Source organism: Eulemur rufifrons, chromosome 8, assembly GCF_041146395.1.
Source record: "Eulemur rufifrons isolate Redbay chromosome 8, OSU_ERuf_1, whole genome shotgun sequence".
NCBI classification, from domain to species: Eukaryota; Metazoa; Chordata; class Mammalia; order Primates; family Lemuridae; genus Eulemur; species Eulemur rufifrons.
In genome coordinates, this window is record NC_090990.1 from 98,614,718 (window position 1) to 98,673,993 (window position 59,276).

General features: G+C 42.7%; 1 protein-coding gene across 1 annotated transcript; it reads left to right on the forward strand.

The window, feature by feature from the left end:
- Window positions 1-11,449: 11,449 nt before the first annotated feature.
- FCRL5 (Fc receptor like 5) lies at window positions 11,450-39,342 on the forward strand. Its single transcript, XM_069479226.1, has 16 exons — window positions 11,450-11,480; window positions 13,930-13,950; window positions 15,286-15,537; window positions 16,873-17,118; window positions 17,412-17,696; window positions 19,251-19,493; window positions 22,225-22,503; window positions 27,182-27,460; window positions 30,526-30,804; window positions 33,667-33,945; window positions 34,386-34,502; window positions 35,154-35,181; window positions 36,176-36,258; window positions 36,441-36,509; window positions 39,015-39,046; window positions 39,124-39,342. The coding sequence occupies exons 1-16, from the start codon at window positions 11,450-11,452 to the stop codon at window positions 39,340-39,342; spliced, it is 2,742 nt and encodes a 913-aa protein (XP_069335327.1).
- Window positions 39,343-59,276: the final 19,934 nt, after the last annotated feature.

The window sequence follows — 59,276 nt, forward strand, 5'->3', positions numbered from 1 at the left end:
ACATCAGTCTGATTCCAATACCCATGTTCTTCCAACACAACAAGCTTTCTCCCTGGCCAAGACTCAAAGACTATGTAGACAAGGCTGATGCTGCATTGAGATGACCAAGTTGGAGAAGAACCACAAAGAGAAGGGTCTTTGTGCAGAGATTTAAGGTGAGATTCACCTGGGCAGGTCCAGCATGTATCCTAAGATGGAAACCTAATGATAGGCACCTGTTTCAATTATTTTTTTCTAAATATAACCAGATGTCTAAATTAATAAAGAAGAAAAGTCACTACAAACAGAATCATAGGGAATATCTAGCGGTTGATTTCAGTGGGGGAAATGGGCATGGACTGGACAATTAGCAGAGAGTTTGAAGGCTGGAGAGCTTTTGCTCCTGGAGCCCTATGCAAGTAAGCAAAGCCACAGCACAAAAAAGGTATGACCAGAATTCAAGGACAACAGTTAAGGGCCAGCCTAATCTGACCTCATATCCCTTTTGGGTGTGGTTAGGAAAATAGTAGCAAGATTGCAAAGTGACCCAAAGGCATGGGTGGCTTGCCCAGAAAGTCTGAGCAGCTGCTTATGGTAGATATCAGACTTTTTCTTTCTTCATTATCTCTGGCTGTTGCCCTTGTTTATCAAACTCAGATGGGCGTAGGCAGTGCCCTAAAAAAATTGTGAAATATTCCAGAAGATCTCAATAAATCTTGTTACTGCTCTAGAAGGTTCAAACTACAAAGTATACATTCACAAAATACCAGTGCATGCTATTACACAGATGAGCCTCAGAAATATTATAGTAAGTGAGAGAAGACAGACACAAAAGACCACATATTGTATGAACCCATGTCTATGTTCAGAATAGGCGAATCTACAGAGAAAGAAAGTAAATTAGTAACTGGTTGCCTGAGGTTGTGTGCAGGAATTGAGAGTGACTGCAGATGGGTGCCAAGTTTCCTTCTAGGGTAGTGAAAATGTTCTCAGACTAGATTATGATGGTAAAAACAAGAGAATTGTATCATTAAAAATTATACCTCGATAGAGCTGTTAAATATATATACATTCACACAGTGATTTTTAATAAGCATCCATTACCACAAGCAAAGGCAACCTGGTAGGAAGGCTGGAGTGTAGAAAGTGAGTAGAACTTTGAAAAAGCAACAGATGTTTGTCCTACAGACCCAGGTTTTCAATATGCCGAGCAAACATTTTCTCCTTTGATTTTTACAGCAACCTAATGAAGTGGGCATCGTGGTCCCCATTTTAAGGGTGAAGAAACTTAAGCTCACGTTTAATAATGTGCTCAAGGTCACCTAGCTAGTGAGTGGCAAAGCCCCAAGTTTCTCTGGTGACAGAGCCTGTGCTCCTTTACTTCTGAGTCATGTCAGAACATGCCTGTAAGACTTTCCCTCAGGAAAAGAATCCAACACTAACATTGAAGAAATTAAATCTTTCTTTTGCCCAGATTTGTTTTCACTGCCAAGATTCCCCCTTCACCTGTATCAACACTCTCTCCCCACTATATTATGTGACACTTTTCTCCTAGTCGCTATGGTCAGAGCATCCTCCTCGTCAGCATACAACATCCTCCTCATCACTCAAATTGCTTCTGAGAGGTTCTGCTCCTTCCCCAAATTGATGGACAGAGCCCTGGGAGCTACTCCAGCCCCACCCAACGATCATGAGATTACTGGGGTTAATTCCCCACTTCCTGCTTCAAATGCACCCTCCAAGAACACTTAGCTTTGATCTTTGTGTGTTATAAATAGTTCAGTGTTCATTTATAAACTTCAGAACATCAAGTTTCCACTTCCTATCACCAGAGTAGGTTCTTAATCATTGCTCTTGAGAGGTAATCATTTAACCATGGCAACTGCTGGGGCTGCAGCTGGCTTTAGAACGACATGGCATCTAGATTTCAGTTCAAATGCCTGTGACTGTTGAATCTCTTTATTGAATTTGTTAGGCTCATGCTCAGGCAGATCTGGGTTTCAGTCCTGGCTCTACCACTTATTGTCTGTATGTTTTGGCTTACAAGGTACTCAAAATTACAGTAAGTAATTTCTTTGGTCTTCAGTTTTCCTCATCTATAGAATGAGGATAACAATACCTGCCTGTGTTGTTTCACTGTTTAACTAACTGTTTAGTGTTGATGCAAAGATTAAATAAGGCAATATTTACAAAGTACCTGGTATGATGCTGTAGTACAGTAATAATTCAGTATATGGTAACTATTGTTGGGATAAGGATCTCTTTCAGTTCAGAATAAAAGCATATCTACCACATTTTACTTTCTGAACCAACCACAAATGACAAAAAAAAAAAATTTGAAAAATGAAACTCCATCTCCAATGAAACTTTTGAGAAGCCACATCCTCAACTTACAAACTCTGAAGAACAGCTTCTAACCACAGTGAAATTCGAAGCAAACCAAGGGAAGAAGAAAGCTGACAGTAAACACAGACCCCTGCACACAGCTGTAGGAAAAGCTTTAAGTTCCCCAAGAGTAAAGGGCAAAGCTCTGAAGCTCCAAGCCAGTAAACCCTCACTCAGAAGGCAAGGAATCTAGAAACTGTAGGAGCATCCTTGAGTCCTGCTGAACCCCTCAAAAAGCAGGGACAGCAGGGCTAAATAAGGCACTCTGCAGACATAAGGAGAGATGGCAGGCAGTATTGGCTCTATAGGTATTAACATTATTAGCTGAAGAGAAGTACATGCTAAATCACTACGCAGAAAATCTATGAAATACAGGGCTTCACATTAAACCAGGCAGACCACCTCTTGACCCCCAAGAAAGAAAGCATGTTAGAAATGGTGAGGAAATGTTCTCTAGCAAGATATCAAGTCTAAGCTGTCTGCTGCACCAGTTCACATCCCGGCTCATCCTACACATTGCTCTTCAGTCAAGAGACAGCTAGGAAAGTATGGTCCTCATTGAGAGGAAAAGCATAATCAGTATGTCACTAGCATGGGATTCAGGCATGTTGACAAGAATAAAAAAGTGTAGGCAGGCAAAGTATAAAGACAGAAGAAGGACCACACCACCAAGCCATAGGAAAAAAATCAGATCATCTCGTCTCCATATCAAAGAAACTTAAAAAACAAATTCTTTTTTTGTATAATAAACATTTTGGAGTTGGAAAAATAGAAGAAACAAGAATATTGAAAGTAAATTAATAAAGCTCAAAAAACAGAAGAAAATAAGCCATATTAAAATCAGAAAAACGAAAAAGAATAAAAACTGCTGAAAGCATAGTAATGAAAGATGGATTTGATGAAACTAAACAAAATAAATAGGAAAGAACAAAGGGTTAAAATTATTAAATTATTACAGGGAAAATAATTGAAATGAGTGACAGATGAAAGCTCTCCAATGTACCCATAAGTGGTATTCTGAAATAAGTCAACAGAATAAATTCCAATGAAAAATATTTAAAGATATAATAGAAGAAAGCATCCAGAAAACTGATATAGAATTAGCAACAAACATATTTGGATAAAGTTATTGTACTTCAAAGATAAAAACAGAATGCGGGCTGGGCGAGGTGGCTCACACCTGTAATCCCAGCACTCTGGGAGGCTGAGGCCGGAGGATCGCTTGAGGTCAGGAGTTCGAGACCAGCCTGAGCAAGAGCGAGACCCTGTCTCTACTAAAAATATAAAGAAATGATCTGGACAGCTAAAAATATATAGAAAAAATTAGCCGGACATGGTGACGCATGCCTGTAGTCCCAGCTACTCGGGAGGCTGAGGCAGAAGGATTGCATAAGCCCAGGAGTTTGAGGCTGCTGTGAGCTAGGCTGACGCCACAGCACTCTAACCAGGGTAAAAGAGCAAGACTCTGTCTCCAAAAAAAAAAAAATTAAAAAAAACCCCCAAAAACAGAATGTGTTGGACAATGAAGAAAAAGTCAAGTTATGTGGAGGAGGGAAAAAAGCTGTCTTCAAAGTTAAAGCTGCATTCAAAACTAGAAGACAATAGTCCAATGTTTAAAGGTCCTCAAGAGAAGAAAGATTAACCCAAGATTTCTAAACCCAGATATATTTCATGAATAAGGCAAAGACAGATACTTTCTAACATGCAATAACTTAGTGACTTTAGCACCTTAAGACAAAACAGGACTCAAAACTTGTGATGAGTATCGAATTCACTTAAATATAGCAGTTGTGATAATTATGGTTACGGAGTATAGTATAAATGTTATAAACCCCCCAAATATAGAAATTATACTATTAATAATAAAAATAAGGAGGCAAAAGATATAAAAACATATGAGAAAAAGTAAAAGTAAGCTTCTGATTTCTTTCTTATTTAGTAGGAAGTAAGTAGACATTGTCAAACCAAGAGAGCTATAAGAATGCCAGAGTTACAAAGTTAACCACTAGGATAACTAAGAAGAAACTATAATCCTTTCAAAACACAAGCAATGCTGTACACCCTAAAAAATACAAACAAAAGATTGAAAGAAAATAAAGCATTTAAAAGAGAAAGTTTGACATCATGAATTAGATGACTAAGTTAAGACCATTTTTGTCTTATGAATATGTAAATATGATATATACTTCTATAAAAGAAATAGATTTATGATCTAAAACAAAACCCAACCACATATTTTATGCAAGAAATAATTCTAAAACAAAGTAATCTAAGAGGTGATAAAATGATGCTAAAAGCACACAGGCATACAAACAAACAAGAACAGGAATCATGACGTTAGTATCAAATAGGTCCAATTCAGCTAAAAAAAAAAAATTAACTCAGACCAAAAACAAAGGTACTCTAAATTATAAACAGTACAATCTGTGATAAATATTGGTTACAAATTTCTATACATCAGGTCATGTAGCTTTAAAATTTATAAATCAATGAAAAATAAGAATTACATGAGGGTATAAATCTATTTGACATATTTAATAAGCTGGCTACAATAAATATATGTCAAACTCCTATTGTCCAGATAAAAAATACATCTTTTTTTCTTTTTAAAGGCCCATGAACTACTTACCAAAAAAGAGAAAAGAAAGCATCATTTTAGGTCACAAAGAAAATCTCAATAAGTTCCAGAAAGTAGTAAATATCAGGAAGCATACATACCACGTTCTTATCTTAAAACAATGAATAATAAAATGTCATTATTAAGTAGCAAAAATAGAAAAAGAAAAATCTACCATCTAGATATTTGAAAATTCTTTAAAAATTCCTGTGTTAAAAAGGAAATGAAAACTGAAACAGAAAACTAACTATAACGTGTTATAATGAAAAGACTCTATCAGAATATATAGAACATGGCTAAAGCTCAGAAGAAAATTTATGGCTTTTCACATTTAAATTACTAAATAGGAAAAACAATAAAATTTGATTTAAGAACTTAGAAAAACAAAAATATGTCTAAGAAAAGCAGAAATTTATAAATTAGAAAACAAAAAACAGAATTAATAATTAAATTCAAGAGCTGATTCTTTTGAAATAAACAAATGCCAAGAAATAAAAAGCAGGATTGTCTTAGGATAAGAAAGAAAATCTAAACAAATGAATCATCATAGTAGAAATTTAGACAGTTGCCAAGTTACAATCCTACAAAAAAACCTATCAGTACAAGATAGTCTCATAGCTAAATCTTACTAATTTTCAAATAATGGATAACTGCAGTTACTTAAATGGTACTGAAGCACACAAAAATATAAAATAGAAGGATCCTTCCTTAATAAGATAATAATTATATATCTCAAGCCAAAGTCAGATTTACATTTGATGAAGAATACTAAAATAGTTTCAAGTAAGGCTGGAAAAAAGGACATAGTAATTTGAAACAACTATAAAAATTGAGTGACTCAACACATAAAAAATTATTTTAATTCAAGTTACAAGTCCAACATGAGTTGTGAATTGACAGCAGACGCAGGCTGTCAGACACTTCACCATTTTGTACCTGCACTATCTGAAGCACATGGGCTATTTGGTCCCTTTAGCAAGTGAAGTGATGAATGAGCATTCCACACCTGCTCTTCTTGTATATTTCAGCCTGGAAATAGCTTATACGACTTTCATTCACAGTCTACTGGACACATCTACTACCATATGGGAGCTGGGAAATGTGGAGCATATGGCTATTTGGTGGGCGTAAATGTCTCCACCACATAGTACTAACCAATGAACAATAGTCAAGAGAAATAAAACATCATAAAATTTGGAAAGAATTAGGTCAAATTAAAACAAGCAGAAGCTGTGTCATAAAAGAAATCAAGAGCTGACATAAACTAAAATTAGTAAAGATGTAGATTAGAATAACATGATTAGTAAGCTTGATCTAATAAGAAAAATAAACTTTAAGACAAAAGCATTATTAGAGACAAATGAAGTATTACTTAATGATAAAAAGAACATTCCTAAGGAAGATAGAAAAAGTCCATCTCAGTTATCTGTTGCTGCATTTAAAAATCCCGCACCAAAACCTTGTAACTTAAAACAACAATGGTTCTATGAGTTGACCATGTTGAGTTAGCTAAATGTCATTAATGAGCTGCATTCACCAGAGAATGCAACTGGGGTGGAAACATCCAAGATAGCTTAATTCACATTGTGTATTGTGTCTTGTGTCTTGTGTCTTATCTGGAATGGCTGGAACAGCTAGGACTGGCTGGGACTCTCTCCCAATAGAGCGGACAAACTTCTTACATGATATTTCAGAGCTCCAGAAGAATACAAACAGACATTGCCAAGCTTTTTAAGGGCTGGTCTGAAAATCTGTACAGATTCACTTATGCCATTTGACTTCTATTCGTCAAAGCAAGTCACGAGGCCAGGTAGATTCAAGGGTAAATGATATAGACTTTATTTCTGTATGGGAGGAATAGCAGCACATGCAAATATGAAAGGAATTGTTGCTGGCCATCTTAGGAGATACTCCATTCCCTGGCCACAAAGATTTACATCCCTTTTATATAAAAAATAAGCTTAACACCTCCAGAGACCCCCAAACACAGCATCAGATTAAGATTTAAAGTATAGCAATCAACCATGTAAATCAAATTCAAATGTAGACGATATTCCCCCAATGTGGCTTTTAAGCAAGAAACAGATGAAGAGAGATATTAATAATGGTAAATGTGTCAAACTACCAGGAAGAGATAACAATTCTAAATGTGTATGCATGTCATAAAATAAATGCAAAATATTAAACAAAACAGATAAAAATAAAAGAAATAGACAAATTCACAATTATAATGGGAAACTTCAACATAATTCTCTTGGTAACTGATGGAATATTAGAAAAAAATTCTAATGTAAGAGTATAGAATATTTGAACAATCTGATGTAGAATATAGTATAATTGATAAATGAAATACTGTACCAATGCTTGTATAATACACATTATTTTAAAGAAAACACAGAATATCTACAAAACCTGACTGTATGCTAGTCCGTAAAACAAATTTCAACAAATTTCAAAAGATTGAAATCATAAAATATGTTCTCATACCACAGTAGAATTAAATTTAGAGAGCAATAACAAAAGGAAAGGAAGTCTGTAAATGTTAGGAAAAGAAACAATACTCTTCAAAGTAACCCATGGGCCAAAAAGAAATTTTTAATGGAAATTAAATAATATTTTGAGCAAAATGATCACAGAAATATGACATAGCAAAACTTATACGTTATGGCTAAAGCCACCTTAGACAAAAATGTCTAGCATAAATATGCTTATTTAAGCATATTATGGAAAAGAAAAAGAAAAAGAAAAAATCTAAGTATCTCTATAAGAAGTTTTTTAAAAGCGAGTTAAATTTGAAAATGTAGAATGAAGAAAATATTAAAGAGCAGAGCAGAATTTAATGCAATAGAAAAGGAACATACAGTAGAAAAAAATCAGTAAAGCCAAAAAGGTGCTTTGAAAAGGCTAATTCAATTGATAAATCCCTGCAGAGACTGATCAAGAATAAAAGAGAATGAGAGAGAGAAGACATTAACTATCAATATCAGGAATGAAAAAGGGAAGAATATTACTACAGATCTCCCAGATATTAAAAATGAAGATATTATAATGTTAAGTCAATAGATCTGGAAATGTAGATGAACAAATTCTAAAAATATATACATACCAAAACCAACACAAGCAGAAATAGAATATCTAAACAGTTTCATATCAGTTTTAAAAAGCAAATCTGTAATAAAGCACCCCTCCCAGAAAATTTCAACTCCAAATATTAATAGCTTTACCAGTAAAATCTTCCTAACATTTATGGAAGAAATAATATCAATCTTACACAAATTCCTTAGGAAAATAGAAAAAAGGGGGGCTTATTTTATGAAACCAATATAATTTTGATACCAAAATTCATCACGAAAGAAAAAGTATTGGGCCATCCTTCTCATAAACACAAATGCTAAAAACCAAAACTAAACTACAAGTCAAACCCAGTAATGTATAAAGAAGGTAATATATCCTGGCCAAGTTGGAATGCAGAGTTGATTTTATATTTGTAAATCACCAATGTAATTCACCATATTGACAGGAAAAGAAAATAATCATATCATCACATCAATAGATGCAAAAAAAGTATTTACTAAAACAACATCCATTATTTAGGAAAAAAAAGAAAAACTCTTAGCAAATTAAGAATAGAAGGAAATTACTTAGTCTGATGAAGAATATCTACCAAAAAATTTACAGGAAATATCATATTTAATGATGAAATATTAAGACCTTTCCCTGTGAAACTAAAATAGGATACCTGATATCACCACTTCTCTTCAGCATCATGTTTGAGTTCCTAGCCAGTGTAATAAGTCACGGAAAAATGTTTAACTATTATAAAGTACTGAACAGAACTATTATTATTCATAGATAATATGACTGTATATACATAAAATCTAAAAGAACTTAGATAAATATTAGAACTGACAAGTAAATGGAGCAATTTTAGTAGATAAAAGATCAAGGGGTGGGGGAGGGGATGGGTGCATACCTACATCATGAGTGTGATGTGCACTGTCTAGGGAATGGACACACTTGAAGCGCAGACTCGGGGGGACGGGGAGGCATGGGCAATATATATAACCTGAACTTTTGTACCCCCATAATGAGCTGAAATAAAAAAAAAGATCAATATACCAACAAAACTATTATATTTCTGTATATACTTAGAGAACTATTATATTTCTATATATACCAATATATACTTAGAAAAAAAATTAATGATGTCATGTATAATATCATCAAAAACATATCAAATACCTAGGAATAAACCTAACAAAAGATGTATCTTATACAAAGCTACAGAAAATTACTGAGAGAGAGAAGTTCAAACTGTTCTAAATAAATAAGGTGATATTCCTTATTTATGGATTGGAAGACAGCCCTTATTAACTTATACAAATTAATTTATAGATCCAATGTAATCCCAGTTATTAAAAATCTGGCAGGTTTTTAAGGGAGAGGAAGGCATGAATTGACAAGTTGATCTTTAAGTGTTTAGAAAAATACAAAGAGCCAAAACAATTTTGAAGAGGGACAATATTTTATGACAAACTACCAGATAATAAGATTTATTACAAAGCAACAATAATTAGGAGAGTGTGGTGTTGGCATGAAGATAGACAAAATAGACTAATGGACCAGAGAAGAGTTTCTAGAAACAAACCCACATGACTTCTTGTTTTATGACAAAGGTGAAATTGCACTATTGTGGAAAAGACCTATTTTCAATAAATAGGGCTCGGTAAATTGGCTATCTGTATTTACATTAAAAGTAAATATAAATAGTCATACTATACATAAAAATCAATTGCAATGTTATTATAGATATAAAATAAAGGATAAAATAAATAAAGTTTCTAGAAGATAACCTAAGGGAATATCTTCATATCCTTGGAGTAGACAAAATTTCTTAGATGGGATACAAAAATCTCTAACCATAAAGGAAAAGACTGATTAATTAGACTATATCAAAGTTGGAATGGTTGTTCATCAAAAGACACTACCAAAGACAAGCCACAGATTGAGGAAAGACATTTGCAATACATACATCCAGTCAAGGGTTTATATTTCAGAGTTTAGAAGAACTACAAAACAGGAAGACAAAAAACAAAAACCAATAGAAAAATGGGAAGAGATTTGAACAGATATTTCACATAAAAAAGAATATCTAAATCACCAACTAGACTATGAAAACGTACTCAACCACATTGAGATAATCCGAGCAGAATGGCCAAAATTTACACAACATCAATACCAATGTCAGCAAGGATTTCAGAGCAATGAGAACTTACATATTGGTTGGTAGGCTGTAAATTGGCACAACCATTTTGGAAAATAATTTGGTAGTACTTTCTAACCTGAATGTATGCATATCTTATGAGCCAGGAATTCCATTCCCAGGTATAAACCCAATAGAAATGTGGGCACACATGCACCAAGAGACATATACAAGAATGTTCATAGCAGCACTATTTATTTTACCTCCAGAAGCATGTTGGGACTCTTGGTTCCCTTTGAGGTCCTCCCGCTGGACTGAGATGGATTAATCTCTATTAGTTCCTGTGTGTTTTTCTTGTCTCAGGGTGCAGTAGGTTGGATGTGACATAATATACCTAAGGCAATGTGCATTTGTAGATATGAAACTAAATAGCCCCTTAGGAAGACCAAGATATGGGCCCAGAAGCAAAGGGTAAGAAAAATTATTTGAAAAAACAAAACTGGCACTTCTCATGGTAGCTAATGTCTTAGGGACCTTTGTTGACCAGTATGCCAGGATGGAAACTTGACTTTTAAAAACATATAAAAGAAATACATTCACATGGTAATTAAAAAAATAATATAGAAAGACATGAAATGTCCCCTTCCCACCTATAGTTCCTCAAATGTAACCACTATTTGTGTGTGTGTGCTTTCCAGGGGGATAAAGTATACTTGTAAGAGTTTATTCACATATATATTCTATTTTTTTAATATCTACCCAATAGAATAATCCTACAAACACCAATCTATACCTCAGCTTTTCCCCTTCACATTAAACAAGGTGGTCTTTCCTTGTTAGCATGTGCAGCTTTACCTCGTTCTTTAATAGCTTCATTGCTTGCTGTTGCACAGATGAATCAGAATATTGTAAACAGTCTCACATTCATGGTCTTTAATGTCGCTTCCAGTGTTTAGGCGATAACAAATGCTACAATAAACTTTCTTATAGAACTGTCCTCACCTACTTATCTTAAGGTAATTTCCCAACAGCAGAAATGTGGGGCTCAAGGGTATGTCAGTTTTAAAAACTTTAATAAGTGGTTAAAGATGGGTACTTCCACTTCCTTTTTTCTAGTTCACTAATGCAATCTGCTCTTTGTGAACGAGCACTTTGTCAGATGTGCTCCTTGGAGCTGGTATGCAGTGTGCCGACTGTAATCAAGACCAAACCTGTTATTCCTGAGAAAAATCTCTCATTTTCAGCCCTGGGCGGTCCAGGTCTTCATGCTGCTGTGGGTGACACTACTGGTCCTGGGTGAGTAGAACAGCTCAACACGGGCCCTGGGTGCGGTTGGGACAGCTTCTCTCTCCACCACCAGCCTGGCCTTTCTTGAGGCTCAGCCCCTGCTCAAAGAATCTTTCCCACATGAAGAGACTGTTTTCAGGCTTTACTGCAGGGCTCAGGGCTTCCTCTCCTGAGGCTGAAGAAAGTAGTCATAGCTGGAAAAATCCTTCAACCTTACAGAGAAGGAAACTATAGTGACCACAACAATTAATGTTTCATTCATTTATTTTTCTTCAAAAAATACTTCATGAAGTCCAGAAAATGTGTCACAGTTGCTTATTCTTACTGTCTTATTCAGAGAAGAGCCTACTCTCCTCTCTGCATAGGAGATGCCTTTATTTCTCATATGCTGGTCCTGGGCACAAGGAGGCAAGGTTTCTGACAGGGAAGACGCTCTTTCTTCTGCACAGGAATGTAAACTACAGCAGCGATTGGCAGATTAAGAACATGGGGTTGGGGGGAGACACAGAGGGATAGTGGGGCAAGGCAAGGAAAACCCTAAAGCAGATGGCATTTTCATTGTGCCTGTGGATGTGCATAAGTCTCTATCAATTCGCACCTATGAACTGGTTGGTTTTTACCAAGGTTTAAATATTAGAATTAAATAAGTTTATTCATTTGCTAAGCAAATATTTTTTAGTGATACCTATTCACAGCACTGTACCAGGTACTGAGAATGATGGGAGTCCATGGAGGAAGCTCATGATATAGAAGAGCTCCCAGCAAGGCTGATGGACAAGAGATAGCTATATAACAAGACTCCGGTTAAATAATTGTCCAGGCAAAGTTACCAGTGCATGGTGCAGGCAGATAATAAACTATATGCCAAATATCTGGTATAGACTTCATGAAAATTAGAAGTGAGTAGGAGCTGGAGGGACACGATGTACAAAGAGAGGACACCACAGTTGGAAGGTGCAAGGACTATTAATCCAGAGATGGGAAGCACAGCCCAGTGTGGCACCAACAGAGGGGCAAGAGAGTATGGCCAGGAGCATGCACTTTGGGGCGAAGCAGGATCTGGGTTCAAAATGTCATCCTCCCACTTACCAGCTACTTAACCAGTTTTCTGGCCTGTGAAATAGGGCTAACCAAACACCTCATAGGGCTATGGACCGGATTACATGAAATAATGTATGTAAGTGCATACCACATAGAAAACTCAGAAGAATATTAGCTCCATTTAAAACAATGCAATAGTCAAGGATGCCAAGATATTCAGGTAATAGTGAATAATCCATTGTTCTCAAGAGCATACTTAAGTTTGGATAACTCTTACATCAGCCCTGTGTGCACTGGCATTCCACAAATCTCTGTGGAATGAATCAATCAAATCTGTCCCTTATATGAAATATCTATTCAATTTATAAACCTGCCCATGTTGCCTCATCTCTCCTGGTCACCCGTTTCACAAACGTGTATCCTTCTATCTCTACTATTGCTAACCTCACTCTTTAATTAATTCACTATGCAATCAATAAATAGTAAAAATTAATGCAATATCTTTTATATACCAGGCACTGCTCTCGATCTTGGAGGATATAGGGAAGTCCCAGCTCTCACAGGGATTGCATTACAGAGAGGAGAAAGGAGGCAAACAAACAAATAATGAAGATGATTTTGAAAAAACACTCTGAGAAAGATTAAACATCACCATCTGTGGCCCTGCCTTCTAACCAGCCTCTCAGCTTCACACCTGGTCCCACTGAGGTCCGCCCACTGGCAGAGAGCCCCATCTAAGTTTTAAGTCCTATTGTTACTCTCCTCCTCAAAACCTTTCCATAACTCCCTGTGACTTTTACAATAAAATCAGAGCCACTCACTTGGGCCCTGCATGCCTCTCTAATCTTATCCCCCCCTCCACTTCCTGCCTTCCAGACCCCCCAACTCCTGAACACCACTTTATTTCTTCTTCTGCCTTGACTGCCTTCCGCATCACCTCTTGCTACACACAAGCACTAACCTTCACCTGCTGACCCCTATGTTCTCACTCACAACTTTCTCAAGCATTCCTCCTTCAAGCACCTTCCATGGTCCCCCCACCCTCTTCAACACACACATACACAGACACGTACCCTACACCCTGGGCAGAGTGACCCTTCTGCCCCCATGATACCCCATGTGTATTTCTATCCTTACACTTACCACCAGTATTATATGACCTCGCATCATGCTTCTGTTTCCTCTATCAGTCAGCTTCTTGACAGCAGAGACCATTTTTTAAATTCATCTTAGAAGTCCAATCACAGTTGGACTAAAACACAGTTTTAGAGTATATTTAGATATTTGATAAATAATTATTAGATTTTTTAAATGAACTTTTAATGGAAGAAGTAATAAATAGATACAAAAAAGCAGGCATTAACTTTGAAAAGCCACAAAATTTTTAATCTGTGCTCATCTCTGGCTTTTTTTGCAGCTCCTGTCAGTGGACAGTGGGGTGAGTTCTCCTTTCTTTTGTTCTTCATTGTTTCTGAATAAGAGTATCTCCGTAATAAATAGGAAACATTTATGATGGCTGCCTGAGGATCTCTAATATCTCCTGTTTTCTTGCCAAGGCCAGCAGGGATGTGCAAGTGTCACCTGGTCTATTGGCATCCCGCAAGGCCCGGAGAGCTTCATGATCACCCTCCAATACTTCCCGGGTGAGGTGGGGAATGCACAAGCAGCTCTGGCCTTTGCGAGGCCCCGCATTACAAATGGACCCCACTTAGCCCAGCAGGACTTCTTCAACTCCATGGCAAATGGGCTCAGGGTAGGATCAGCTCCAATCAGCAAGCCAGGAATATTCCTCTGAAAACACCCCACTGTGGTGATCCCAACGGGAATGCTGCATCCTCTACAGCTGTGGAGTAAAATTCTCCCAGAATGGTGTAGGGAGCAGAAGAACCTCCAACACCTGGGCCCTTATAAGGAAGAAATGCACAGAAAGGGGAAATGGGGAGAAGACAAGTTATCACACAATCAACTAGTTCTGGCTCCTAATGCCATTCTTCTGGGTCAGTGTGGACACCTGAGGACCCATGAATAGCAAGAATTCCCTACAACCCCTCTCCTTGTCCCAAATCAGCAGCCCCAGCTGGAACTGTGTCCAGGCTATGTCTAGATGCCAGCAAATGAGTTGTTCATTCCTTGCTCTGCCACAATTAGCTATGATGGGATTTTTCTGGGTATTTGAATCTTCATTTAAAAATTGAAGGTGTTATACAAGTTGGTCTCTCAAGTTTTGCTCAATATCAAATAGATGATAACATGATTTATTCTTTTTTTGTTTGTTTAGACTAGTCAAGGGCAGTAATTAGAAGGGGAGAAAGAGTAAAACAAGGAGGAGTTCTATTGTTCTAACTGACTGTGAACAATCAATTGAGACAACGCACTACCTTCAGGCTGGCCAATATGATCTATTCTTTTAGGGAAAGTGAAAAATTGTGATTTTAACAACAGCTTTGGTGGTTCCTGTGAATTTATGAACATGATGGAATGGTAGGACAGGGGCGATTTTCTCTAGGATCCACTTCCATGACAGGCTGAGTAGCCAGTGACGTTTGACAGTGAATACTGCTGGTATTACCCTCTTGACATCGTTTTTCTCATTGCCACCCCCGAGCAACCTCTCCCTCAGGTGAGGTGAGTGCTGCTGGCCACCGCGAAGCCATGAGCCATCAGTGACCCTCCTAGGGGCCTCCTCAGGGTCCTCCAGTCTGTCCAGCACACACCCCTGTGCTTGGGAATGCAGGCACCTCCACCTCAGATTCTTTTTCTCTTCTCTCCTCAGCTACCACAACCAAACCCATTATTTCCCTCCATCCTCCATGGGCCACTGTCTTCCAAGGAGAGACAGTGAATCTGACTTGCAATGGGTTTCACTACTCACCACAGAAAACAAAATGGAAACGTTGGTATCGGGAGACAGAAATAGTAATAAACACCCCAGGAGACACCCTCGAGGTTCGTGAACCTGGAGAGTACAGATGCCAGGCCGGGAGGTCCACCCTAAGTAACCCTGTGCGCTTGGTCTTTTCTTCAGGTGAGACAGAGTGAAAAAAATACAAACTTTAGAAATCATTTCAGTTCATTTTTTTTCTCCAGCTGTTACCATCATTCACTCCAGACAACTCGTGACTGAACAATTGTATTCCACACTGTGGTTAGACCGACAAGGAGAGAGTAAAAAACCTCTGCATACCACCAGATAGGAAATGGAATTAGCTTCTTAAGTTGGAACATAAAATTTAAGAAGATTTAACTCATCCGGATAAAACTCATTCAGCCCAACGGGAAGTGATTTCAAGTAATGTATCTAGAAAGACATAATTGTCGTATATAACAGCTACAGGTTATGTGGAGAACCATACAAAGGCTGCAATTTCTACTGAGTGGAATAATGTCTCTAAACCTGTGGATATTAAAATTTGATTTGAATCTGGAAACCTGAGCAGCTTTTTAATCATACAGATACTCAGGGTCTACCCTGTGTTTACTGAATAAAAAACTGTAGGAGTAGGGCCTCAGAATTTGTAGTTTTTACAAACTGCTCTGGTAAATGAAAATTTGAGAAGCTATTTATCTGAATCGTTCATGAATTTATGTAGAGTTTTAAGCCATATGATTTACTTATAATAATAAGGAACATGAACATATTTTTATATTTATAGATATAGATAGATGATACCTAGATGATGTAGATATAGAAATACAGAAGGAGAGAGAAGGAAGGAGCCATGTGGTTTTTGTGCGAAAACCACCTAGTTATAAAGCCCTTTAATTTAGTGAATAAGGTAGCAGTAAAGTAGCAAGGAGCAAATAAAATGCTTATGCTCTGTGACTTAACAATCACCCTTTTAACAATTTACTTACTGAAACAATCATAGAAATATATACCCAAAATGGAGGGCCCTAAATGATCAAGAAGAGAGGACTCATTAAATAAATTACATTACTGACACTGAAGGAAAACTTAGTGGCCATTGAAAATCAGGTTCAGTGATAAAATTCATGACTCGGGAAATTGTCCACAACATGGTAAGTGAAAAGCAGGTTATCAAATCTATAAATACTATTCAAATTCCATGAAAAGAAAAAAATACACACAGACTCTCAAACACATGAACATGGAAGAGAAAACTGGAAACACGTGTGCCAAAATACAGGTGGTGGCATGATAGGTGATTTTTACCTCTGTTTCTGCTTTTCTACTTTTCTCAAGGCACATGTATTCATTTTAAAATCAGAAAAAAAGGAAATGATATTATTTTAAGAATGCTTTCTACCAACCCCCTTTTCTAGAGCATCTTGGAATAATAGTGAAAAGTAAGGGGGAACAATGGGATGAACCAAGTAACTGGTCCTCTGTTTCCCATAGCTTCGCTGATCCTGCAGGCTCCCCTTTCTGTGTATGAAGGAGACCTCATGGTCCTGAGGTGCCGGGCAAAGGCAAGAGTAACACTGGACACTATTTACAAGAACGGTGAAGCCCTGACATCCCTGAAAGGAACCTCTGACTTCTCTATCCGTGATGCAAGTCTGAAGGACAATGGTGCATATCACTGTACTGGGTTTACGGAAGGTCACTCCATTTCTTCCAACGAAGTCCAAATCCAAGTCCAAGGTAAAGGCTTCATTATTTTGTGAAGTGGGTTGGTCAAAAGGGGAGTCCCTGGGGTCACAGAGTTAGAGTAGGAAGAAAGGGGAGGACTGGATTACCACTGAAACTCAGGGTGCATTCCGCAAGGACCACAGGAGGTACAACAGTGCTTTGGGCTGAAGGGTGTTAAGAGTCAATGGCATCCCTGCCTGTGCCTGCTTGTGTGTCTGCTTGCTGATGCTGAGGATGAAGTGCATTTTACTCCACAGCAGTTCCCACCCTCATTGCTCTGGGACTGTTATGATTCTTCTCTCTAGATCTGTTTCTACCTCCTATGCTCAGAGTCAGCCTCTTCCAACCCCTGGAGGGAAAGTCCATGACCCTGACCTGTGAGACCCAGCTCCCTCCACAGAGGTCAAAGGTCCAGCTCCAGTTCCGCTTCTTCAGAGACAGCCAGGCCCTGGGATCAGGCTGGAGCAGCTCCCCAGAGCTCCATATCCCTGAAATGCGGACTGAAGATTCAGGGTCCTACTGGTGCCAGGCAGGAGCCAAGAATCACAGCATCATACGCAGGAGCCGGAGTTCCCAGATTCATGTGCAGAGTGAGTGTCAGTGGGCTCTGAATTTGCCAGGGATGGGGCTGGAAGAGCTGGGCAGATCTGCACATCAGCTTGGGGTACCAGTGTACATGGAAAGAGCTTCTCATACCTGTGAGCTGTACGAGACAGGAGACCCCAGCTCTTGGAGACATGTGGAAGAGCTTAGAACCAGGAAAGCACAAGAAAAGAGAGATGAGTTTATTTTTCTTTCAATGCCATTAGATATAACTCTCAGAAGGATCTCTTCCCTGACACCATTTTTCCCCCTGCTAGGCCCATAGCCATAAGTTGTGGGCTGCAGCAGAGCCCTCTGACTAGACAGACTCCTAGTGTCATACATGCCTGGAGCACAGTGCTTAAGAACAAGAAAACCAAAAGACAGAAGCTTGGGGAACAAATCATTCCAACTTGATGTCATTAGGGATGGTGCTGTACCCACTATCGCTTTTTCCAATGTTCTTAAAATTTTGTGGGTCCTCAAGCATGACTTCTAACCAATGGTCAAACACTTCCCCTGATTAAATTTGGTCTGTCTCATAGGAAATCTATTTGAGTGTTAGGAAGGGACACACAGTCTGGGGTGCACACCTTCCTCAGTGAGGAGAGAGTGAAAGTGGGAGCATTCTCCATAAATTTACTCCCATTCCTCGGCCAAAAAAAAAAAAAGAAAAGCAAAAAATAGTCTATGACTCTGTGTTTTCTAAACTGACTAAATTTTATTAATTTCATATTCTGCAGTTACAGGTAACAAGTATTTCTTAGGTCACTGGTTTAAGGAAGGACAATTCAGAGAAGGTGGAGAGGGTGTTATCCAACAGTTGCAACACAATAATTTCTAGCATAGGCTCTCCTTCAGCATAATTGATGAAACCCAACCTCAGGCTCTTCTCCCCCTCTGTTCATTATCTCCCACTGCTCTTTCAGACCTAAGGATGACTCAGAAAGGCACTATCCTTAGCCAACATCATTATGCAAAACCACACCCATCTGGGGTATGGGATGCTTTCATCACAGATTTTCCTGCTTAGTGGGACTGTCCTTGTTCCTCCTCCTTTGACCATTTAACTGACAAGCTAGAGGGGTTAAGAAGTTCCTGCTCAAGGGCAAGTTTACTGCACATGCCAACAGTTCATTTCCAACTAGCCCTTGCAGTCACTGTGGCCCCAGGACAATCACCTTTGATGCCCAGGCTCCCTGTCCCCATCACCACTCCCACCACTTTCCCCAACTGTTGGGCACTGAATGTCATCTCTGGAATCACTGGCCCTGCTCTATTGGGGGATGGGCAGACATGAAGGGAGGCTGGGCAGAGCTGCCTCTGGGCCTTGTCCCAGACACTCCACAAGACCATCCAGGAGTAGAGGACCTCCCTACCACTTCCTCCCTCTTCCCAACGACAGGCCAGTTCCACCCAGGCCCAACTTTCCACGTGAGATCAGCAGATTTAGCCCTTCCCCTCCTGTGACTCTTCTCCATCCATGAGCGCCCCACTGCCAAGAGTCCCATATGTCATTTTTATTCATTTAGGAGTTTTTGCCAACATACGCACTGTCCCAGCTTCCAAGTTGGTGTTTGAAGGTCAGGATCTGGTGCTCATCTGCTCAGTAGATACAGTCCCAAGGCCCATCACAGTCTCCTGGCACCGAAGATTTAAAAGCCGGGATGAGAAAATAAATACTCTGATGTCCTCAGAATTCAAGATCTCCATGGTGAAAAGCAGCGATGCTGGAGAGTATTACTGTACAGCTAACTACAGACATAGGTCCTTCGTCAGCAAACCGGTGACCATCGAGGTGAAAGGTGTGTTCTGCCAGTTCTCACCTGAGGAATGGCTTATCAAACTGCCCACAGGGATCCTCAGTGAAGACCACAAGGCAGTTGGGTGGGAGTGGATACTGATAGTTAGCAATGATCCAATGCTCTGAAGAACCTACCAAGAGTTAGTCAGAGATTAGCAGGAAGGAGTTAGGACTAGAAGGGGCCATGAACAGTTGGGAGTTTTTGGAAATGCTTAGAAATGGGGATTAGAAAAGATGCTCAGTGATTTGCCATATGTCCAGACCCTTCATATTTACAAATTTCTTCTCAGGTTAAGTGACGTTTCTCTTGGGAATAAAGCCAGAACAAATAGGACATTTGAACTCGGGCTGATCTAGGGCCATGTTTCTTGACAAGCCCCTTTAATCTAAGGATATGCAGGGACCCTCCCTGACCACCCTGTTGTCTCTTTCAGCCCCAGTGACATATCCTTTCCTCACCTTCAGGGCTCTTAGGGCAGTGGTTCTCAACCTTTTTGGCACCAAGGAATGGTTTCATGGAAGATAATTTTTCCATGGACTAGGGTTGGAGGTTTGGTGGGAGACAGAGCTCAGGCTGTGATGCAAGTAATGGGGAGCAGCTGTAAATACAGATGAAGCTTCATTCGCTCACCTCCTGCTGTGCAGCCCTCCGGCTCCTAAGTTTCATGAAAGACAATTTTTCCACGGACTGGGAGAGGGTGGGATGGGGTGCGGCAGAGCTCTGCGGCCAAGTCCCTAACAGGACACAGACCAGCATCAGTCCGCAGCCCAGGGGTTGGGGACCACAGTCTTAGGGTACATGCTGTGGAGACTGTAGAAAAACTTCACTGTGATACCAAGGGAGCTTCTCCCCTAATCCTGTATCAGTTTTATCATGAGGCTGAAATCCGAAAGACCCAGGGCCCCTGTAGAGGAGGAGCATCCCTCATCCTCTCTCTGCCCACAGAGCTCTCTGGGAATGACTCCTGTGTCCAGACAATGGACTGGGGACCCAGCCAGAAAAGAGGGGACACTCTCCAACAGAAGTGAGCTAACTCTGACCACCGGAGGTTACAGCCAGTCAGGTAGTGTGTGCCGCCACTCTCGAGACTCCATCTACAGAAACTCACAGGCTTTGGACCTACATGGCCTCATGACAGGCTCATTGCTTCTGCCTAGCTCTTATGAACTCCTTTCTGTGACCACTCTCTCAGGAACTCAGGAGTCCCTTAGAGTGAATCATTAACAGGAAAATACACAATCCAACCAAAACTCCCCTCATGTAGCTATGAAAACTTTTCAGGATCCAAATGCTGTGCAAATCAGCAATCTGTGGCCAAAGAGAAATTATAGAGCTCAGCATTACTTGGTTGGACAATACTCAGTTCTTAATTCTTCTGTCCATCAACAAAAGTCCACCCATTTCTGGATTTTGTCCTTTTCTCACTAACACTTAACAAATCTTTGCTCTCTTACCTGCTTCCTGCTTCTTCCGCAGGCTCTCTCAATGTCTCTGTTGGCTTCTAGCAATATAAGCAAGTGTCTATCTCTCGTGGGCTCATTCTTCTACCAGCCAGATTTCATCACACTCCTGAATGTTTCTGAAGCATCTCTCTCTCCATCTTTCTCTCTCTCTCTCCCACTCTACCACGCCCCCACCACCCCCGTCCCCAGCTTCTGTAGAACTCAATACTGTTAACTTTTCTCTCCATCCTTTGGATCCTTAGATGCCTGAGTCACCAACCAACCTATTGTTCTCAGTAGCTTCCCAAATCATTTCTCTTTCCCAGGGATACAGAGGTATCTGTTATCCCAGTTAACAGGCATTGACAATAATCAATGTGCAAATCCATGTAGGATATAGAGACAGGTAGCAACATCATAGTTACTCCAAAAATGTAACTCTGGAGGTGCAATATGTCATAGTAACAGACGTAACTATGAACCCCAGACTATATCACCCCTTTACCAGTATGCACCACCGTGCTGCCCTCAAAGCTATTACACTAGTTATGGTAGTGAGGGGAAAACTGCTTCTGTGGAGGTCTGTGCCATCCCCTCCACTCACTGCAAACTTCAGGTTCACTGTTAAGGAGACAATGTGATTCATCATTGGATCAGGAGTCAGCAGACAGACCAGGTTCTGGCTGACCTTGGAAACAGCCTGCACGGGCAAGTCTCTAGCCTCCACCAACTCAATTTTCTCACCCGTAACTAGAAAAGATCAGTCTGGGTAAAGGGAGAGGGTAGAAGCAGAGAAGAGGGCCCTGGAAAAGTATGTCAATCTGGAAGGAAAAAGGGTCCAAGGCAAAGCCCTGAGGCCCACCCAAGTGAAGGAATAAATAGAGACAGGACCTGAGAAGAAGACTCAGAGTGACTTGGGCAGGCGAGGGACGGCTCTTCCACGGTCGCAGGGCAAAGGGAAACAGCAAGGAGCTAGTGCGGGTAAGGGTATGGGTCTGCTGGCAGCAAGATAAGGGATTTCTTCTTGAAAGCATCATCCCCTCTGCGAAAGGGAGCCAGGATAGGAGAAGAGACTAGAGGTCTGGTGGGAAAGAAACCGACTGGAAACGGCCAGCATGAGGAACAGATGGTGGTGAGAGAACAGAGAGCTGGTGAGAGAAGCCCAGGAGGTTGCTGGGCCACCCTGCGGGCCAGCGGACACTGGAGACTGCGCAAGCGCGTTGGCTATGCATTGAAACCCGCAGGAAGAGGCAGAAGCAACTCTTGACTAATTCTTTTCTCTCCCGCAGTCCCCGTGTCTCGTCCTGTCCTCACCCTCAGCTCTCCTGGGGCCCTGGCTTTCGAGGGAACCATCGTGACACTTCACTGTGAAGCCAAGAGAGGTTCTCCACGCATCCTGTACCATTTTTATCGTGAGGATGTCCCGCTGGGGAGCAGCTTAACCCCCTCTGGAAGTGGAGTGTCCTTCAGCTTATCTCTGACCACAGAGCATTCTGGAAACTACTACTGCACAGCTGACAATGGCCTCGGCCCCCAGCGCAGTGAGGCGGTAAGCCTCTATGTCACTGGTAAGCCCTGGGCTCCTGCCAGTCACCCACCCCTGGCCCAGAGCCCTCTCTCACCCACCTCTTCAGAAGTCTGCATGTGCCTTTCAGTTGCCTACCCCAATCAAACAAATCCCTTCTTGGCCTGCTTCTCAGGAAGCCAACTAGCTGTGAGCCTCAGTCATCATCCAGCCCTGGCTTGGCCAGACCCCTAAGAAAACTCGGCAGACTCCTCAGCTTTTATTAGTACCAAATGAATTTATTTTTTTTAAATTGTCATCTCATGATTTGCATGTTCAGTCCCCACATGCATTTTTCTTAATTTGATGCACAGAAGCATCTCCTATTTCTTTATTAATGCTTACATATAAACTTGGCTACAAGCACAGACATATGGACAAATATTGAGCAAGACTTCAATTTCTCTAAAAATTTCCCAAGCAGTTCAAGCTCTCACAGTAGGAGGTTTGGAAAGGGCTAATTTTGAACAGAAAGGAGGAAATGGCTCCCTGAGAACCAGTTCCTCAGTCTTTTGGGGTTTGCATGATCCCTTGTCTTCTAATCCATTAAAATAAGCATTATATTGTTGCATTATGTTTTTTAAATCTTTGTTTGAAGTGACATACATTCAGGAAACATGTACAAATCATAAGTGTATAATTCATGGTTACTTGTGTCGCCATCAAAAAGGTGTTATTTTAGGAGCAAAATTGCATCTGTTTCACTCTTTAGTAGAGAAGGAAAGTTGTTTTCTTCTCAGAGAAGCAGAATGGTACAATAGAAAAATCTTGAGCCTGGTGTGTCAGACATGCCCCCAATATAAATTGTTGGGTAAAAAGATTATTATTTTAAAAATATAAATGTTCTGAGACCTAGACTCTAAAGTCAGAGCCCAATGTATCTAGGAAAGCTCCCAGCCTTCATGCATCCTCTATCCCATTATTAGGTTTTATTTTCTTCTTGTTTTTAGCAACATCTAAAACCTCTTTATTTCATGTTTCTTGTCTGTCTTCCTCAATTCTAATAGAATATAAGCTTCATGAGAACAGAACCTCAAGTCATAGTCTCCTAGTAGGTCCTCAGTCAGCATTTGTAATTCAGTGAACAGACTACAAGACGATAAGCAGAGATCAAAAAAATGGTCTAGCAAAGCTCAGGAGAACAAAGAAAATAACAAAGCTACTTTAGAAATGAAATCCAAACTTGAAGCAGTAAGAATAGAATGGATAACTCTGAAAACTGTTAACTAAATGAAGAATCAGTTTGAGAAAATAATACAGAATGAAAAGTACAAAGATATAGAAATAAAGGCAAAAAATTATAATACGGAGATCAGACACTGGAGACCCCCACATGGAGATAATTAAATGTCGTTAAGTTGGAAAACTGAACTGAAGAGAAAACAAAACTCAAAGATGCAATAAAAAAAAAATTGTCCCAAAGCAAATAAAACTCGAATATGTAGATCAGAAGATACATCTTGATGAGATTATTGAAGTTCAAGGTTAAAAATATATATGTGTATGTGTGATTGTGGGGGAAAAAAAGACAGTCATCTCAGAAAGAAAAAATATCAAGTTGGTTTTAGATTTTGCACAATAGTCAATACCCAAAGAGAAAGGACTGGGTGGCCAGACTTGGACTTCCAGGGGAAATGAGAGCTGAGAATTTTATATCAAATCAAAAAGGTATTGTCAAAAATGTAGGGATTCAGGGAATTTAGTACCCATTAACACTTCTTTAAAAAATTGCTTAATGAATGGTACAAAAGCTTATGTAACCAAAACGTTTGTACCCTTGTAATATTCTGAAATTTAAAAATGGATGACAAAATCCAGCCCACCCAAATGTGAACGAAAGCAAAGGACTCAGAATGAGGAAACCGTGATATGAAAAGTGAGTACTGATTCTATGTAGGTTAGCATTTCTCAACCCTGGCTGCACATTACAATTACCTGGAAACTTTGTAAAAAGATTTATTACCAAGCTCTTCTTCAGGCCAGTTAAATTCAGAAACTCTCAGATGCAGCCTCAGAATCAAAATTTTTAACATAACCTCAGGTGAGAATACTGTATAGACAGGGTTGAAGACCACTTATTTAGATATAGAAACAAAGGCTAATCAACTGTGAGAATCATAGTTATGGAACAAAAAGTAACTATTATAGACACTGAAAATGTAAAAAATATATGCAAGAAAAATCAGTTGGTCAAAAAGAGGAGAGGAAGTAAAAGAACAATTATTTTCTCATGATTATTATTATTTTACAGTGAATTGTGAATTATTTCACAATTCAAAAATAATTGACTTGACAATCTTTAAAAATCAATGACAGATTTCAAAAATTTCATTTTGTCAATCATTTCTGAATACTTTATAAACAGTAACTCATCGTTAATGGTTTATACTTCACTAAAATTCCATGGAGAACCTACTAGTAGCCAGTAGGGTCACACAGGATAGAAGGAGAGATTTGTTCAGGTAAAGCAACTGTAGATGTTAAGGCTGGAAACAGAGACTAAATAATAAAAATAAACCTCTGCACTGATGTGATCATAAGTGATCAGGGAGTGAGGGAAACAGAAACTCCTAAATACCATTAGTGCAAGTGTAAATTGGTTCCATCTTTTTTTAATTGACACATTACAATTGTACATATTTATGGGGTACAATTTGATGTCTTGATACATATATGTTGTATAGTGAGTAAATCATGGTATTTAGCATATTCACCACCTTGTGTATTTGTCATTTCTTTGTGGTGAAAACATTCAAAACCTCTCTTCTAGCTATTTTGTAATATACTATACCTTACTGGTAACCATCAGCACCCCTGTCTAATTGTAGCTTTGTACCCATTGACCAACCTCTTCCCATCCTCTCTTCCCCCTCCTCCCTCCGCAATCTCTGGTAACCACTGTTCTACTCTCTGCTTTTATTAATATAATATCAATACACTTTGGGTTTTTGTGGGGTTTTGTTTTTGTTTTGTTTTGTGTTGTTTTTTAGATTCCATACATGCATGCAATCATGCAGTATTTGCCTTTCTGTGCCTAGCTTATTTCACTTAACATTATTTCCTCCAAGTCCATCTATGTTCTTGCAAATGACAGGATTTCTTTCTTTTTTTACAGATGAATAGTATCCCATTGTGTATATACAGCATATTTTCTTTATCCATTTCTCTGTTGTTGGACACTTGGGTTGATTCCATAACTTAGCTGTTGTAAATCATGCTACAATGAACATGGAGTGCAGTTATCTCTTTGACACAGTGATTTCATTTCCTTTGACTATATAATATACCCAGTAATGGAATTGCTGAATCACATGGTAATTCTATTTTTAACTTTTTTGGGGAATCCCCATAGTGTTTTCCATAGTGGCTGTACTAATTTACAATCCCACCAACAGTGTGTACACGTTCCCCTTTTTTCACATCCTCACCAATATTTGTTTTCTTTTTGATAAAAGCCATTCTAACTGGAGTGAGGTGGTATCTCATTGTGGTTTTGATTTGCATTTCCCTGATGACTAGTGATGTTGAACATTTTTCATGTACCTGTTGGCCATTTGTATGTCTTTTTTTGAGAAATGTCTATTAAGGTCTTTTGCACATTTTAAAATCAGATATTTGGGTTTTTGCTGTTAAGTTCTTTATATATTCTGGATATTAACCCCTTTTCAGATATATAGTTTGCAAATAGTTTCTCCCATTCTGTAGGTTTTCTCTTCACTTTGTTAATCATTCCCTTTACTGTGCAAAAGCTTTTCAGGTTGATGTAATCCCATTTGTCTATTTTTGCTTTTGTTGCCTGTGCTTTTGAGGTCTTATTTAAAAAGGTCCAACCTTTTTGAAGAAAAATTTGATATCACATATAATTATTTAAAATGTTCATATACTTCATCTCAAAAATTCCACTTCTAAGAATTTATCTTAAGAAATGTATGCATAGGCTGGTCACAGTGGCTCATGCCTGTAATCCCAGCACTTTGCAAGGTCTAGTCAGGAGGATCACTTGAAGCCAGGAGTTTGAGATCAGCCTGGGCAACGTAGCAAGATCCCATCTCTAAAAAAAAAAATGAAAAATTAGCCAGGAATAACAGCACATACTTGTAGTTCTAGCTACTTGGGAGGCTGGGGCAGGAGGATTGCTTGAGCCTAGGAGTTGGAGGTTGCAGTGAGCTATGATCATACCACTGTACTCCAGCCTGGGCAATAGAACAAGACTCTGTCTCAATAAAAAAAAAAAAAAAGAATATGCATGTAATATTTATCCAAAATTATAAAGTAGCAAATTTAAAAGAGTTGCATTTTATGTATAAATTTTACCTCAGTAAAGTTGATTTTTAACAGTTAATGATGTAGATCTCTAAGTAATATCATAGAAAGATGCCCATAATATGTAGCTAAGGAGAAAAGCAGGTTCTAGAGCAATGTGTATATTGTGATCCCATGCATGCGTGTGTTTTTAATGTATTTATTTATGTGTTGATATGAGTGAGTATACATATACATAGAAAAGATCTAGAAAGTATTACCAAATACTTAAAAGAGGTAATTTCTGGAAATAAAAATAAAGAAAATGATAAAATTTTTCACTTTTACTTTATGAAATTCTGTAAAGTTTGATTTTTTAAATAAGGAGTGGTTTTTAATTTCAAAAATACTGGTGTCAACTAACTCATTTCCTCCCTCAGTTCCAGCGTCTCGCCCCGTCCTCACTGTTAGGACTCCCCGGGCCTGGATTGTGGTGGGGGACGTGGTGGAGCTTCACTGTGAGGCCTTGAGAGGCTCTCCCCCGATCTGGTACCAGTTTTATCACAAGGATGTCAGCCTGGGGAGCAGCTCAGCTGCCTCTGGAGGGGGAGCATCCTTCAACCTCTCTCTGACTGCAGAACATTCTGGAATCTACTCCTGTGAGGCCGACAATGGCCTGGGAGCCCAGCGCAGTGACACAGTATTACTCAGCGTTACCAGTAAGTTGACCCATCCAACCAGTACCACAAAAAGGAACAGACCATCTACCCTACCTTTCCCAGTAACCAATATTGGAGCTACTAGAGCTTCCACAGAGCCATTTGCAGTGTGATGTCATGTCAGCCCTGCTGCCTACACAGCATCTATCTGAGAGCTTTGGATTTTACATGCCCAGGAACTTGCACCTTCCCTTTGCTTGCTGTACCTTTCCAGGTAGCAATGGTCTAGAGCCCACTGGGACCCAAACTCCCCTAACGTAGAAGTAAGGGCTTTTCCAAATACACACTATATCCTGATCAACAGTGATCAGTAGGAAAGAAGTTATGAAGTTCCCTGTGTCTCACTTCAGAAAACATTTAGTTATGGTTTTCTCTGTCAATCAATAAAAAGACTGACACATTCTGTTATTGGCTCACAAATTTCTCTCTAGCTTCTCCTGCCCCTGTCCCAAAGCTGCTTGGGTTCCCACCCAAGACCCTTGTAAAGGACGTCTCACCATCATTCTCCTGACTTCCTACTTGCCCTGTTCCACTCAGCAGTGTCACTGCCCCCATCTGCCCCTGTTGTGGGCTCCGAGCAATGCTTGCTGTCAATGATGCAATGTCCTCCTCTCAACCACTCTGCCACTGTTTCAGGACTCTAATGTCCACAGTATGACCCACACAGCACCACTGTCTTCCTCTCCATGTCAGTCACCCACTTCCACATGCATAAATTATTCCATCTCTGAAATGACAATTTAAGCACCTATTGTCTGACAGCCACCTCCCATCCTGCTAGTTGCTTCAACTCTTCCTGTCACTAGTGCTCTCAGACCTCAATGGAAGTCCCAGTTCATTAGCCACTCTCCTCCCTCCCTAATACATCAAACAATGATACCCTCCAAATTAAAGATATATCCATCTAGCCACTCGTCTCTCCTCTTCCTAAGGTATGGAGGAGAGAACCATTCTCCCTGTCAGGTAAACGTCTCCATCTGCTCTCTAGTTTCCATCCTTTTGTGCATTCCCAAAAACTTTATACAACCAATTATCACTTTCCTATGTTCCAGCACCTCCCTCTCTGTGGAATCTCTCCCACTGGCATTTAACCTGCTGCAACTCTCTCATATCTAAGAAAGACCATCCCTTGATCTCACTTATGTCTCCACCCAGTGCTCCATCATTGCTAAATTTTCAAAAAGAGTCAGCCACCCAGGGTGTCTCCATTTCCTCATTATCCACAAGGTTTCAATCTACTAGGGTCTTCTGAGCTCTCCACCAAAATGGTTCTCGCAAAGGTCTCTATTGACTTCCATGGTTTTAAACACAATGGCCATTTTCCAATCCTCATCTTAGTTGATCTCTGAGGCATATTCCATAGTGTTTACCATTTCTTCCTTCTTGAAACCCTCCCTTCCTGGGCTTCAGTGACTCTACCCTCTTCTTGTTCTCCTCTTTCTCTGGCCACGTCTTCTCAGTCTTCTTTACTGGCTTCTCCTTTTATGGACAACCTTCAAGCATTGGGTGAGTTCCAGAGTTTTGACCTGTGTCCTCTTATCTGTATTCTTTCTCTGGATGATCCTGGGTATGTCATCTATAAATGGCCTTGTCATCTGTACATAATGATTCCTAAACTTCTATCTCTAAAGGAGACTTCCCACCTGAGCACCTACACATGCCATATCTCCACTCAAATATCTCAAAAGCTCACCAATTGAACACCTCTAAACCTGAACTCCTGACATTCCCCTCAGACCTGTTCCTCTTTCAGGGTCCCTAACTCTGTGAAAGACACCTCGCTTTATCCAGATACACAAGGCAGAAACCCAGGAGTCTTCCTTGACATTTCTCTCCCTCCCCCCTCAGAACCAGTTAATCAGTAAGTCCTGTTGATTTTACTTCCTAAATATTTCTTGGATCTCTTTCTATTCCTGTTGCCACTCTCTAGTCAAATCTACCAACATTTCAACTACCGCAATGCCACTTAAATACCACTGTATTCCACTTCTGTTCCCCACAGTCCGTTTTGCACACTGAGGTCAGAATCCTCTTCTAAAAGGACAAATACAATCACCTCACACCCTTGTGTAGATACAGTTATAGACTTCCCATTGCTCAATGAAGAAGGACCAAAGTCCTGGGCATGGCTTGTGAAGCCCTGCCTGGCTCCCCAGCCTCCTGTTTCATGGCACTCTTCAGACCCTTCTCTTAGTGCCTCTGCCACCTACTTCAATCGCTCAAACACGCCAACCTTCTTCCCAGCTCAGGCCTTTGCACGCAGAGCTTGCCTGGTGTGCTCCCCACCTTCCTCTCCACCTGGTTCACTTCAAATGTCACTTTGTGAGGAAGCTTTTCCCAACTAACTCGTACTAGATCAGGTTCCAGGATTATACATTTCACAGCACCCTGTCCTTTACTTTGTATCAATTATCAATGTTTTAATTCTATATTTGCATTTTGGTGCAAAAATTGTATTTTTATTTAATGGCTGCCTATCATCCTTCTAGATTGTAGGCTCTGTGAAAACAGGGACTATGTCTGTCTCTCCAAGGGGTGACCCTTGAATCCCCAGCCTATAATGCCATTCTTGGGACTTACTGATTGCTTGGTTAATTTTTAAAAACTTTTTGCTCAGTTGATTTTTGATGAATGAATATAAAAATGAGCCAATAAATTGATCCATACTCATTCTCTTTTGGGCCCCTCTTCTGGTGCAGCCCAGACTCAGTTACATCCCTGGCTACGTAAGCAATAGGTTTTTCCTATTCCTCATTTTCTATTGAACTGATTTCTCCTTTTCCTCGATGGTCCTTTGACTTCTAAGATGCTTGAGTTTCATTTTAATCTTTGTCTCCAAATTCTTCAAACACATTTGAGTTTGTTTATTCAAATACTCCAAACTGTTTATAGCACTACACAAATGTTATTGTTTCTGGAGATCTGAAGCTATTATAGCTGAGATCTCAGTAATGTCACAGTTCATTAAAAACTGAGAAAAACATTTTCCCATTTGAAATGGTTTTAGAATGCAGGAATATATTTGAACAGAAGGAGCTGATGGTTAACTGTTTTGTCTCCCTCAGTTCCAGTGTCTCGCCCTGTCCTCCACCTGAGGGCTCCCCGGGCCCAGGCTGCAGTGGGAGACATGGTGGAGCTTCACTGCGAGGCCACGAGAGGCTCTCCCCCAATCTCATACCAGTTTTATCATGACGATGCCACCCTGGGGAGAAGGTTGGCCCACTCTGGAGGAGGAGTGTCCTTCAGCCTCTCTCTGACTGCAAAACATTCTGGAAACTACTCCTGCGAGGCTGACAATGGCCTGGGGGCCCAGCGCAGTGAGGTGGTGACATTCAAAGTCATAGGTGAGTTGGCCCTGCCGACCAGCAGCATGACCAAGCGCTAGCTGCCTGTGCCTTCATTCCCCAGCCGACACTGGCACTGCAGGTGTCCTCTGCCTGTTTCCTGGTGGGACGTCCCAGCACACTTCCTGCCCACAGAACCTCCATGTGCAAGTCTGGGAGCCTCCCTGTGGTGCTGCTTCAGGAGCCTGGACCTTGCCAGCAGCACAGTACAAGCAGCCTTCTTGAATGTGATCACAACTCCTCACTAAAAATGCAAATAAGACATTTAAAACATAGCCTATATTCTGAAGTTATGATATAAAAGAAAAATCAAAGAATTTTGAATATGGGTTTCTCTGCCCCCCAAAAGAGTAAGTTGTTTCTTATCCAGGTTCTTCTCTCACTGCCTCTCAACATGCCTCTACTCTTGAGCTTCTTTCATTACCAAGGATATGAATGTTCCTTATAAGTCCACATTAAAAATCCTGTGTTAACACAAGCTATGTGCTCAGCCTTTCAGGAGAGACACCAGTGATCAAGGGACTGGGACAGAGAAGGGCAAGCAAGATGACATGGAATGGAAAGGGCCACCCACCAACCAGATCCTCCATTCTCTAAGCTGTGCTTTGACCTCTTGCCATTAAGTGTAATGACCCAGGGAAGCTACTTCTTGTGAGCTCTAAATCTGTTTGGTAAAAACCCCCTACAAGCCAAACCTCTAAACTCCGATTGAGAGAGACCTGGAGTATAGCAAAAGTATGTGAAGGGCTATTGAAATGAATATTCTAGACTTGGCTCTGAAGATAACAGGCTGCATGACCTTGGCCAAGCATCTTTCCCTATATTGACCTCAATTTCCTCTCCCACAAAGTGGGAAAATCAGACTAGATGAAAATCACAGTAATCCCCTGCCCTAGAATTCTATGATTGGTGGACGGGGAATATGGAACATGCAGACTCAAAGGTTCCTGGGAGGACATGTGCAAGAGGCAAAGCTGGCTGTCCCTGCTCCTGGGATACACCCCAGAGGAACAGGAGACCATGCAACTGTATGGTCATGTAAAGCAAAATATTGATATAAATCGATATTCACAGTCCCTCCTGGCTGGGACCCTGGGTGTCATAAGGAATAGAGACAAAGCCACAAGAGCAGGTTGATCCAGGGATGCTAGCCCAGGATCCAGCATCCCATCGAGGTGGCCGATGCAGCCATCTCTTTGGCATCCAGATGACAACTTCAGATTTGATTTTTCCCATTCAATCAGCTCTTTCTTCTTCCCCCCTCAGCAGCACTCAGAGCCAATTTTCCTCTGAGATTTGCAGGGACTCTTGCCACACAGCTTACACATTTACCCCTTAGATACACCACCCAGGCATGTACCTTGGGCAGATTGCTCCTCCCTCCCTCTCCCCAACACAGTGAACCAGCACACCATGCCTGCTATGCTCTGTGTTCATGACTTCATGATTTCCTGCTCACCCCCACTCCCTCATTTCTACAATTCCCATGTGCAAATGCATCTTATTTCTGCTGCTGTTATCACAGCTAAGGGGCTTCGTGCCCAATCTGAATGAACTGTGTCTGGGTCCTAGAACTAGGACACAGGTCATAGAGAGCAGGAACTGCCAGAAAAAGGAATATTTTTCATTGTCATCATCACCAATATCATCATCCACAGTCACTGAGCCCTCACCATGTGCCAGGCCCTGTGCTTAGTGCTGGACATGCAATATCTCATAGAATCATTAAGAGAAACCTGTGAAGATAAAAATCTAACCACTTTTTATCCCCAGTTTGCAGGAGAGGAAACTGAGGCTTAGAGAGGGGAAGTAACTAGCTCACAGACACAGCCAGCCATGGTGAAGCCGAGTTGAAACATGGCCCTATCCAACTGTTGACGTTAGTCTACATTATGACATCTCTTCAATCATCGTGGCCACGTTCCAATACAACTTTTTAGTTTTTAATAATTTATTATTCTGAAAGAATACATAAATCTTCATAACAAAAATTCCAACGATACAAAAGGGCCAATATTGAAAAGTAAAGGTCTCGTTCTACCTGTTCCCCCACACTTTCATATCCACATGGTTCCCAGTCCAGACGTAACTACTGTTAACCTTTTCACCTGCATTCTAGAAATATTCTATAAAGACATAGAATTTTTTTACAAAACTACAATTGCATCGCACATATAGTTATGCAACTTGCATTTTTTAATTTAAAAATAAATCTTGACTTTATTTTAAGAACTACATCTTGGATATCTTTTCTTTTTCATTATCCAGCATGCTAGATTGTCTCCAGTTTTTAGTTATTACAGAAATGCTACAGTAGAAATTCTTGTACAGTTATCTTGGCATATTGTACCTTAGTGTCCCTAAAAGAGATGGTCCTAGAAGTAGATTTGCTGGTCAAAGTTTACATGCATTTTAAATTTGGTAGATATTGCCAAGTTGCCACTCGGGGAAGTGTCTTAAATTTGTATTCCCACTGCGGGCATATCAAGATGCATGTTTATCCAGAAGCTCATCAGAAGTGTTAGTCTATTTAAGCTTTGCCAATTTAATGAAGGAGGAAAATAATAGTATTTTAGGGTTGCTTTCATTTGTATATATTTAATTAATAATGAAAATGAGAATCTTTATTTATTGGCTATTTCAAGTTTTCAGTGATTTGTACACTTTTTACACTTTTGTTTTGGATTTCTTTTTTACGCTGAAAGCTCTTTGTAGATCAAAGTTATTGGGTTTGTCTATCATATGTGTTGCAATCTATTTTCCACGACTGAGATCTGACTTTCTACATTTGTTTATAATACTTTGTGTTTCTTACAAGTATGTTAGAAGCAGAAACTGCTATTGGCTTTTTGATTCCCTCAGTTCCAGCGTCTCGCCCTGTCCTCACCCTCAGGGCTCCTGGGGCCCAGGCTGTGGTGGGGGATGTGGTGGAGCTTTGCTGCGAGGCCCTGAGAGGCTCTCCCCCGATCTTGTACTGGTTTTACCACGAAAACGTCACCTTGTGGAATAGCTCAGCCCCCTCTGGAGGAGGAGCGTCCTTCAACCTCTCTCTGACTGCAGAACATTCTGGAAACTACTCCTGTGAGGCCGACAATGGCCTGGGGGCCCAGCGCAGTGAGGTGCTGACACTCAGCTTCACATGTAAGTTTCATGTAAAGCCTCAGATATGGACAAAATATGTCCTGCAGGGACACTCTGATGGTTGCCCAGAACAAGTACACGAAGCTGGTTATTTTATTCTAGGTTCCTATGTTCTGAAGTGTGTCTTAAGTGTTGGTTCTGGGGCACAGTGCGGAGGGTGCAGGCAGACAGCATCACTGAATTCAGAGGTCATCAGGTGGCTGCCTCTTCGCTCCCTGGCCACTATCCATGCTGACCCTCCACCCTGGCCTCAGGCCAGAAATGAGCTTCCTCACAACGGCAGGAGCCATTTCCTGTGCCACCCACCACCTGCTCAGCCATAGGGATCGTAGTTGCCTACGTTCACCCTCTGTCCCAGGCCCAGGCACCAGCTTCAGGGTCGGAGCAGGTCAAGACCACTAGCCCCTCCCCTTGGCTCATGCACGGGGTCTCCCCCTCAGGGCTGACTGAAAACAGAAGGGGTCCTGTGGCCACAGGCATCACCGGAGGACTACTCAGCACCATGGGCCTTGCTGCTGGGGCACTGCTGGTCTACTTCTGGCTCTCTAGGAAAGCAGGTGGGTGACTCCCTGGCACACCTGTGCCCGTGTCCATGCCCGGCCCAGCGCCCTTCCCTTTGTGACCACCCTTAGGCTCTCAAGAGCTCCCAGTTCCCATCCCTCACCCCTCCCCCTTCCCACTGGCTCCCCCAGAATCTCTTTTACCAAACACAAAGCTTCCAAAACAGCCCAATTGTGTGGAAGATGCCTTGATGAGAGGTAGTCTACCCAGCAACAGAAACTGCAGAGTCTCTCCCTCCCTCCCCTACAAGACCCTCAAGGAATGGGAAGAGGAGAAAGACTCTGTGAAATAGAAGTGCAAACAGAAACCAAATAAGACTTAGTAACTTACTGATTTTTAAAATGTACACCATTTTTATGGCCGATCAAGTCTATTTTCCTGCCTGCAGCTCTCGATCGATCATTGTCTTAACAAACTCCAGGCTAAAGGATTATGGATCATGGGCTCCTTTTTCTCATTACAACTATACCCCCAGGGTCGGCAGTTTTTCCCAATCTGCTACCTCCCTTGGGTGTAGCAAAGAAGGGTTCAAACTTCAGTGACAGCAACTCCTGGCAGTTTCTAGGTGAGCCTCCGAGCCTCCTATGAGCTGTGCCCTGTGAAGGTCTCCTCTTCCTGAATCCAGTGCCCTCTGCTTTCCTTTGCAGGGGGAAGGCTCACCTCTGACCCCTCCAGGTAAGACCCAGGCTGTATTCCTCTGTGATTAATGAAATGCTCAAAAGGTAGAAAAATGGAATTGGATCTGATTATTACCAAAAGCACAGTTTCTGCTGAGTGATGCTGAGATAGATTATACACACTTCATGTTGCTACCTCCCTAGGGAATATGTCAAGGCAATGTCTAGGATCTTCTCACCCACTCCCTTAGCTGTATAGGCCTTCTTCTCACATCAAGTGTAAACTGCTTTTCATTTATCAACTCACATTCTGGACCACTGTTGGCTTGGTTGTCTGAGTGACCACTATGACCACTGAATCTATCCATATCTTGAGATGATCTTCCTTAATCAGCTTGGAAATCTCTGGAGATGGCCAACCTAATCAACACCTGTTGTGATGATGGCAGGAAGATGAGGCCACACAACCTGGCCACCCAGAGAGGCCACTGTGCCAGCAGAAGGTAGTGCCTATGAAGGGGGGACCACCATCTACTATCCCATAAGGCTGACCTTAGGAGCCACACCATGGCTCGCAAACTATCCCTGGGCAAGCTCATGGCAGCAGGTATTCACATCATCCAGAGTTGCTCTGAGCCTCTCTGGTTACTGACTTCTCTGAGACCCCAGTATCTCTGAGAGTGGAGGCTCTGGAGCTAGGTTCTAATCTTGGCTCTTCCCCTTTCAGGTTACATGGTTTTGGTAAGTCACTTCATCTCATGGAAACTTCATTTTCTCATCTATAAAATGAGGATAAAATAGGACTAACTTAATATTGTTACAAGCATTAGCAGAGTGCTTGTTACACACCAGATGGCCATAAAGCCTGGGATCATAGATAATATAAATCTACCATGATTCATAATATAATGCTCATAGACCATTTGCTATGTACTCGTCTATGTTTCCAGGCTTGGCAGCCCCCCTGTGGTAAGAACTCACCAGCTGGAAGTAATCATTATAGTCATTTTGTCAGGATTCCTAGGAAACATCAGCATTTCTGTGTCTCACAGGAGCCCTTCAGACTTGGACCCCCAAGAGCCCACCTACCACAATGTACCAGCCTGGATAGAACTGCAGCCAGTGTACAGCAATGGTGAGGGCCCTGCGTCTGGGCAGGGGCCGCAGGGTTGGTGGGGCAGGAGATGAGGAGGGACTGTGCAGAGGCTGGAGGGCTCTGGTCCTGCCAGAGAACAAACTCTGGCTGGGGGAGGAAGAAGTAGCTCAGGTAAGAGGCAAGGACCTCAGCATCTTCTGAAACTTCAACTTCTTTCTAAGTAAATCCTAGAGGAGGAGACGTGGTTTACTGCGAATTACAGAGCATCCCGGAGAAAAACAGGCATGCAGGTAAGACCTGAGTGAGTCTCTGTTCTGGCCGACCCTCAACGTAGCCTGTTGCTGGGTAGCTTATTGTACACCCCTGTAGCAGGTCCGGGCCAACTGGGCATGGAGCCACCCCTCACACTGGATCATGGGGCTTCTTAACTTGTGCCTGTGCTACTCAGGGAGAATCCCAGCCCACCACGCAGTGCTGCTTTCTCCATTCTCTACAGACAATCTCAGTATAACCTGAGTAACAAAACCATCTCTTGGGCAGTCACTTAACCTCTCAGAGCTTCAGTGTCCCCATCTGTAAAATGGGACCAGATCATCATTCCCTACTGTCTTAGGCAGGTTGGGCTGCTATAGACTGGGTGGCTTAGAGAACAAACATTTATTTCTCACAGTTCAGGGGGCTGGAAGTCCGAGATCAAGGTGCCAGCATGGTCAGGTTCTTGGTGAGGGCTCTATTCCTGGTTTGCAGACAGATGCCTTCTTGCAGACAGATTCTCACATGGCAGAGAGAGAGATTCCTGTCTCATAAGGATACTAATCTCATCATGACCTAATTAACTCCCAAGGGCCCCACCTCCAAATACCATCACATTGAGGATTAGGGCTTTAACACATGAATTTGTAGAGGGACACAAATATTCAGTCCACAGCACCTACCTACCTGCATTAGTTTCTATTGCTGCTGTGACAAATTACCATAAACTTAGTGAGATCAAACTGTATAAGTTTGTTATCTTACAGCTCTGTAGGTTAGCATCTGACACAAGTCCCACTGGGCTATAATCAGGGTGTTGGCAGGGCTGCGTTCCATTCTGGAGGTGCTGGGGGAATACATTCATGCCTTTTCTAGCTTCTAGAGGCCACCCACTCTCCTGAGCTCGTGCCCTCTTCCTCCGTCTTCAAAGCCAGCAATGCCATATCTCTCTAACCATCCTTGCATGGTCAGGTCTCCCTCTGACCTTTCACAGCTGGGAAAAGCCCTCTGATTTTAAGGAGTCATGTGATTATATTGGGCCCATCTGGATAATCTGGAATAATCTCCCCATCTCAGTGTCTGTAATCTTAATCACATCTGAAAAGTTCTCTTTTCCACGTAAAGTGACATATTCACAGGTTCCAGGGACTAGGGCGTGGATATCTTTGGGAAGACATTATTCTAGCTACCACACTATCTCACAGGATTACCGTGAGGAGTCAATGAGAAAGTAGCTGTGGAAATACTGTTACAACAGCAGAGTGTTAAGCAGCGTGCCGATGGCTACACGCTGGTAGTCTGGCTGTGTCATCAGCTCTCACTCACAGCAGGTGGCTTGCAATGAGGGAATCCCAGCCTGGCTTCCTCCTTACTAGGAGCAGGAAATGGGAGCAAGGTCCTCAGGGGCAGGCTCTTCTAACTCTGCTTCAGAAAAAGTGCTGTGTGATTTTAACCAGTGTGCTTCCCTCTCTGGTTTTACAATTTCTCTTGTATAAAGTCCAGTGAATTGTTTATGCCCCATTTACAACCCCTTTGAGGTAAGCATATCCCCATTTTAAAGATGAGGAAACTGAGGCATAGAGACCTTAAATGACTTGCCTGAAGTCACAGAGCTAGTAAATCACCCGTCTGTCCAAGCTCTGGACCAAACCCTGCTTCTCAGTGTGATTCCAGGGAGCCTCAATGTTCATTCCAAGCCAGAAAGTGTGGGCCCTGTCTGGAGAATGTCATATTTCACTTGAAGGTAATACAACAGTAATATTAAATAACAACAACTTCTAATATCTATCATGTGTTGAGCCATTCTTATGTGCCAGGTACAGTTCTAAGTGCTATAAATAAATACACTGTATTTATATGCATAACCCCTAGAATGATTCCTATTAAAGCATATACATGCAGCTATAGCATACATACATGTCATCAGTAGAGAGAGAATTTCTTTGTAGCACTCAGGACTGTACCTGGCACATAGAAATTGCTCAACATGTGGTAGATGATAGAAATTATACCTACACAAACACACACACATGCATGCACATATATGTAAACTCATATAACATTACAAGACCCTGTAGGCATATGATATTATTATTCTCATCATATAGATGAGGCTACCAATGCAAGAGACATTGAGTGACTTGCCCAAGGCCACAGAGGTGGCAAGGCAGACCCAGGGCTCAGTCTAGATCCAGAATCTGCTCTCTGAAACACATTTCAGCTCACACTGCCTCCCCCAATATATAATATAAACATATGATCAAAGAACTAACACGATAAAATGTAAATTTCTCTCTTTTGAGAGCTCCTAGGCAGCTCAGAGTGGGGAACCAAGTGCAAAGTGATGTTGAGGAGAGGGATGGTCAGTGCTGCTGGGCTGAGGGTCCTAGGAAGGGAGTGGGACAGGGAGGACACGAGGAGTGGCTGCTTACCGCACAGAGCAGGGAGAGGGCCTCAAGGAGACGGGCTGGCCTGGCAGCACAGGTGCAGGGAGGAAGCTCCCAGAGGGCCTGCCACGGCTGAGCACTGCCCTCTTTCCACAGCGGCCTCTGCACCCCGGCTTCCCAGTAACAAGGTGAGTCTGACAACCTGTGTGGCCTCCCCCAAGGGCCCGCCAGCCCTGGCCCTCACCCGTGTGCTCTTGCCTCCTAGGACTCCTCTGTCATCTACTCCCAGGTGAAGATGGCATCAACCCCAGCCTCCAGGACCCAGCTCTCGGCTTCCTCGGCTCCTCACAGATCTCCCCAACTGCAGTCTCAGCCTCTGCACCCCAAAGCTCTCCTTGGGGACGAGGGAGCATTGAAGTGGACTTCATGTCATGTGCCACGCTCTCAGTCTGACCAGAACTCAGGGCCCTGGCTGGACTCCTGACTATTGCCTGGGTTACAGTCCTGCCCCAGCAGTTCTTTTTAATCTAATGACAAGTTGCTCCCAAGCCAGGGCCCATCGTGTCTCCTGTCTTCCTTAGTGGGCTTTGGCTTTGATCGCTGTCTCGAGTCCTGCTCCCGTGCACAGCCTCACCGTTCCTCCATGAGGACAGGGCTGCTCCTGAACTCCAGCTCGGAGGTCCTGCTCTCAGTGGTGCAGTTCTCAATTGCCATCAGCCTGGTGGGACTACTGTGGTGCTCTGCCAAGTGGGACAACACCCAACCCACAGACACTGGGTGTGTTATGAGTCTCCCCATAGGAACCACATTTCACATGTCCTCCCACCTGTCTGGAACTCTAAGGTCAGCATCTGATGCCAGGTAACCTCTCCCTGCTCATAGGCCAGTGTCTACCTGCCCAAGTAAGTGGATTTCACACCCAGGCCCCAGCCCCTCCCACCCTGCCAGAAGAAGCCCAGCAAAGGCGAGGCCAGGAGGACCAGGTACACAGAATGCACGTGTGAATACAGGAGGTGCTCCATTATGATTTGACTGAATGAACAAATGGATGAATGCATAAGGAAGAAACTATGGGTGATCAAACTGACATCTGATCCAGTGTGCTCCCTAGGAAATTGGGAGGTGTTCTCTCTTCCCTGAGTAAGAAATAAATTAAGAGAAGGAGTTTGGGTGAGGAACACTCTGTTCAACAAGAGGGAGAGCTGCTCAAACTTTAATGTGCTTGTGGATCACCTGAGGATCTTGTGAAAATGCAGATTCTGATTCAGAGTCTGGGTGGAGCCTGAGATTCACATTTCTCCCGTGATCCCAGGAGATGCTGCAGGTCCCGGCCCATGACTGAGTGCTGAGGCCCTAGAGGTCTTAGGGTGGTGGAGCAGCAGTGTGTGCTCGTGTGCTCTGGCTGCCCGCTGCCTGATTCCATTCACGTGGACCGTGCCACTCCCTGAGCCATCCTTCAGGCAGGGCACCACCAGCTGCTGTTGCTGAGAAAACTTCTCTGCACCATGCTGCATTTCAACAGCCGCCCTGAGTGGGGGAAAAGCAGTCGCCACCATCTTTGTTTCCCTCCCTCAGGCCTCACACTTTCACATGAAAAGAATGAATGAATACACCCCTTGGCCCTGTCCATTCAAAGGTGTTCTCTCTCACCTCTGAGCCATGAGATATTTTGTTCCACATTCACGATGCCCATCACACCTTACCATGATCTCTGTCCCCAGTGGATTTTATAGTGGGGGTCATTTCCAAGCCCTGTTGCCCTGAAATAAAGTCCTTCCTCCACTGGGCACCACCTACCTACCTCCCCAGCCTCTCCCTCTGTCGTTGCCCTCAAAACCCCGCACCCAGTCACAGCTTGCTCTTCTGTGTTCTCTAACACGGCCTTTCTGCACTTCCTCCTCCTGGAAGGCTTTTCTTTAAGCCCCCACCAGAGTTAAACAGTGCTCCCGTAGCACTTCCGCACAGCAAGACTTGGCATGACCATTGGCTAATGTTGTGAGGGAACTTAGAGTTTATTAGGCCAACTGTCTAATTTTGTAATTGGGAATTAAGAACCACAGAGGAGAAGCAAGTAGCTGAAAATGACACAGTCAGTTAGCGGCACAGCCTGTACTGAAGTCAAGCCAGGACCCTGACACCCAGGATGGTGTTTTTCCTCTACATGGCTCCTCTGTTACAGAGGCTTATGCATTTCTCCATTTCCCCAACAAAGGTGAGAGTTCTTTAAAAACAAAAGACCAAGTCCAATTTGTGTATATGCAGAGCCCAGCATGGTGCCCGGCATATAGTTGGTACTCAGTAAATGGTTGTCAAATTGAATGTCAGTTAAATTCCGGTGGTGAATACACATCACCTCGACAAACTCATCTTCACCTGCTCACTCTTAATCCAGGGAAATTCAGTACATGTTGTCAGATCTCAGGAAGTTTTTTTTAGGACACCAATAAAATAATTTCAACCAGGTCCACCTGTCAGTCTGAGGTGAATGTTATGTCTTGTTTAAAACCTGCATGGCCTTCAGGTACCCGAAACACAGAGAAAACCCAGTCATCTGTCCCCCACAAAACTTGCTCCCTACTGTGTTTTCTCTTTCCCTCCCTCCCTTCTCTTTTTTAGTTGAAGGTACCACTCCCTCCCCAGTCACCCCAGCCAGAAGATGCACCGTCATCTCTGAGTCTCTGTTTTGAACTGGTCACCAAGTCCCATCCAGTCTACTTTTCATCCTAAATACCTCTTAAGTCCTGTCCTCCTTTCAGTCCCACTCCCACTGCCTTTGACAGCCCTGGCTGCCTGTCACCAGGACCCTTGTAGTAGCACCATTCCTGGTGTCTCTACCTCCAGACTCTCTCCTCCCACAACTATTCCTGGCACTCGCTAATATAGTCTTCCTAAAACCCAACCCTGTTTATTCCTCTGCTTGAAATCCATTTTCCAGAGAGTCCAGACTCCACAGTGGGGCATGAGGCTGTTCATGGTTTGGCTCCAGCCTGCGTTTTCAGCTCCGTCTCCCATTACTGCCCCAACCCACAAGAACACGTGCCATAGGCTCCTGCCACACCAACTCCCTCCACTCCCTGCACGTGCCACCGCCGTCCCAGCAGCCATGCCTTTGTACGTACTGTCTTCTCCTAGTAACTGTCCCCTTTTTGTCCTATCTGTTAAACTCATTTGTCCTCCAAGACCCAATTCCGTATCACCTCTCAGAGAAGCCTCTCTTTTCCTTGTGGGTTTCCATAAGCTTTGCACGTGTGTTTCTCACAGCCCTTCTCTCCCTGTAATTTAAGCCTCTCCAGGGTTGAATGCTACAACTAGTTCTCGCTTATAACCCTCCTCCATCTTCACATCACCCCAACACACAGCACACGGTCTGCTCAATTCTTAGTGACTAAAGGAATGTGTAACACTGTTGAAACAGGGCATTTCCTGTTTTCCCAGAATAATACCCATAGCCTAGAGCTGAGCCCACAGCGGACAGTACCTCCATGTTCTGGAAAGGAGCTTCTAGACACATCCCGCAGAGTTGTCTAAGATGTGGCCACACCCACCCCTCTGAGCATCCGTGCTCCTCACGCGCATGAGTCCCTTGTCAGCGGAAGTCCAGGGTTCATTAAGGCGATGATGGGGCGAGGGTGATCCAGTGAGGGGTGTGTATCCCCTCTCCAGACCCAGCCAGGGGAAGACAGGATGCCTAGATAATCGCTTAGGGTATGGAAGACAGTCCTTCACCACTCAGGGAGATTTGCTGAGCTCAGGAATTCACAGGACCCTCTTGGAGTTGCCCCCCTGCTCCCTCCATGCCCCCCACCCCCAGCCCTCGGCCCCAGCAAAGCCCAGGGAGAAAGCCTGTAGGAGATCTTGACACGAGTGTTCTGGTGTTTGAAGATGTTAGGGAGGAGCACATCCTCCCCCTCCTGTCATTCCTTCCCATGTGGAAGGAGCCCCATTAACGTAATACTCTTGCCCTCACTATCTCCTCCTCAGGGGAGCAAAAGCTACTCACCTCCCCAGTGGGTTCAGAAGCAGAGCGTGGGCATGCATGGACTAGCCCCTTTGTCCCCCTCTCTCTTGGCCAAGAGCAGTCCACAGAAGCTTGTGTTCTCTGCCCTAAGTTGTAAAAGGACCTGCCTCTACAGAAGAGTGCCTGCAGTTTGAGACATAATCCCAACCTCAGTATCTGCACATGAGGCTTTAAATTTTGAGAAATAGAATAGAGGTGAATTCGGGGGAGCAAATTGCACAGCCAGCACAGGGGCTTCTGCCACAGCCAGGGCAGATGACTTTACACTTTGGTGGCACTTGTCTGGTGGGTTTGTACCGTCACTGTTTACAGCAATTCATTAAGGGCCATCAGTTTGGAGCTGAGTTGGCTTTTGGCTACCGAATCTGGGAGAGGAGCTCTAAGTCAGTCTGCAGTGTTTTGTGGCAGGTTGCTGGAGCTTGGACAAGGCTTTGTCCCATGGCTGTAGCACCGGGAATGCACGCACTGACCGTTAAGTAGTGTTGAGCAGGTGTGCTGGACTCTTCAGGCTGGAGTGGCTGTAGCCATGGCTTGTACTATTCCTGTGGTTGTGAATTCAGATTGCTGTGTCTCCCAGTCAAGGGTTCCAGTTCCTCCTGGCATTTAGGGGCATGACCTCATAGTACCTCCCTCATGCAAACCATGCACCTCCTGCGTCCACCCTGGGTCTCCCCTCTGGGATAACGTATAGATGTGCAGGGAAGTTGACCTTGACAATGAGATATTGAAATCAGTGGATAAATATTTCTCCCTTTCTCCTCCCCCTGCACAAAGGCACTGTTCAGAGATACATAAGTTTGATATGAGGACATCCGGAGAGACCAAGCGATCAACTTGTTGCAAAGGTGTGGCCAACCTGGGAACACACACCCCTGTATGTGTTCTCCTTCCTCCCAGCCTGTCTCCCATTCTCTGTCATTCCTGCTTCCTGGGATTAGACTCATTCATCCTGTGTTAGCGCGTGGCCTCTGCTGCAGGCTATTTTCTAGGGAACCAGAGCCAAGACAGCAGGTTCCAGAGGCCTCAAGCCACTGACAGTTTTGGCCAAATGGCGGTCAGTGGGGCCAGCAGTCAGACACCGGGCATGCAGCCTCGGTAAGGGAAAATGCCAAGGGCCTTGGCCAGTGGGAGAGGGTGGTGAGGGCCTCTGCAAGGCCAGGAGCCTTGAAAAGGTGCCCACTTTTCCTTGAACAGATGTAGCTTTCCTGAACAGCTGTGGCTGTAGCAAAGATTCAACCATACTAAAAGAATCTTTTCATTAAAGCCTTTGACATGTTGGGAGTGAGAGCAATATTCTCTGCTTTCAACGCATGGCAGCTGAGCCCCATGTGTGCCACACAACTTTTCAAGCTTTCAGGTGTCAGAGCCTTGCCTGGATAGGCGGGACTGGATCTGCTGACCCAGCCTTAGCTGAGCCTTTCAAAGGGGAAATCAGACACGAGAGACAAGAGCCTGTGCTGCAACCCTGCGCTGCCTTGCCGAGCACAAGGCAGAGGCGTTTGTCTTCGCTACAGATACGTGAGCAACATAAAGGGGGAAGAGGGAAAGCATTCCCAAGGCAAGTTTCTTAGGCCTAATTGAACATCAAGAGAGGACAGCAGCAAGAACAGCTCAGGATTAAAGAAAAAAATCTGCTCACAATCTATTCTGGAGGCCACATTACCAAACAAAGCTCACACCCAATGCCACTTTGAGAAGACTAGGCTCAAAAGAGAAAATTTTAAAATTTCTCAATGGGAAAGAAAGGCACCCCAATCCCAGAATAATAACTGTACGGGGGCAAAACAAACCTCTCTCTGGAAGATTCCTACCACTTGAGTTAAAGTTATAGGTCATAGACTCCAAATAGGTATAACAGGTTGATGTAATTCTGGTGAAACTAACATTAGAAAGATCTTTTCCATCCACCCTCCATGATTCAGACACCAGTCTCTTTGGCAGCACTGAGTATTGGGCTCTGTGGCCATGATTTTATTGGAATAACTGTTTTAAGAGCTTCAGATTGGTTTGTTTACAGAAAGTAAGTGGGTCTAGGGCCAATGCTGAGATAGTTTGATATGTCTTATTAAGTCTCTAGGATCTTTGAAAAAGTAAGACACAACATCTCCCAGTTAAACCTGGGATAATTTGAGCATAAAAAAGAATATTGATAGTAATAAGCTACAATACATTAAATTTTAAAAGAATTCGTGGGATAATTATTCTCAAAAGAAATAAGCAGAGGAAAGCTCTTCTTTACAGTAGACGATAGATGATCAATGCAGAAGGGATGTTGATATCAGGAAATCACCACTTTGCAATAATTGATTCAGGATCACCAATGGATGTTAAAACCAGGCAATAAGAGGTTTCTGGGCAACAGAAGATCCTCATGGTCTGAAAGCATCACCACTCCCCCCAATTCTGATTAATTAAAAGGCAGAAATGTACCTTTACAATGCAGAGATTTGGCAGGGCTAGTCTTAATCAAGTGATCAAATATAGCAACATCAGTAGTGGGGGGACACTGACCCCGTATTCTTTCTGATGTGACGCAGTGGGAAGTGCAGTCTCACCCCTGCAGTGCTCTTGCCCGTGAAGCTTACCCAGAACCTACAAAAGGAGACAAACCTAGAACATAGGCTATTCCGATTAAAGACTCCCCAAAACTCTCAATGTCATAAAAGAGGAAAACAGAGGGGCAGTGAGACTCAGGGAGACTGAAGAGACATGACAACCAAATGGGAAGCTTGACTGGATTCTGGATCCAAAAAGAAAGAAGAAAACCAGACAGGATAAATTTTGGTGACTATTTGAGAAAATTGAATATGGACTATGTACTATTGTCAAATCAATAATTCAATATTATTTTCAAAATACCTTTGAAAAATATTTGAAATGCTTTCAAATGGTTCAGTAAAAATAAGAAAAAAGTATGTGTTTGTGCGTGCATGTGTGGGAAGAGACCAAGAGAAAACAAATATGAACAAAACAAACATTAACCATTGGAGAATGCAGAGAAGAGCAGGCCAGTGTTCATTGCACTGTTCTTCCTTCCAACTCTTCTGAGGTTTAGAATTTTTTTAAATAAAACACTGGGTGGAAGAGAATGGAGCACATCAGACACTTTGCGTTGAATTGATGGGGTCCCTGAGGTGCTGATAGAACTTCACCCAGCCCTGTGAGCCTCCCTCTCCCACTGCAGGTGTGGGAAGAGCCCCGCTCAGCCCAGGTAGTGAGGGACTCCCTGCCAGAGACAGAGCCAGACAAGACATCAAGGACAGAGACTGGGGTTTTTAACGTAAAATATTTTACTCTGATTTGCTTGGGAATTTAATCTTTGAACTGTAATTCTTCCCTAGGAATTTTGTAATGGAATAGAGTTTGTTTCAATACCAGAGTATCTTTGTTTTGTATTGGCAAGTTATGATTGAAGTACATGATGTCACCAGATATCACTGCAAAACCTCTGATAGACTGTTAGGAAACATGAAAGAAATAATTTGGAAAGGGTAATACAACAGAGAGTAAACTCTCAGCCTTGAGCATAGCATGACCTGGAGTGGACCTGAGTTCTCAAGGGACAAAATCTCAACCGCCCAGCAGTGGTCCCAGGAGGCCTACAGAGAGGAAATGTTTTGTTTGGAAGAGCAGCCCTACATACTGCGGGAGCAGCATAGATATTCTTCCTGCCACCCACAGCCCTGGTAGACCACAGGCCTAAAGGGTAAGCCCAACAGATTGAAAGAACCAAAAGCTAGGGAACGTAAGGATTGTCCCTAAAATCCCCGACCCGTCCACAGTTAGTAAGCGGTGGCCACTGGTTCACACATCTTCACTAGTGAGTCTACTCTGTCCCAGTCCAGGGCAAGGGGAATTTGTTCACTTTCTCCTTCCTCTCCACCCAAGACCAATGCAAGGCTGCAACCTAGATAAAGCATGTCTGCTCTGAAGACTGAAACCTTACCTCGGGTGGGCTGTCTCCAGTCCAGCCTGGAGAGTAGGTGCTTAACCAGCTCGTTTGATTCTCACATCTCAGCTTTGTTAATCTTCGTATTAGCCAGGATTCTCTACAGAAACAGAACCAAGGGTGCGTGCGTGTGTGTGTGTGTGTGTGTGTGTGTGTGTAGAGATTGACTGATTGATTGAGTACAAGGAACTGGCTCTTGTGACTGTGGAAGCTGACAAGTCCCAAGGTCTGCAGTCAGCAAGCTGGAGACCCAGGAGAGCCAGTGGTGTCATTCCAGTCCAAATGCCAGCAAGCTCAAGACCCAAGAAGAGCTGTTTTTCAGTTCAAGTCCGAAGGCAGGAAAACCCCATGTCCCAGCTCAAGCAGCAGGAAGGAGTTCCCTGTTAGTCGAGGAGGGTCAGCTCTTTTGTTCTGTTCAGGCCTTCAACAGATTGGGTGTGACCCATCTCATTAGGGAGGGCAATCTGCTTTATTCAGTCTGTTGATCCAAATGTTAATCTCATCCAGATAACATCCTCACAGAAGCATCCAGAATAATGTTTGACCAAATGCCTGGGCACCCCATGGCCCAGTCAAGTTGACATACAAACTTAACCATCACAATCATAAAGGTGGTCTATTGGCCCCACTAAATTTTTTGGCTTGTTTCTCAGTTGGTTCAGAACTCTGAGCTGTTAGTTTGTGGGTCTCCTCGAAGAGGAGAGGGCCTCAGTTTCCCTCACTTTTATGGTTAAAAGAAAGCCAACCATCCCAAGATTATGTCTGCTTTCTCTCTTCCTTTTGTCCTTTGACCCTCCTCAAAGTTCACCTTTTTCTTTGACATCTGCCTGGCCTATGCAGTGTCTCCTAATTTAATTTTACCTCAACTAGCCAACCTTGTTGTCTTTCTCCTCCTCTACTCCCCTCTGATCAATACTGCCTACTCAACAGAGACCTAACTCATAAGAGTAGCTACCATCTATTAAAGAATTAACAAGTGTTAGACATCGTGCTAAGCTTTTTGCATAAATCATCTTATTTAATATGCACAAGTCTAGTCTATGCAATAAGTACCCATCACTGTCCCTATTTTACAGATGAGGAAACTGAGGCTGAAAGGAGTTAGTTTAACCCAATGCCACACATTAGTAAATTGGAGCAAGGATTGTCCAGCCCCATGACCCATGATCTTAGTGATTTCACCAAACGTCCCCGTTGCGGGTGGTGGACCGTGGAGTCCTATTTGGGCAGAGGCACCTGTGCAGGAGGAGAAGAGCATGCCAGACTTGGAGTCAGGAGGCCTGATTCCTGTACAGGCCACTACCGCTCAGCAGTTAGCCTCCCTGAGCTCTGGTTACCTCGTCAGTAACACAGGAAAATTAATAACAGCTGCTTGACTGGGTTACATATGGAAGGAGGTAAGATCTGTGTAAACACTGCGCAGATGTTCACGGAAGCAGGTGGCGAGGTACCTGTGTTCGTTACAAATCTGCGTCGGCTCATTTGCCTTTATTGGTCCCTCCCCCATCATTATGTTGAAGCAGCTGCTAAATTGCCAAAAGATACTTCAGAAGAAAATGATGGAAAATAATCTGGCATTCTTTCTCACGTGAGGGGAATGCGATAATTAGAAAGGGAGCTATGGGAATACATATTGAGCATTCAGAGAGTGATCTGTCTGATTTGGGTGTTATCTGATCATTTTCCAGAGAAATAAAAGCAAAGGGGTAATTTTCCTAGAGACACTCTTCCGGGTCTCCTATTGACAAAAGAACATGTTGCTTGCTCACAAAAGGGCTTTGAATAAACAGTAATTCCTTGGGTGGTGGCCCAGCATATCCTGCAGCTCTAGCTTTGCTGGCATCAGGTAGCTTAAGAGATTAAAGCTTCAGAGGAGAAGAGAGAAAATGAAGTGCTCAGGCTGATGGGTGCCTCAAGCTGCCTACTCCATGCCCAGCCCTCAGCCTCCCTTCCCATCTCTCCACCATCGGCCTCATCCATCTTTTATGGCTGCTCCGCCCCTCTGAACACCACACCCACCTGTGTCTCCAAGTGGAGAACCACAGTGCAAACCCAACGGATAGGTCTGGTCCAGAGTCGGCCTGTGGCCATGTCGGAGAGCCAGGGAAGGGGTTGAGAAAAGACACAAAAGAGTAAAGCTAAGAGGCAGGTGCCCCTAACTTGCCTTCCTTCCATTTGCCCAGGCTGCCCTCTCTCAGTCAGGGTCACTGTCACCTCACGTTGCCAAAAACAGAATAAGTTCTATGGAGGGTGTGGGGAAGGGAGAGGAGGTGCTATGGCCATACCCATGCAGTAGCAGGGGTGTGGGGAGGGTCAGGGAACGGCTCTGGAGCACCCCACCCAGCAGCGCCACAGACTCCAGGCCTGTGACTCAGGCTTTGGGGTGTAGGAGTGGTCAGAGAGAGGTCAGTCATCCAATTAACCAAGTCTCATCATAAGAGGAGGCCTTGAGAGAGAGAGGAAGATGGCGGAATGGTGGTGACCTCCTGGATTCGTGCTCCCGGAGTGGAAGGCATGGGTCTCGGACTGCCACAACGCTAGAGGTTCACTCCCCCACAAGAACGGCGGCGTGAACCCACGGAGAATCAGCGTGGGACAGAGAGAGAACGAGAAAGGACTGAGGTGATCGGGAAATACAGCGCGAAAAACTAGAGAGTGCGGAGGGTCATCAGAGAAGGGAGCGCGGGACGGTTGTACGCACCCCACCAGAGAGTGGGGTGGGTTCAGCCCCACAGGAAAGCATCTTGTTCCCCCTCTGACCTCCACACCCACTCAATTGGGGATTTGCCCAAAGTCGACGCAGAATTGCCGCGGGAGACGTGAGCTCTGCAGAGGAGACATTGGCGGGAGGCTTTTTGGACCCTAGAACGCTGTGCGCTGTGCGCGGCTGAGGCGCCTAGCAACTGTCTCCTATACGCGGGCTGCGGGGCTGCCTCCCTCCCGGCTCGAGCAGACGCCGATCTGTCTCGTTTAGGCGGGGCTGGGTTCTCCCGGTCTCGGCTCCTCTGGCCTCTGCCGGTCGCTGAGCGTTCAACCCCAGCGACAGTGCTGCAGACGGGCGGTCGCCATTGTTGGGTTTTGCACCCTAAACCCGGTGAAGTGATTGGGTACCGGGCGGCTCCCTTCCCTAGTCCACGGACCGACTAGGAGCTAAGCCTTTGTGTGAACACTGAGTGGTTCCCCAGTCACGAGAGAGTCGAGCGTGGACCTTGCGGACATTGGGGCGGGGAGGACCATCGCCCACGGGAACTGCAGCGGCTGGGGCGCTGGGCGAAGGAGGGCGCCGCTCCCCTCCCCCTATCCACTGTCTTTCTCGCAGAGAGAGACGGAAACCACCGCGGGAGAGGAAGAGGAGCAGCCCCCCCAGCGGAGGTAGCAAAACCCTGAACAACACGCGAAGGGCTCCCCCTAGCGACAGAGGAGGCAGCTTACCTGGCGCTCACGGCCTGCCCCTTTCCAGACTAAAGCTGAAAGAAGGAATCTTAAGGATTCATCCAGATGGGAAGGGCTCAGCGAAAGAACTCTGGAAGTATAAAGAATCAAGCTGAAACTTCACCCTCAAAGAGGATTACTAGTTCACCACCAATTAACACAAACCAGATTCCAAATAGCAACATGTCACAGGAAGAATTTCAAACATGGATCATAAACACGCTGAACAGCATGCAAGTAAAAATGGATAATCAACATAAAGAAACCACAAAAAAGATCCAGGACTTGGAAGAAAAATTCACCAAAGAAATTGAAATACTGAAGAAAAATCAAACTGAACTCCTGGAAATGAAGAATTTATTCAAGGAGCTACAAAACACAGTGGAAAGTCTCAAGAGCAGGGTAGATCAAACAGAAGAAAGAATCTCAGAGATCGAAGACAACACTTTCCAATTAAATAAGTCAGTTACAGAGCTGAAACAAACAAACATGAGAATTAACCACAGTCTACAAGAAATGTGGGATTATGTGAAGAAGCCTAACGTCAGAGTTATCGGCATTCCTGAGGGTGAAGAAGACAATAAGCAAGGGTTGAATAAACTATTTGAAGATATAATTGAGGAAAATTTCCCAGGCCTAGCCAAATCTCTAGATATACAGGTTCAAGAAGCTCAAAGAACCCCTGGGAGATTCATACCAAATAGGAAGACACCACGTCATGTAGTCATTAGACTGACCAAAATATCCACTAAAGAGGCCCTTCTTCGAGCTGTAAGGAGAAAGAATCAATTAACATACAAAGGAAAATCCATCCGAATCACGCCAGATTTCTCAACTGAAACCTTACAAGCAAGAAGAGATTGGGGCCCCATTCTCACTCTTCTGAAACAGAATAATGCCCAGCCTAGAATCCTGTATCCAGCTAAGCTCAGTTTTATATATGAAGGTGAAATTAAGACATTCTCAGATAAACAAAAACTTAGGGAATTCACCAAGACAAGACCAGCTCTCCAAGAAGTACTCAAAACAGAGTTACACATGGTCCAGCACAAGAAGGACCCTCGAATGTAACACTAATCAAGAGATAAATATAAAAACCCAGTTATCATAATGGCTCAAGAGAGAAAACAGATCAATGAAATTCAACCCAACTTGAGGAAAAGCAATCTGTCTCACCTATCAGTTCTCTCATTAAATGTGAATGGATTGAATTCCCCACTCAAGAGACATAGACTGGCCCAATGGATAAAAAAATATAAGCCAAGTATCTGCTGTCTTCAGGAAACTCATCTAACCTGCAAGGATGCATTTAGGCTGAAGATAAAAGGATGGAAATCAATATTCCAAGCAAATGGAACTCAAAAGAAAGCTGGCGTGGCGGTTCTAATCTCCGATAACGTAGTTTTCAAATCAACAAAAGTAAAGAAAGACAAAGATGGTTACTATATACTGGTGAAGGGTACAATTCAACAAGAAGACATAACTATACTTAATATATATGCACCCAATCTAGGTGCACCCAGATTCATAAAGCAAACCCTACTTGATCTCAACCAAATGATAGATAACAACACGTTAGTAGCCGGAGATTTTAACACGCCACTGACAGTTCAGGACAGATCTTCCAAACAAAAAATAAACAAAGAAATAGTGGACTTAAATACAACGCTCGATCAAATGGGCCTGACTGATATCTACAGGACATTCTACCCAAAAACCACTGAATATACTTTCTTCTCATCAGCTCATGGGACATTCTCCAAGATTGACCATATCTTAGGTCATAAAGCATGCCTTAAAAAATTTAAAAATATAGAAATTATACCATGCATCTTCTCAGATCACAGTGGAATAAAAGTAACAATGAACCCTAACAGAAATCCTCACTTCTACTCAAAGTCATGGAAGCTAAATAACCTTCTCCTGAACAATCATTTTATAAATGAAGAAATCAAGTCGGAAATCAAAAGATTTTTTGAATTAAATGACAAAGGAGATACAACCTATCAAAATCTGTGGGACACAGCTAAAGCAGTCCTGAGAGGAAAATTTATTTCCATAAATGCTTATACCAAAAAGACAGAAAACCTACAATTAGACAATCTAATGAATAGACTCAAAGTGCTGGAGAAGGAAGAACAGACCGATCCCAAACCCAGCAGAAGGAGAGAAATTATTAAGATTAAATCAGAACTAAATGAAAAAGACAACAATCAAACCATAAGGGAGATTAATAAAACCAAAAGTTGGTTCTTTGAAAAAATAAACAAAATTGACACACCTCTGGCTAGACTAACCAAGAACAGAAAAGAAAAATCTCTTATAACCTCCATCAGGAACACAAAAGGAGTAATCACGACTGATGCCACAGAGATACAGGATACCATATATGAATTCTACAAAAATCTTTATGCACACAAATTAGAAAACCTGGAGGAAATGGACAAATTCCTAGAAACACACAGCCTTCCCAGGCTCAACCAGGAAGAAGTAGAATTCCTAAATAGACCGATATCTAGATCTGAAATCGAAACAGCAATAAAAAACCTTCCCAAAAAGAAAAGCCCTGGACCAGATGGGTTCACACCTGAATTCTACCATACCTACAAAGAAGAACTGGTGCCCATCCTACATAAACTATTCTCCAATATAGAGAAGGATGGGATTCTCCCCAACACTTTTTACCAAGCCAACATAACCCTAATACCAAAACCAGGAAAGGATGCAACTAAAACAGAGAACTATAGACCAATTTCTCTTATGAATATAGATGCAAAAATCCTCAATAAAATTCTAGCAAATCGAATCCAAGTGCTTATCAAAAAAATAATCCATCACGACCAAGTGGGCTTCATCCCAGAGATGCAGGGATGGTTTAACATACGCAAATCTATAAATGTAATTCATCACATAAATAGAAGCAAAAATAAAGATCATATGATACTCTCAATAGATGCAGAAAAAGCATTCGACAAAATTCAACACCCTTTTATGATAAGAACACTCAAAAAAATAGGCATAGACGGGGCCTATCTAAAAATGATACAAGCCATATATGACAAACCCACAGCCAACATCATACTGAATGGGGAAAAACTGAAAGCATTCCCACTTCGAACTGGAACCAGACAAGGCTGCCCACTGTCCCCATTACTTTTCAACATAGTATTGGAAGTCCTTGCAAGAGCTATCAGGCAAGAGAGCAGAATCAAGGGAGTCCAAATAGGGACAGAAGAGATCAAACTCTCACTCTTTGCTGATGATATGATGTTATATCTAGAAAACCCCAAGATTTCAACCAAGAGACTCCTGGAATTGATTAATGAATTCAGCAAAGTCTCAGGATACAAAATCAATACACACAAATCAGAGGCATTCATATACGCCAATAACAGTCAAACGGAGAACCAAATTAAGGACTCAATACCCTTCAAAATAGCAACAAAGAAAATAAAATATCTAGGAATATATCTAACTAAGGAAGTAAAGGACCTCTATAGGGAGAACTATGAAACTCTGAGGAAGGAAATCGCAGAACATGTAAATAGGTGGAAAACCATACCATGCTCATGGATCGGTAGAATCAACATTGTTAAAATGTCTATACTGCCCAAAGTTATCTACAGATTCAATGCAATCCCTATTAAATTACCAACATCTTTTTTCACAGACATAGAAAAAATAATTTTACGCTTTGTATGGAATCAGAGAAGACCCCGTTTAGCAAAAGCAATATTAAACAACAAAAACAAAATGGGAGGTATTAATTTGCCAGACTTCAAACTTTACTACAAGGCTGTGGTTCTAAAAACAGCCTGGTACTGGCACAAGTGCCGAGACACAGACCAGTGGAACAGAACAGAAAATCCAAATATAAAACCATCCTCATATAGCCATCTAATCTTTGACAAAACAGAAAAAAACATACTCTGGGGAAAAGATTCCTTATTTAATAAATGGTGCTGGGAAAACTGGATATCCACATGTAGAAGACTAAAACAGGACACACAGCTCTCACCCCTCACAAAAATCAAATCACGGTGGTTAACAGACTTAAACCTTAGGTCAGAAACTATTAGAATTCTAGAAGAAAACGTAGGTAAGACTCTTACAGACATTGGCCTAGGCAAAGAATTTATGAGGAAGACCCCTAAGGCAATCACAGCAGCAACAAAAATAAATAAATGGGACCTGATCAAATTAAAAAGCTTCTGCACAGCCAAAGAAACAGTCACAAGAGTAAATAGACAACCTACAGAATGGGAAAAAATTTTTGCATACTACACATCAGATAAAGGACTGATAACAAGAATCTATTTAGAACTCAGGAAAATCAGTAAGAAAAAATTGAACAACCCTATCAAAAAGTGGGCAAAGGACATGAATAGAAATTTTTCAAAAGAAGATATAAAAATGGCTAACAAACATATGAAAAAGTGTTCAACATCTCTAATCATCAGGGAAATGCAAATCAAAACCACAATGAGATATCACTTAACTCCAGTGAGAACGGCCTTTATCAAAAAGTCCCAAAACTATACATGTTGGCGTGGGTGTGGAGAGACAGGTACTCTCATACACTGCTGGTGGGACTGTAAACTAGTGCAGCCCCTGTGGAAAGCAATGTGGAGATACCTTAAACAGATTCAAGTAGACCTACCATTCGATCCAGCAATCCCATTACTGGGCATCTACCCAGAAGAACAAAAGTCATTCTATAAAAAAGACACCTGCACCCGAATGTTTATAGCAGCACAATTCACAATCGCAAAGATATGGAAACAACCCAAATGCCCATCGATTCATGAATGGATTAGCAAAATGTGGTATATGTATACCATGGAATATTACTCAGCTATTAGAAATGATGGCGATATGGCATCTCTTTGGTTCTCCTGGAGTGAGCTGGAACCCATTCTATTAAGTGAAGTATCCCAAGAATGGAAAAACAAGCACCACATGTACTCACCAGCAAACTGGTTTCCTTGAGAGCACATTTGGGATTCACACCAATTGGGTATTGGACAGAGGTCGGGGCTGGGTGGAAGGGATGGGTGTATACCTACTTGATGAGTGCGATGCGCACTGCCTGGGGAATGGACACGTTTGAAGTTCTCTCTGGGGGGGATGGGGTGGGGGGAGGGGAGGAGTGCACACCTACATGATGAGAGTGTTGTGCACTGTCTAGGAAATGGACACAACTAAAGCTCAGACTCGGGGGGATGGGGTGGCATGGGCAATGTATATAGCCTGATCTTTTGTACCCCCTTGATGAGCTGAAAAACAAACAAAAAATAAAAAATAAAAAAAAAAAAAAAATAAATAAAAAAAAAAAAAAAAAAAAAAAAAAAAAAAAAAGAGGAGGCCTTGAAGGTCATCCAGTCTTTGTATTTTTCTCATCCTTGAGTCCCTCTACAGCATCCCTGCCTATGCTGGGATGCCTCCAAGGCCAGGGAGCTTAGCTCCTCATACCGCCTGAAATCACAGAAGGTCAGAGCTGGAAGGAACCCTTGAGACCAGCTGGTCCAGCACATGCTGGGCAGGAGGTGTGGGGGGTGCAATCCTGATGTTTCCTGTGACCTTCCTTGCACTCTGAAAGCTACCTCCTTGTAATTCTTACCCTTAAGGAGATTCTGCTCCCTGTACTTATCAACCGAATTGCCTCCTTCGGGTGTGGCCATCAAATATCTGGACTGCAGAGCAAGCCAGTATGGGAGAACCTCCACTCTCCTCACTGCTTTTCACTAATTCCTTCACCAAATATGGATTCAGGGCCTACAGATGAGCCAGGTGCTGTACTTGGCACTCAATATACGTTGGTAAACAAGGCAAATTACAAAAAAAATACTGCACTCAAGGATCTGACATTCTAAAAGAGGAAACAGATATTGAACAATAAACATGATAAATAAGTAACATGTCATAATTTAGAAGATGGCATGTGCCATGAAAAAGAAGAAATAGAGCCAAATAAAGGGATCAGGAGGCCAGGGGAAGGTGGCAGTGATAAAGAGGGTGGCCAGGGGAGGGGGGGAAGGTGACCCAAGCAATAGCATGAAAGATCTCCCAGCCCCTTGGGCAGCCAGCAGGCCTCAGAGGGAGGAATGCCCCAGGAAGAGAGCGTATGCCATGAGGCAGGATCGTGCTGCAAGTTTAAGGCTAGACAGCAGGGAGCAGTGTGGAGGTAGGGAGGGCAGTTAGGAGGCCACTATGCAACGCAGGTGAGATATGATGATGGTTCACAAGGGGGTGGAGTGCAGATGGTCAGAAGTGGTGGCATATATTGAAGCTGGAGTACCCAGGATTTCCTGATGGGTCAGATGTGAAGCACGAGAGAAAGAAAAGAATCACCATGACTCCAATATATTTGGCCTGAGTGTCTGGACGGTGGCAACTCCATCCTCAGGTGGAGAAAAGTGTGAGCAGAACAAATCTGGGGGAGAAGATCAGGAGTTTGGTTTTGAACAAGTTGCATTTGAGATGTGCTTTGGACACACAAGTGGAGATGTCAAGGAGACAGCAATGTAAGTCTGAGTTTAGGAGAGAGGTCTGGAGACATATGTGTCAGTCATTGGCATAAAAGATGGCATGAGATTATCAAGGGAGTGCATAGTGGCAGGACAGGCTTCTGTGACTACTTCAGAAACATGTTTTGGCTGCCAATTCAAAATGGTCAAATGAGCATGCCAATCTACACCTCATCATCCCCAAATCCACCAAAATACTAAGTTTTATCATTTACTGGTCACTGTCCTAACTGTACTACATGCATTATCTCATCCCATCCTGATATAACCCATGAGGGAGCTGTATTATGTCCATTTTACAGATGAAAATACCATAGTAATGAGATCACACAGTTGTCCAAAACCACAGAATTAATAAGTGATGAAGCCAGGTTTCAACTTTTAATATGCTTATGGAGCATGTGCTCCAGCAAATCTAAACTTTAGTAATACAAGAAAAATCTAAAAAAAGAAAATGACACAAGGCCCATAGGAATGTAGGACTCAGGTGTGTAACAAAAAAAATTCCAAGCTGACAGTCACACAGCAGCCCCAGAAAGCCCGAAAAAATCAGAGGACTCTGTGAAGATTGTGTTCAGAAAGCAAGTCACTTCCACTATAGAAACTGTAGGAATAAGAAGTCAAAATAAAAATCTAAGAGCAAGTCTTAGAAAATTCTAAATGATAAGATATGTGATTCTTCAATAACAAACACAACAAATAGAAGGTGATTATTAATAGAAACTTTGGGAAAAACAAGACAGTCTAAGAAAGTCATGGTTCATATTTGATGCAAACCAAAGTGTGGGTAATTGTGGATAATTGATGGAGTAAAGAGACCTTCATTCACAGAACATTCTCCTTTGAGTGCCCAAGGTTTAATTACATAGTATTTTATTTCCTTTTCTGTGGGCCTAATCACAGTACTTGGTTCTGCAGTGAATCGTGTTTACATAACCATAATGCTTTAAATAATGTTTAAGGGTTTTCAGTTTTCAGAATCAACCCCAAGCATAGAACACTTAATTGCAGTTACTTCAGTATTTAATACTATAAACATAGTCAGGATAAAAGTGATATTATGGTTGACAGAAATCTGGAGGCGGAGAGCAGAGGGAAGTCTACGTGTACCAATTTCCTTCTTTTGTGTAGCGGAGAATCAATAGATTTTGTCTAATGATGATACATCAAGAAAGTGAGATTTAAGTACACTCTTTTTGAGCATAAATCTAAGCACTAGAAAAACCTGGTAATATTACTGATCAAAACGAGAAAGTAAAGGGGACAGGAAGAAGGAAAGTCATATAATGCCCTAAATTATTTGTCTTTCCCGCAATATAGCTAATAGATACTACCTAAAGTTGATAAATGAAGAATTTACAGTTATTAATTTTATCATGTTATTTATATTTGTGCGCTGACCAGATAACTAAAAACAGAAATTGTTAATCACCGGAGTAAAACTGGAGCTATGGAGATACAATTCTTTTTCTTGTATGTCTTGATCTGCTGTTTGACGTATTAAACATGAGCAGGTGTCGTTTTCACACGTCTGTGTCTGTTTAGGAGCATCAGAGCTGTTCTTGCACATTAACTCAAGGGCAGCTGCAGTTCTCACTAATGATCACTAGGTGTCACTGGGTCCCTGGGCAGGAGCCAGGCGTGGCACAGAGTGGCCCGAGGCTGCCTGTTCTGTCTCTCTGGGGTCTTGACAGGGAACTGAGACAAAGTGGGGGGGGCGGGGCGGGCAGCAGCTGGAGGCCAGTGGCTTTGCCGGCACCTGGAGCTGGCATTCTGCACTCAGCCGCAGTACCCCACGCGTGGGCAGCCCCAGATGGCACCACCACGGAGAAAATGTCCTGAGAAAGGAGGCGCACAGAGAGGCAGGGCCTGGCCGACCTGCGTTGCAAGAGCAGAGACTGTGGGAAAGCCAAGGAAGCCAGAGGCGAGAGAAGGGACGGAAACCGAAGCAGAGAGAAGCAACCGCATCAAGCCCGAGGGCTCGAGGCCAGGTTCCCTACGTCTACCACGTGCCAGCTTTGTGAGCTCAGGCAAGATGCCTAGCCCAGGTGAGCTGAGCATGTTTGCCTGGAGTGGCAAACAGTTGTTGTGAAGACTCCAGTTTTAATAAACTTCTTAGACACCGTTTCTCAGTTTGGCAGTTTCCCATAAAGTTAAGCATCCACTTACTGTACAACCCAGTAATTCCACCCTAGGTATTTACTCAAGTGAAATGAAAACCGAGATTTCGACAAAAACCTATATGTGTATTTGGTTTAGCAGTTTTGTTCATAGTTGCTGAAAACTGGAAACAACCCAAGTATTCCTTACCAAGGAAATGGATAAACGAAATGGACGGATTCCGTACGATAGAATCCTATCCAGCAATAAGAGAAGAACAAACTCCTGATCCACACAGCAACATGGATGAATCTCAAATGCAACACACCAAAAGACTAAAAACTGCGTGATCCTATTCCCACGGCATTCTTGCCAGGCAGAACTATAGGGAC

Coding starts and splice junctions, on each gene's coding strand:
- FCRL5 (XM_069479226.1), top strand. CDS start 11,450: ATGCTGCTGTGGGTGACACTACTGGTCCTGG. Junction 33,946..34,385: donor GCTGACACTCAGCTTCACAT/GTAAGTTTCATG, acceptor TCTCCCCCTCAG/GGCTGACTGAAAACAGAAGG. Junction 35,182..36,175: donor CTCACCTCTGACCCCTCCAG/GTAAGACCCAGG, acceptor TGTGTCTCACAG/GAGCCCTTCAGACTTGGACC.